Source organism: Cryptomeria japonica, chromosome 11 (assembly GCF_030272615.1).
Source record: "Cryptomeria japonica chromosome 11, Sugi_1.0, whole genome shotgun sequence".
Classification (NCBI taxonomy): Eukaryota; Viridiplantae; Streptophyta; class Pinopsida; order Cupressales; family Cupressaceae; genus Cryptomeria; species Cryptomeria japonica.
In genome coordinates, this window is record NC_081415.1 from 61,086,308 (window position 1) to 61,158,396 (window position 72,089).

At 35.7% G+C, this 72,089-nt stretch overlaps 1 protein-coding gene across 2 annotated transcripts; it reads left to right on the forward strand.

Annotated features, from left to right (window-relative positions):
• Nucleotides 1-2,271: 2,271 nt before the first annotated feature.
• Nucleotides 2,272-22,818, forward strand: LOC131859807 (NADH dehydrogenase [ubiquinone] 1 beta subcomplex subunit 7). Of its 2 annotated transcripts, none has more exons than XM_059213895.1 (2): nt 2,272-2,627; nt 22,368-22,818. In XM_059213895.1, exon 1 carries the CDS (start codon nt 2,330-2,332, stop codon nt 2,621-2,623), a length of 294 nt encoding a protein of 97 aa, XP_059069878.1. In that variant the 5' UTR covers nt 2,272-2,329; the 3' UTR covers nt 2,624-2,627; nt 22,368-22,818. The 2 variants fall into 2 exon arrangements, with proteins under 2 accessions (XP_059069878.1, XP_059069877.1); XM_059213894.1 differs by having other exon boundaries at nt 2,273-2,631.
• The last annotated feature ends 49,271 nt before the right edge of the window (nt 22,819-72,089 follow it).

Below are 72,089 nucleotides of genomic sequence, written 5' to 3' on the forward strand. Positions count from 1 at the left end.
TTCCTATGGATTGTCCCTTTAGATTTTTATTTTATTTTATAAGTAATTTGTAACCCATTTTGCTTCTTAAAGATGAATTAAGGATTTGGGGTTGGAAAATAGATTTAAAATTGAAAATATCTTAGCATGCACAATTTTGTTCAAAAGATAGGAGTTCAATAGACTATATCCTAAAAGACATAAACATTGAGATTGAATAAGTAAAAAGAGTGCTAAAAAATGACAGGGGTTGTGTTTGGTTGCAAGACATGAATTTTAAAACAATATGCAACTCACGTTATAAAAATGTTAAAGTTATGTCTATTGAACAAAGAAACCAAAGTGATTACAAGATGAAGAAATGAAATGAAATGATTTTAATTACATATATAAGACCAAAAATAGTTTCTGGGACTACTGGTTGCATCAACTACTACAACCACTCATATGGGGTGCTCTTTAGAAGACCACTTCTTCTCTTGCTAATTTGGATTAACATTTCTGTTAATTTTTTGTTATCTATTTTCTTTGATTCGTTCTACCATGGAGCCAACTTTCAATGTTTCCTCATTTTTGGCTTAGATCTCCTTCTACAAGAGTGTTGTTTTTGGATTTGATTGTGTGTAAGATTTTTGCATCAACGTTTCAGTTCACACTCCATGATCCATCATCAGGATGAAGAGAGTCAAATAATATTACACACAATCTTCATCCTGATGATGGATCACAGAGTGTGATCCGAAATGTTGATGCAAAAATCTTACACACAATCAAATCTAGAAATTGCACTCTTGTATATGATGGATTGTGGAAATCTCTTAGAATTGATTAGATCTCCTTGTACCTTGAGCATTCAAAGATGAAATAATCCTCTATTTCTACTACCCTTGAGGTGCAAAAATATAAATCCTTTATTCCTTTTCTTCTTTCTTGTCTATTTGTCCATTTTACATCTGTTTATGGGAGCTAGTTCTTACTTAAGCAATCCAAATATTTTTTCTCCATTTGACTTCACACTTAAAACCTTTTCAAAATGTTCATAAGGTGACTTGAACCCTCTAATATAATGTTGTTTTCTACTCATGCTCTTCCTCCATACCATTACTCTAAACTTTTCATTCTAATAAATTTTTATGTCTTTGTTGAGGTTTGAATATCTATTGAGGCTGATGTCCCACTTATTCATCTATTAACATAGATATGTATGAAAGTTCAAAATAAATAGAGCTTAAAAGATATGAAAATTGAAAGGCATGTAAGAGAGCACATGGATGAAGCAAACTATCAAACAGATGAAAAAATGGGGCATCAACATGTACGAGTGCCCAAACACAAGTACGCAGATTAAAAGGCATGTAAGATAGAAATTTAGAGATCTGATGTGGATGAAACAAGTTGGGCAAAAGAGAGATCATTATGTTAAACATTTTAATTCTACATACGAGCACAAGCAAAAGTACTATTCAGGAGCAAATATAAAGTGAACAACTAAAATGCGAATAACTTAGCTAAGAATTGGCTCACATCATTTGAGGTGTGAAATAGGAATATAACAATACCTAAAAAGGAGTGGGCTGATAGGATGTGTCGTTTCTGCTCATTGAGACTAGTGGAGACAAAATGACACTACATCATGGAGTGTAAAGCATACAAAAACATCTAGCAAAAAAAAACATCTTACCTAATCAAAATCATAACAAAAGAAGCAAGATCAACAAAGGATTAGAAAACATCAAGAAATAATTGAAAAAGGGTTATTCATTGTTTCATTTTTTCAATTGATTTCAATTCCAATTTCAATTCCTAGGTTCCATAAAATGCTGGTCTTGTGAATGCTAATAAGAACTTTTATCCATTCATTATGCCAAGAGACATCTACAATGACATCAAAATGTATGTAAACAAAAATCCATTTTTGAAACAATTTGACATGCAAATGACAGGGAAATGCAAGAAATATGCCATGTTTCAACTTTTGTAGATGAGCTGTCCCTCGCCACTTGTCTCCAACTATCTTCATAGCTTTTTGCATGAAGGAATTTAATGAATTTGCATTCTTAGGGTTTTAGTATTTTAGAAAAACATTCATTTTACATATGATTCTCTTCTATTATAAGATATCTTTCGACATTTTTTATATTTAAAAATATAAGTATATTAATTCGTATACAATGATTGATCTAAAATAATAATAATAATAATCTTAATGTGGAAAGAACAAGGGAAATGAAAAAATAAAATATAAAAATGAAAATGTTCGTAAACAAGATTTACGAGGAAGGCGATATCTATAAAACTCTTTTGTGTGATATAGAAAAGGGTGAGTGCGATTATTACACACAAATTAGCAATGGCGGAAGAAATTCCCCCGAAGCAGCAGATTGCTACGCAGGAAGAGATGATGAAAGCGCGTGTGCCGTTGGGATACAGAGATCAGTGTGCGCACTTGCTTATTCCTCTGAATGAATGCAGGGTTAAGGAGTTTTATTTGCCATGGAAATGCGAGCACGATAGGCACACTTATGAGAAATGCGAGTATGAGCTGTTCATGGAGCGCGTCAGGAAGATGCAGAAGATTCGGAAGGAGGCTAAATTGCTCGGCAGGGATCCCATGGAGTTGCTGGCTGAGCGCGCCGCTACATGATCGTGTAGGTTAGTAGAGGAAATAATCTTTTAGAGAATATATATATTGTTTATGTAGTCGCATTGGTTACAGTCAGAATAACAATGGTATGTTCGGGCATTGGTAATGGTTTTGAGCGTCGCTTTTTTCAATCTTAATGAAATTGTCGCTATCGGGCAGTAATAATGATTTGGAGATTTCGATTACCATTTGCAAAACAATTGTATGTTCGGGCATTGGTTGTGGTTTGAAAACTTTTTTTTTGGGTTCCAATACGGACATCAATATGGACATTGTCGTGATCGGGCTGTAAATAGGACATGGAGACTTTGATTATGGACTGCATAAAAATTCCACGTTGGGGAATTGGCTAGGATGAGAAGATTTTTATTTCATACGTTAATAGGGTTTGAAAACGTTGATTATAATCTGCAGAACCGTTGTATGCTTGGGCATTAATTAGGGTTTCGAGACTTTTTTTCAATATGGAAATTGTAATGATCAAGCTGCAAATAGGGTTTGAAGACTTTGATTATGGTGTGCAGAACAATTGTATATATGGGCATTAGTTACGGTTTCGAGACCTTTTTCTTTTTCTTTTTCCAGTATGTAGATTGTTGTGATCGTGCACTGACAGCAGGGTTTGGAGACTTTGACTATCGTCTGGAAAATTATTGTATGTTTGGGCATTAGTCTGGATTCCGAGATAAAAAATAAATCATACACTGTTATATATCTGGCATTAATTAGAGTTTGGAGACTTTGATTAGGGTCTGGAGTACACTTTTTAATTTGGGTATGGATTAAGGGGTTTAGAATTTTTTCAAATTGGCTAAGGCCTGTATGCTTTGGAAAGATTCTGCTGCAGAAACTGTTATCTTAAAATGAGTACATTTGCTGTGGATGTTCATGCATTGATTATAATTTTTGAGGGATGTCTTTGACATGAATTATTTTGTTCAGGTATAGGCAGTGTTATGGTTTGAAACTTTTAAATAATGTTAAAGAATACATTTACTATGTTTTTTTTTTGTTTTGATTATGGTTTGTAAATCAATTGTAGGATTGGACATTAATTAGGTTTTTGAGACATTTTTCTTCCAGCAACTGTTATAATTGGGCATTAATTATGATTTGGAGAACACTTGTATGCCTGGGCATTATTTAGGGTTTCAAGACTCTTTTAAAACTGAAACTGATAATCTAGCAATAATTAGGGTTTGAAGACTTAGATTTCAGTCCGCATTAATTTTTTTTTGTTTGGGCATTTGTTAGGTTCTGAGACCTTTTCTTAAAACAGAAATTCTTTTGAATCGGCATTAGTGACGGGGAACAATTGTATTTTCAGATATTAAATAGGTATTTGTAATGCAGTCCCAAATCGGGTACCCCCAAACAGGTAGGTACCCCCAAACAGGTAGTCAACTCAGGCAGCCATGCAAACAAAACAGCAACACATTCTTTATTTCTTAACGTTTGGATTACAACCTTGCCCTTAGGGATACACAGTCTAACAGTCCTATGTGGAATTATCTTCACATACCAAAAGGCAACTCATTATGAAAACCAATTGAAAACAGTAAAACAGCATATGGGCTGAACCGCCTCAAATCCATTTTCCATCAATTAAGGCTTGCAGCCCTCATAGGCTTCTCCAGTTTGTTTCTATATGAGAAAATTCATAAGAATCCGAATCAGAAAATTAACATCTGTCTCAGTTCTGCCTGTGCCAGTCCATGTTTTGACTTCTAATTCATAATTGGAACTCTTGACCATCTTTTTACCACAAAATGGAGTTATATTCATGAGCCAAAAATGAGACCTGACACCATTATCAACCGGCAGAATATTATCATGAATGCCTGATAAATCGTGATACCAAGCAATCTGTTGATGTCAACTAGATCAGGAATGGAATAGGCACAACAAATCTCCTAATTTTAATCTTAACTGCCCAGTTAAAAGGGAAGGATTTGCATCTTGTGGGCCATTGAATTCACAACTCAATGGATAGAAAACTGTTCAGCTGTTGCCGGATAGCATAACAGCAAACCAAAAAGAATGTATGTGAATTTAATTGACCAGCTGGAAAGTAACTGCTGCTGAGAACAAACAGGGTATCGCACACAATTTGTTTAAGTTAAATGAACTTTCAGTTATGCTAGTCAAAGAGGTAATAATATATAGTTTTCTTGCCATGTGGAGCCCACGAATAACCAACAACTGCCAGCCTAATCAGTCTCTATTTAATCATCACATGACTAGAAAAGGAGTTAGCTGCTTCAGGAAGATGGATGAAGGAATCTGTTTAGAACAGATCAGTTCAGCACATAAAGAGCAAGATCAATGAAAATTAAAGCAGATGAGACCAGCTACAAAACCTGCAACCACAAACAGAAAACAAGGAAAGTAGACAAAAAAATTGAGGGAGAATTTTTTTCGGATGAGCAGGATTGCCTTCAACTCATATGCTCCTGCATAAATTTGAGACATTTTTTTGCTGCAGAAATTGTAATGCTTGTATTGACTAGGTTCGGACACTTCGGAAAACAATCTGCCACAGAAATTGATGTTTTATAATGTTTAGATTTGTTATGGATGCGCATGCATTGATTAGAGATTTTGAGGGATATTTTTGACATAAATTGTTTTGTTGAGGTATGATTAGGGCTAAGGTTTGAAATACTGTTTTAAATAATAAATTTGCTCCTTATTTTCTTCCATTAATTGTGATTTGGAAAACACTTGTAGGTTAGATCATTAGTTAGGGTGTTGAGTCATTTTTCTTCCAGAAACCAGTAGCATCAGGCACTAATTACACTTTGGAGAACAATTAGATGTTTGGGCATTAAGTACTTATTCAAGATTTTTATTTGATACAGAAACTGTTATGGTTGGACAACAAATAAGGTTTGGAGACTTCCATTACATTCTTTAGATTATAGTCAGGCATCAGTTAGGTTTCCAGGACTTTAAGAAAATGGAAATTGTTATTATCTGGCATTAATTATTGTTTGGAGACCTTGATTATTCTTGAGAACAATTGTATATTCTGATATTAGTCAGGGATTTGAGATTTTTGTCGTACAGAATTGTTATGCTCGAGCATCTACTATGGTCTGGATACTTTGGCAAGCAATCTGGGATAGAAAGTCTTGCCTTAAAATGAATACATTTGCTTTGGATAATCATGCATTGATTAGGATTTTTCAGGGACATCTTTGACATAAATTCTTATGTTGAGGTATGAGTAGGTTGAGTGTTTTCTGTCATTGCTCTTTATATAGGACCTTGGTGCCACCCCACTTGATTATCTTATTGTGTTAGTTAGATTCACCTTTGTTGTTAGGGAATTTTGATCCTATCAAAATAACAAACATCATCATTTCTTCCTAATTCCCATTGCTTGCTTCAACAAGCATATCACATTTCCACTTTCTACCATTATTCACTTTCCATTGAGTCTTTCAAGATCCTGTCATCTGCTCAAGCATTCGGGCATTCCTGGTATTTGTGAATATTTTTTTGTTTCCCAGTCTACTTGCCTCAGAAATTTGTGGCTTCCATACCCTAAAAAAATTGTGGCTTCCATATATATATGTTTTTCTTCCTGCTAGTGTGCATTTTGGGTTCCATGGCTGCTGGAAGGGTGTTTCTGGGTCCTTTGCTTGGGTATCATATAATATTGAAGCTAGGAGCCAAGAAGCAGTGGCTAAGTACTGGATTTGGAAGGGGACAAAGTTGTTTTCTAGTAGAGGGCCTGCATTCAGTTTTCACAATGGATTTTTGCCAGGTGGGACCTGTTTTTCTCCACTCTTACGGTCTGCTCTCTCTCTCTCTCATTAAATTTTCTGCAGCACTCTTTAATAGTTTCCAATTTCTGTTTCTTCATGGCTTAAAAGAATGCCAAAAGGGCTCACAAAGGCGCTTCCCCTGAGCAGGTAAAATCAGAGGCTTAATGGTGAAAGCCAGTTCTAGGAATGGCATGCAAATCGTCTCGTCTCCTTCTGCTATTGTATCAAGTTCCTAAGAGTCATGGGCAACCTTGGAGTTTGTGTAAATTTAAGAACCCCATAGTGGTCAAAATTCCTTGTGTTGTTATCCTTACTCATGTTGAGGATACCAAGTATACCAGTGCCAGAAATTCAGTGTTTAACAGTGTTCAACAGGACCTGGATTACAGGGTGCATGTTCAACACTCCATTTGGGATGAACTCAAGCTGATCTCTGATGACCTGGGTGCCTGGAAATGGAAATGGATTCTTTTAAAGTGCACGATATCAGGTGATCTGTTTTTGGGTCACGGCTTACAATATATGGGACTGCCCTGTACTCCATGTAGGAGACATGCAATTGTGCTACAAATGAGGTGTGCATACCTTACCCTCTGCAAGATTTGAACTTGTGACCTGTCTTCCAAGAGTACAAGTTCTCCACCATTTTAGGCCATCATTAAGCTTTAAAAGACAATACCTCTGCTATATTTGAAGCCTTGAGATCTGAACCTGGCCTGGCCCAGCCGAGCCTGGCTTCTGCTGCTCCTAAGGCTATTGCCCAACCTGCATTTGTCTCCCCTTCGGACTGAGAGAATTCTAAGAGAATTGAATCGCCTGAAGGAGATCGTCTAACAGGACCAGATTGACACTCCATTATCTATATTCGTTGCAATTGATAAAGCCTTAATTCATCAGCCTCATTTTGTAAAATCAGCTGATGGTCATGAGGACCTTAGGGAGGATGTGGCTATGTCTATTGGGCATGTTTTTTCTTTTTATATGCATTTGATATTTGTAGTGTAATGCTCAGTTAGTGGAGATCACCACAATGTACAACTGTGTCTTGTCATCCACTAATGGAGGATCATGTCTATGATGAGGGTTCAGAGGGTTCACAGCTGGAGGCAGATGCTGGCAGTAAGCCAATGGTGGAGACCAGGATGGAGCAGGGAGGTGGATTTGTTCTTGCTAGACCTCCTGTTCTTGGTATGTGAGTGAATGTCTGCATATGTGTAGTTTTTGAGACAGTGAGGTGGTATGTGAAAAATAAATTGAATGAATGATTCAATAATCGGATAATGTATTCAACAATATACAAGCGTATATATAGAGATTACAAGACGATGTTCTAAATTAAGAACAAGTCGTTTAAAGTGAACTACTAGAAAGCTAAACGCTAATTAATTAAAAAGAAAAAGCTAAATGCTAAATAAAGCTTAAAAGCTAATTAACTAAAAAGCTAAATGACCATTAAACAAGGAACTAAATATAGGTGACTAAAATATAATTAAATATTCTGATACCCTCCCTTAATGGTCATTCTATCTACTAACTACCCTACAGAAGACACTCCAGGTCTTTTGATCACAAATGAAAAGAACACTTTGTTGCAGTGGAGATCCTCCCTGGATTTGAAAAGTGTTAATGACGAAGAATACCAAAATCCATCCAACCTGATGTTGGGTAACCAAACTGAAACCTAAAACCATGATTTTGAGGAAAAATCGGCAAACCCTTTTGCAGAAGTGTATCAACTCCAAAAATTGACTGCAAGATACCAACTGACTGCAAGATACCATACCACGGTTGCAGATGTTCGCCCTGGCAGGTGCGACCCAAACTAACTGCAACAAAGCACGATTTTGAGGAAAAAACTGTCAAACCCTGAAATAGGAACCCTCGAAAAGAGAATTTATGATTTTGAGTCGAAAATTGAAAAACCAAGACATCTAAGGTTACAAATCATCGTTTTTTGTGGAAAAAAAAGGGTAAAACCTAGATAATTAAAATCTTACGCGAATATCGCGGATTACAGATGAGATAATTTTTAAGAGAAAATTATAAACCCTGCGAACAATTTTTGAAGAAAAAATCGCGAAAACCCTCCCATGATTTTTTGTGGAAAAAATCATAAAACCGACAGACAATTTTTTAGGAAAAAATCGTGAAAACCATGGGACTTGTGAGACGAGGTCTGGCCTAAATCATTTTGATAAAGGTAACGATATTCAGATATCGTGAACATGCACTGTTTCTAGGTGTTGTGGCAGCTGTTGAACTTATGTCTGTGTTCCAACATGATGTTTGTCAAAGATGCCATCACAAAAATGGAGGTTGAATGAGGTCAACCTAATGAAAGCATGAGACAGAAGAATCTGATTCAAAAATCAGAATAGAAGCAGCTGCACAAAAAATCTGAAACCTTGGAGAAGAATTCTGGCACAAATCCCAAAGCGCGAATTTTGAGGTTTGGAAGAAACCCAGAAATTAAAATTTTCTGCAAACTTAAAACCTGAAATTTTTCCTGAAAATAATCAGAAAAAAATAATAACTTGAAGAAAATAAAAAAATACCTTTGATTTTTTTTTTTTTTGTTAAAAAAAAGAAAAATATTAACGATTTTTTTTCCAAAAAAAATGCAAAAAAAAAGGGCAGAAACACTAGGTCTGATGTACAGCATAAAAAGCACCCACAGAATTAGCAGAATTCGCTGACTGTTTTAAATTCCAAGGCAAATTTGCTGGCACAAAATTCGAGGCAAGGAAAACGAGGCAACCAGAAAAATCTGAGATCAACCCAGAAAAGCTCTCAAAAAACCCACCGAGAATCTAAAATCAGAATACAGATCCGACAGCTCAAAAATCAATGCACGGAAAACGATGCACACGGAAAAATCTGATGACGACCCAGTTGAGGTCTCCAAAAACCCACCAAGAATCTGCAAGCAAAATAAAATTTCGACTTGAACTGAAGGGTCAAAACCCTAGTCGAAAATTGCAGAAACCCTAGGAAAATTTTCAATCTGCAAAAAAACTCCAGGTTGCAGGCCCGAAAATCTCTAGAACGCTAAAAAAAACATGAACTGCTGCCCAGCACAAAGAAATTCGCCCGCAAACCAGAAACCCTCGAAACCCTAAAAAAGCTTTCAAAAAAGCAAAATCATTTTTTTTTAAAAACAATTAAAAAAAATCTGGAAAATATTCCAGAAAGAAGGCCATGATTTTTTATTAAAAAATTCGCCAACTTTAAAGAATCCCATCGACCCACTCTGATACCATGAAAAATAAATTGAATGAATGATTCAATAATCGGACAATGTATTCAACAATATACAAGCGTATATATAGAGATTACAAGACAACGTTCTAAATTAAGAACAAGTCGTTTAAAGTGAACTACTAAAAAGCTAAACGCTAAATAAAGCTTAAAAGCTAATTAATTAAAAAGAAAAAGCTAATTTCTAAATAAAGCTTAAAAGCTAATTAACTAAAAAGCTAAATGACCATTAAACAAGGAACTAAATATAGGTGACTAAAATATAATTAAATATTCTAATAGTATGCCTCAATCTACTGTTCACAGCAATTTGGTTAGACATGATGGTCCTTTACAGATGAAAGACGGTTATATTTTCCTTTTTTATTTTTATAGTTTTATTTATACTAGACATGATATCAGGTCAAGTGATATCCTGTTATGGGCTGCTTGGGTTTTCTTGTTGACGTGGATCTACTGTATTTGGTCTATGTTTTTACATATTTTGATTACTAATATATTTTACTCTTCTCTTTATTTATATATGAATAATTGAATGACTTGAATGCCAAGTATGTTATGTCTGAAAGAACTAGACAAAATAAAAGCATATAGATGGAAAAACCTACTTTGAAAGTGTGCCTTTGTTTTTAATATTTGGGAAAAGTGCTTCTATACTAAACATTGTCAAGTGGCCTAGTTCTAAATCTCAAAACATTTGACTCTTTAGGACTTTAGATGTTTCTTCTCCATCAAGCTCTGGCCTAGTGGTAAGAAGTCACGGAACACCAAGATTGCCCAGGTTCAATTCTCTTGTTAGTATCAAGTTGCTTTACTAAGGAATCATGGTGTGTGTGGAATTAGCTTCTCTCTTACAAGGATGTATAATTAAATATATCAATGAATTTGTTTTAATATATTGATAAAGGTTGATGTATAGACAATTCGTTTTAAGTAATTGGCATATCAGAAGCAACATGAGCTGGAAGACAAATTTTCTTGGGCTGATTAAAAGAGCTTCAGAACTCTTTTACTATTTAATGTTATGGTTAAGATCAATGTGATGCTTGTTAGAAGGTTTGAACAGATTGGTTTGGATGCATCCATAATTTGCAAGTATTATGAGCATTGTAGTCTTATAGGTCATCTTTGAATTAAGGATGATAATGGGGTGGAGTTACATAGGAGCTGGCTGCATTAGGTATAGGGATTATGATGTTGATGTGGCACATGCCACCGGAGGATGATCTTCCTTGGGAGTTTAAATGATAAACATAGTTTTCCGCATGAATTTTATCTTATAACCTAATAGTCATGCTTCTGTAATACATTGAGTAGGCATGCATTGGAGTTGAAATTTTCATCCATTTCTTGCCTTGCCATGTTTCAGTTGCAAGGATGGCGATTAATAACAGTGGTATCAGAACTAGGATAAAATCTTTTTTCAATCAATTATGAAAACATGGTAATCGAATTTTGTGGATCATGCATTTTGAAAATAACGTTAAGTCAACAATAGAATGACATGTCTTTAACAAGCTTTTAAATTTAAAAAAAAAAAAATGTTTTGGAATGAAGGTTGTCTCAGTACCGGTGAGGTTTTCCCTTATGAGATGGTACATATGCACAATTATGTCAAATTTGGAAGATCATGATACCATTGACATATGTCTTAGCTATAGCAAATGACAGATGGAGTTTCTATGCTTTAATCTGTTTTAGATACTGGTGTTATGCGTTATTGATTGTAACATTCATCTCACAAGAGGAGACAGCATGTTTTAATGTATACAATGCTATAATATATGCTGTTAGTAGTATAATTTGATAGTATATTTTATGAATACAATACTATAATATGTTATCTTTGTAATTTAAAAATTGTTACAGCATAGAGCACATTATTTCAAATGAAAATATTCTATTCTAATTTAGTACTCTTATAACTTGGCAAGTATATGTAAATTGTAAACTACTAATAAGTGTGTAATACAAAACAATTGTAGCAGTGTTTGCACAATATAAGTTTGTAAATCAATGGTAGAATATATCTTATCTGCAGGGTGAGTTGTTTGGGTTGAGTCTTATGTGTTTGATGCTCATGGCACCTGGCCATGGGCCATGTAGGTGTCATATAATATGCTCATTTATTAATGAAAGCGGTGAAAGATTTCATCTTAGTCATGTCATTTCTCTTGCTGCCAATGTTTTATAGTTGAATGCCTGATTTCTCTATAATTTTTTCAATATTAACCATAAACAAATTTGAAACAAATTAGTATTCTTCTTTAGGTTGAATAAGCACATTCAGAATATCAACACCTAGATGCAGATCCTTTTGTGGTGATACAAAGATATTGATTTAGAAGATCCAGTCTGCATGATGTTTGGCAGTATTTGATTTCAAATGAGTTACAAGCAAAGCTTTACCACAAAAATGCTGAATACCTTGGAAAGCTCTTGTGATTTCACTTCCTTTCCATATTTTGGAGGGTTTGAATACTGCCTCATTGAAAGAAGACCCTAAAACTTGTAAGTTTCTGTACTTCTAAAGACCTCTGCAATTTTTTTCCTATGGAGTTTTGTATTCTACTTTCAGTGGAATGACAAAAGACACTTTCTAGACTTTGGCTTGACAAGTAATTATGGTCTGTTGCTTTGTGGGAAAACAATGATCAATATAGCTGTACAGAAGCACCAAGGTCAACAACATGCAATATGTTTTCAAAGTATAAAAGTGTGAAAAATATCTACTCTTTATAAAAGGGTTTGAATACCGCCTCATTGAAAGAAGACCCTAAAACTTGTAAGTTTCTGTACTTCTAAAGACCTCTGCAATTTTTTTAATAAGGAGTTTTGTATTCTACTTTCAGTGGAATGACGAAAAGACACTTTCTAGACTTTGGCTTGACAAGTAATTATGGTCTGTTGCTTTGTGGGAAAACAATGATCAATATAGCTTTACAGAAGCACCAAGGTCAACAACATGCAACATGTTTTCAAACTATAAAAGTGTGAAAAAATATCTACTCTCTGTGGACAGAAGAGTCTTATATATCATGTCTTCCATTCCTCCATCTGGAAATGATTTGTAAATGTTAGGTTGATAACCCTTGAGCACCATTAAATGGATTCTATGCTATCTATCAATGTACAAAACTTATAAACATTATGGTACTTAAAATCATTGGAAATTACAGTAAAACATGCTTGATCATCACAATATAATGGAAATATCAAGCAAGGCTCACACACGTTGCAATCATAGGAGGCATCATTTACAATTGGAGAAAACCCTTAAATGAGTGGAAAACTCCACAAAGAGTGCTTCCAAGCACCCCATCATTATCTTAGGCATCGAGATATGAAGATTACATCATCATGATGGTTAATTGGAGCCTTTTCAACTGGATCAGGCCTCTTAACCTTGTCTCTGCCCCAACAACTATGGTAACATTAACTATCTCGCATGAATCTTACAAACATGAGCAATAAGAGAGTTTTTACATAGAGTCAACCCTCGATACTTTGAGTTTACAACAGATATAGATTCCTAGCATTCCTTAGGGTTACCAAAATTGAGGAAAGTACATAAATTAGGGTGTTTGAACTTTCAAAACCCTTCATATTTTGCTCATTGTCCAAATCAAAATGTTGTTGCCGCTTTTGATAGTGATGAGTTAGTTGATTGCATGTGTCCACTGCATCATATTCTACCTTTGCCCATATGTTGCAAGAAGTGGATTCACCAAATTTGGTTTTCCAATCGGTTTTGACACCTGTTGGAATTTGATGGAGATGCCCTGGACCACCCTTGCATCATTTCAAACCACTCCATATTTGTCATTTATCAGGTGTCCAACCACTGTAATGAGAAAATTGATTTCCATGTTGCTTGGCCACTTCTACCTGGAGTGTCAACTTTTCTAGGACCTTAAAGATGTGAACAAATGACCCGCTTTTTGAATCATGCTTTTTGGTTCACAAGAGCTTTAAGACCTAATCAAGTGTGAGAACTTTTTACCACGTCTCCTCTTGACATCCACTTGGCCTTATTAGGTAATTGACCCATTGATTCCACCATCTATGTCTAGAGCTATAACGCTTGGTCTGCCTCACTTTCTTATGAAGAGTGATTCCATTTTCCAACTCCATCTCATCAGGTGCAAAACCATCCAGTGAAGGCAGAACAACCTCTTGCTTGTCATCCAATATAGATGGCTCGAACAAATGCAACTTTTCAACATTTATCAGTGAGAAGATCTTCATTTACTTAGGCAAAATCAATGAAAAGCATTGTGTCCTACCTGTTTTGTGATCTCAAATAAACCATATCTCTGTGGCTTAAGCTTTGTTGAAGGTCATTCTCTCCTTGCCCAAGTATATCCTTAGTTAACTGCCCAAGCATATATCAAGCGAGCTAGATGACATAACCCAAAACAAACTTTGAAATTTGAACAGAGGACTGGTTGAAGAATGAATAGCCTTGTTTTATGAATGTGGAATTTAGACCAAATGATCATTTCAATGCTTGGGATACTACTGAGTATAGCCCCTTAACAGTTGTTGCAATGTTCTATTCACAACCTTGATTGTTTTGTGTCCATTCTTTTCCATAATGTGCACCAAAACTTGCTCAAAAACTGTGCATTCCTATCAGATATGATACTTACTGGCATAGAAGCATTGCGCTTGAGAAAGTCACAATTAATCCTGAGTAATCATCAGATATGATACTCACTGGCATAGTAGCATTATGCTTGAGAGAGTCGCAATTAATCCTGAGTAATCGTGATCTGCCACATTTGCTGTTTCGTTTCCCAAGTTTTTCCGAGATTTTCAAGAAGTTTTTTGTTTATGAATTTTTTAGATGTATCGTTTTTGGCTCATTTTTACATCGAGACAGAAAAATATAGAGCAAAGGAACACCAAACATTTTTGTTATATGGTTAGGGTTAAGATATTTAAATATAGAGCAAAGGAACACTTAACATTTTTTGTTTAGGGTTAAGGTTTAGGCATTTAAATTTTCTTTTACTGTGAATAGATTTCTTTGAGAAGTTAAATTTCAAACTGCAATGAGTATTTTTCTTTTAATCTATATTATAATATAGGTTTAACTAAGAAAATTGTGCTGCTCCTAAATATTAGGTCATTTTTCATGATGAAATGACCTATTTTTTGGCCAGCCATTTGTTTTTTACATAAATGCTCTTAGTAGAAAGTATAATAATTGTTAAAAAAGTCATACTTAGAATCAGCATGTTTATAATGTATAATGTCTATTTTTATGTATATGCATTATATTTGACATGAAATGACAAAATTATTATTACCATTTCTTTGTTTTTACAAATAGCATATTGTGTTTATTCTTGAGTTTTTTTCCAAGTTTTCCTGTTTTAAACCCGAGTACTTGAATTACAGTTAATTCTATGTCGATAGAATGCTGCTATGCTCTCTGGTAAGCTAAAATTAATCCATAAATATTTAAAGAATGACTCTGCTGCGTCAGACCCAGTTAGAGTCTTTTTACAAGCCATTAGTGTACACATCTTACTCAAATGATCCACAAGCATAAACATGTAATTGTTATCATACTTGGTCCATAAACATGGAGACACTATTTGAAGGCCACAGCTATTCTGGCTCCATAAATGCAGTAATGTACCACGGAAAGTCAACTAACACGAAGTTACAGATGCATTACAGACCGTTGATTGTGAAAACTACGGCTGTGATTTTTCGAAGGAGTCAATAAACACACGGTTTTGGAGCCAGAATAGCTGTGTCCCTATTTGAAGGTCTTGTAGGCATGGGCAAATGCTGGTACAGCCTCAACTTCCTATTGTTGAGCTTACTCATGCAACACAATTGACAACCCCAAAAGAACTTTGCACATCAACTTGTAAATATAGCCAATACACATACTGCTGTAGGTTATGCACCATCTTAGTCACCCCAAAATGACCAGCAATGTTTCATGTGTGTACCTCCCTTTCGAGCAAAATCCTATGCTCCTTTGGCACACGTAGCCTACCTGCTTTGTATTTAAGGCCTTCTTGGGTATAGTAGTTTTATTGAGTTGCAAACCCAATGCTTTTCCTGCTTTGTATGGTCTGATATACCTTGCTGAAATCTGCATCTTGCACAAAATCTTGTATATACCTCTTGCACAAAATCTTTTATATACCTCTTGCACAAAAGGCTCCAACAATGACGAACTACTCACCACAGCTAGAAGAGGTTGGTCTAGAGATCATATCTGCCACCTTGTTTTTGATACCATGGCTATATTTGATTAATATATAGAATTGTTGAATGAATTACTACATCCACTTATAGTGTTTTGACTGCAGCAACTTTTGTTTGTGCTTGTAAATATTGTAAGGGCTTGTTATTAGTGTGAATGACAGCCTTTTTTCGCACTAGATAATACTTCAGTTTCTTGATCACTGAAACTAGAGTAGACAACTTCTTATCATAGTACTGTTGCTCAATGTTCCTCCCTTGAACATTGTGGAATGATAGCAAATAGGCCAGTGTCCTTGCAAGAACATTGCTTCCAGGGCATGTATCTTTCTCCACCTCAAAGTTTGTTGCGAATGGGGGACTAGAATCAGTGTTGTGCTGATTTTGAACTTCAACTCTTCAAAAGATTGTTTCTGTTTGTTGCCCCCATGGAATTTCTTTCCCTTGCCCCGTGAGCTCAAGAAAAGGGGCAGCCACATGTGAGAAGTTCAGAACAACTTCCCAAAGGTATCGTGCAACGTCAACAAAGCTCCTAGTTTCCATCATGGTAAAGGGCTTGGGTCAATTTACAATAGCGGATAGCCTCTATCTCGGAAAGATCAATCCTTATCTTTCCATTGCCCAACACATCAACAAGATATATCAATGGAGTTTTGGCATACTCGCACTTCATTGCATTCAAGAAAAGCTTACCCTGCCTTAGTATCTCAAACATCTTTTCTAGATGAGACAAATGATCCTTGTAAGACTTACTAAAAATCAAAATGTCATTCAAGTAAACTATGAGACAAGAATCAATCAAAGGTCTCAATATATCATTCATAAGACAAATGATGGTGGCTGGAGCATTGCACAATCCAGGCAGAGACCTTGCCTTTTATTGAAGGTAATTTTCTACACATCCCCTTCTTTGACTCTTACATGGTGATATCTGGATTTGAGGTCCAGCTTCATGAATTACTTGCATGCTGCAATTGATCCAACAAATCATTTATGCGGGACAGTGGATACCTATTCTTGACAGTGATCTTGTGTAAACCCATATAGTCAATGCACATGTGCCATGTCCCATTCTATTTCAGTACTACAAGTCTATAATGATGGGAGAACCTCATGGAGATCCTTATCACAGCTTGCTCCAAAAGATTTTTGAGCTGTTAACCTTTTGTGCCTTAATAACACTTTTGGTGCTACAGCTGGATACTAGGCAATAAACAATCTGGTAGAAGTTGTATTTCATGTTTGATAGCTCTCTTCAGGGGTAGCCTCTTTAGATTACTCCACAAACTTCTAGTGGTACCATATCAACTAGCACTTAGTCTTTAATCAGCACCAATGGAAAGCTTGACCTTGCACTATTTTAACTCCATTACTTCCGCCCCATGTTTACTCTCCTATCTGAAAAAAAATAAAATGAATTCTTGAATAGTGAACAAAACTAATAATGCATACCAAACAGAGGACTAAAAGTATATCTTTACTCACATTAAGTTATTACAGAACTAGACCGGAAGTAGTCAGCCAAGGATTAGAGCTCTCTGTAACGATACAAAATATATTTAAAGGACTTGACACTTGCCAAGAGGAACATAATTGTCAAGTTTCAACTAATTAACTCTTAAAACCACTTGAAGCCAGAAAACCATTAATAAATAGTTGGATAAACCATATTATCAAAACATAATGATAGGGGTTCTATACTAACTACATGCCATTCTCGACTCCTCCAAGTGCATATGGCTGAGGGTGATCCATACATTGCAATCCCAATTCATTCACAATTTTTGAGAATTTAATTTTTCTTGAGAAAAAGTATTGAACAAAGAATCTGCATTTTTATCCTTGATGCACATCGACATGAAAAAGCTTTGTCAGCTCTTCCTCGTTTGCCTTGGAACTTAAACCCACAACACCCCCTGCTCTACACACAACACAAGTTTTCATTCAAATTGGAATCTCCAGTAATCTTTTTACTTTTATTCCGTGGATTTCAAAACAGAGGCAACAAGCAGAAAATTGCTGCAGAAAAATCTTAACACAACGCAGAAATTATTTTATTCATTCGGTCTTTCTCATTCATTACAAACCGCTTTAAACAGAATAAGGTTTATCCTATATAAAGATTACATTGTCTAAATATAGACAGTTAATTTGAGTGTTTTCCTTCATGCATTTGACATGCAAAATCAACATGTACATTTAAAAATCAATTACATACAAACGAACAGTTAAATGAAACTGCACATGGTGTATGACATGCGTAACTAGATGAGGATCTCTCAACGGTACACAAACTAGTGTTAATGGTTTGCATGGCAATAAACAAATGTGGATGATCACTTCACTTCAGCATCAGTTACCAATATACTCCTTGATGCTGAAACTCACAATTTGATCTCGAACCTTTGATAAATTGGATCTTTACTCCAACCCTTGCAACTCACTATGCAACTCATTTCTCTCATTCACGAGAGATCACAAAACCTTCCCTTCCTTTCTCTAAAAGAGACTCATGACACTTCAATATGCCAATCATAGCAAGCAGTCATCAACTACTTGATTGAAACTTCTTCTATTTGCATGCAAACAATTCGGCTTATACAACCTTTTGAACATATTCGTTAACTTTTGTCAACAGGATCCATCAATCCCACCATAATCAATCTGCATACAACCCTTCTTAGATTGTTCATTGACATTCATCTTTCTATTCCAATATGAATTTTCACAATGATTTTTCAACCCACAAATTGAACAAGGGTGAAGATCCCAACAATTATTTGCTTTATGTCCTTCTCTGTGACAGTGCAAACACAACATGCATCCTTACTTTGAATTGATTTGTTCAAACCTGTAACACCGGCAACATTAGATCGATCTTTCTTACCATATCCGAGACCTTCATTCTTTGACCTCATAACTGGCTGTATGGGCTCTTGAATTCCTTGCCCATGCTTTTCTAGTCCTCTTTCTTTATAACCCATTTTTTGCATCATCTTCCAACCAACACTATTTTCAAAACAACCTTTGTTTTTAACATCATGCATATCCTTACCTTCAACGTCACCATCTTCACCTTAAGAAACTTTTGGTACTTCATCCATATCAACTGATTGCTCAAGGGAATGAAACAAATCTTTTGTACCACATGAGACATCTCAATCTGATTGCTTTGATTTCAAAAGCTCATTTTCTTTTTCCAATAATTTTAACTTCTTTTCTAAATCATCATTTGTCTTCTTGATTTTCTCCAATTCTTTTTCAAGAATATCATTTTCACATGAACTTTCATAAACATCTTTTCTCAACTACTTTATAGTTTCTATCAATTCCAAATTACAATTTTTGACTTTCACCAATTAATCTTTCAAAATATCCTTTTCACATACCAAAGTTTCATTTTCTTTCTTCATTCTTTTACCAGACTCTCCTATCACAACAAATAATTTCCTTACACAAATAAATTACTGATGCTACAATTGACTGGGAACTTCACACTTTGACCTCACGGCACACTTGTCTAATCAGTGATGTTGAGAAGAGATAGAATTCTGCTCTGTTTCTGAATTGTCTTTATTACCCTGTTTTGAAATGACAACTGATGCTGAACTCGAGTCTCACTTCATGCAGATCTATTTTTAGTGGCATGCATAATATACAACTATTCAGTTTAGCTAATATATTTTAACTGTCAGTTCCAATGCTAGTGGAATAAACACATGCAATATGCATTCACTATTTTTAGCTTGGTTAGCTAGAGTTATCTTCTGCCATCGTAGAGTTCTATTGATAGTGTAATGCTTAAACTAATATAATTAGTTTCTGAAGTGCAGTGTATTATTTGTTCCAAGAGGCGACAACCTCTATAAAACTGCCTAACTGTAATGTTTAATGGGGCCTGCAAGATGTAATCGATCTTCCATTGAATTGAATAAAGTGTTTTTTGTGTTTGTGTCAAAAGATTTCTTGTTTTGTGTTTATTCTCTGCTGTTGCAGCATTATCTGCATTTTAAAACTCACATGTTCATGATATTGCTTTTCCTTGTCTTTATCCCTGCTCATTTGTCCTTATTACTGTCTCTCTTCTTTTTGCTAGTTTAAATGAAGACACCTTGTCCAACTCCACATGGTTGCCTTAGGCACATGCCTCATCATGGTCTTGAGGGCGGTGCACAAACAACCCTCTTATATACTTCATCAACAACTTTTTATCCATGATATCTTTGCCCAATTGGACAGCCCTCTTCTGGAATTTGCTTGTATGTTGTTGTATACTATACCCTTATCTTTGCTGGAAAAGATGCCATTGAATAATGCAGTCCTCTTTGTAGTAAATGGGATAGAATTGCTTCATCAGTGTCTTGAACTCTTCCCTCCGAAATTGGTGGTATCCTTTCTTCATTTAGGGATAGGGCATAGCTCTGATGCCAAGTAATAGAATTACCTGCTAGCTCAAGATTTGCAAAGGAGATTTCGTGATCAGGAGTAAGGTTATAAAGGCTAAAGTGTAGCTCCATCTGAGATAGCCATTGGCTCAACTCCTCATCATTAATCTCCCTGTCATATGGTGATTATATGTCAATCTTTGCTTCAGAAGACACTTCGGTGTGATGACTGTCCATCTGTGTTACCCGGAGACGTGTCCCTGGGTCTAAATCCCCCGTCCCCGTCCTGGGGCCTAAATAATGAGCAGCAGCCTGGTAATAAATTTCACAAACACTCAGAATTTGGTAGTGCGTAAAAAAGTGGTTGAGGTCTGAATCATAGCCAAAAGCACTCAGAAATATGAATAACAGCTTGGTAATGAATTTCACAAACACCCAAAACTTGGTACTGTATAAAGAAGCGGTTGTAGGTCATAATAGTAATGGAATACTATCAAAATATCTTCCAACCAGAAAGAAACAATGAACTACATGCAAACAAGTGCTGACATATTGACAATGAATTTTCAATTATGAATGCATACTGAGTATGGACAATGAATTCTGAATTTTGAATGCATATTGAGTATTGACAATGAATTGTGAATTGTGAATGCATATTGAGTATTGACAATGAATTCTGAACACAAATGTGGTCTGTTAAGGTTCTATAATGTACATATACATGCTTTATCCATGTTTTATATGAATATAATGTATATATGCATGCTTTATCTATTTTTCATATGAACATTTAAAATTTCCCTGTATATTTAAAATTTTCCCTCTATTTTATATAGCCGTCCCCAAGATTGGCAAAAGAATTTTGCCGTCCCGGAAACTTGTCCCACCATGCCCTGCCGGCCATTGGGGTAACATAGCTGTCCATGCTTCAGTTTGGTTTCTTCCAGTCCTTTTTCTTCCTCAAAAGGCTTTTGACATCCCAAACTTCTCAATTAGATCTTCTATAAAAAGCTCTAAATCTTGTTTATTTTACCCATGGTACTGGAGATTCTTGCACATTGTCCAAACCAGAAAGTGTTTTGACGGTGATGAGTTTGATGGTTGTTGATGGGTTTGCAGTGGTGGACTCTATGCTTACGTTTCTGTTGCAAACAGCAAACTCGCCAAAGTTGGTTTTCCAATCAGGTCTGATACTTGCAACTTGGTTGGAGTTTTACACCTGCAGTCAGGTTGCAAACCAACCTTGCTTCACTCCAAACTGCTCTACATCTGCAATTCATCAGGTTTCCAACAACTTTGATGAGCAAACTTATTTCCATGTTGCTTGACCACTTCTACTCTTAGTGACAACGTTTCCAGGACCATAAACATCTGAATGAGTGACCCGAATTTTGGATCATGAAGACTATCATCTATGCAGCTTGTGTGCATTGCTAAAGTTTACTTGGATCTAGAAAAGTCTGAAGACCCACAAAGAGCGTGGAAATTATTTATGGAGATAATCACAGCATGGTTGAACTGAAGCAAATTGGAAGCAGCAATAAACAAGTTGATGAGCTGAATACCCCTTTGTTAGATGAAAAAGAAACCTCTTTTTGTAAGATGAAACACAGGAATAATTCAATAATGGAAGCATTGTCGGAATCATTAACCTTATATGTACAATTGGCCTTATGGAGGATATTAAATTGTCAAAAAGTGGAACAAATTTTATGGTCTACATTTCTACTTTTGAGAAAGTTTCCAATGATATCGTAATCAATTGAGTGATATATGATAAATATTTGTGTCTATGGGTGTTTTAATAGTTATTTTAGATATTTATTTAAATGTAATATATGTCTGTGTCTATTTGTATATATGTATAAGCTGTATATGGATGATAAAAGTTGATCGTGCTAATTGAATCATTTTTAATTTGTCATACGGAGTATCCTGTTTTCTTTGTTAAGAACACCTATTTTGTTGTAGATTATTTTCCCAAAATAAAAGTTAGATTCTTAAACTGCATTTGCTTTGTAATTTAAAAAACTCTTAAATATCTGATATGTTAACCTATGGAAAATGAAGATTCGGATGTTCTCTGTCTTGCAGGTAATTTGATTGCTTGAGATCCATCTCACAGCATATTTTTTAAAGATGGTTCAAGAAATCTACAATTTCTGAGTCTATGTTCAAATTAAGGTAGGAACTTGACTTGATACTTAAACATTGGAATTTGGAGATGGACCGGATATTGTGACAAAATAAGTTGGGACTTGACATGATGTTGTAAGCCACTCGTGAACTTCTAATTCAGAAAATTTGATAACATGGTCCCTGTCTGTGTGCTACAAATGTACTTGCCATGCAGTAGAGTATTAAATTGGAATTTGTTGTTTTCATTGAAACAATGTGTTCTCTGGTGTAAATTGGTATTTTACTAAACATTGATGTGCCAAATTTCTATGCATGAATCAATTTGCAGAAATGAAACCTCATTTGGATCCTTATCATGTAGAAAGATTACATTCTGTTTTATGCACGGAAGCCTCTTTATGTGGGATTTTTCTCTGATACATATGCATTGCTTGTGTAATTTTGTGTCAAAGGTTATGTCAGGATATGTTTATAAATGTAGTATTTAACTCCTAATGCATCTTGATTGCCTTGTGCAATGTTGCTAAGAGTGTTGTGTGAGTACATAGTATGTCTTGGTCAGATTTCCTATTTGGAAACTAAATTTTCACACATCTTTCAATTTAAATGTTTTTCTAGATGGACGCGTATAAGTTGGAGCAATTAATTTTGACAGTAATTACACACAGCTAAAATGCATGTGGTAGGGCTATATTACAACCGCAACAAGAATTATGCTTAGAATGGCCATGTCTTTGAGTTAATTTTAATACAGCATGATGAATGCCCCATTGAATCAGCTCACTCAGAAAAGACCCACAACACAGTATTAGGTGAATACTTTTCAGTTTTCATACTCTAGTAAGAACGATCTGTTTGTGTCTTTTATATACTTCCCAAGGAGAATGGATAAATAGAAATCATTTCAACTTGCACCTTGCACCTTGCACCAATGTGTTGGTGGCAAAGTTTTTTGGCTAGATCATCTTTTGGTACTATATATTTGGGGAATCAACGCATAAAGCACAGGTGTTAATGGTATTTTCTTGATGAAATTTTGTTGGCAGTCGCTTGACTAGTGTGAGCCAAGTGATGGCAGATGTGCAGCATGCTCTGCAATCCACCTATGTTATAGTAAAAAACTGCTTCTGGAGATGTACACCAAATACTCAAATTCTGTATCTAGATTTTCACCTGGAAGTCGTTTTGCAAACTTCACTTGTTCTAACTCTCTTTAACACGTTTTTTATTAATTGGACACTGCAACAGTTTATGGGAATTCATGCTTTCTTATTCAGCTCTCAATTTAACTTCATTGTCAATTTCTAACATGGAAAATGGACAGCTACAAATGTGAATCTAAGAGTGCGTAAATGGAGTCCAATCTTGAATTACTGTAGTTGTGTTTGAAACTGATGGACCCTTCAATTTGCTTTTGTATCCTAGTTACTGAACTACTGCTTAATGGTATAGATATTGTTAATTTGTCTTAAGTCTGCATAAGAACCCTGTTTGAGTCACTACTGTTATACCTTGTGCCACACGTTTAAAAAGTTAATTTTCATCTATTCGCAGTTATTATTCTTAAGGGTTTTCTCACCATTTAACACATTATTTAAAATATAATTTTGTGTATCAAGCTTTACACTAATTTATGTAATGTTATTCTTTGGGATTAGCATCCTATTAATATTGTTTTGCTCATTGTGACCATTTGCAAAAGCCAAGGGACATAAATGGGGTCCATATTCTTCTGGGGTGGAAAACTGTGTTATACTTGCTTCATTAAAGCACATGTCCCAGGCCAGTGGCTCCCAGTGGAATTGAACAACAAATATCATTGTGGTCATGCTCCATCTTTTTCACTTAGTTTCACTGGACTAGTAAATATTGCTCCCCAATGGACTATTCATCAGGCCCTTACTTTTTAATGTCTTTTTAAGAAATTGAATGGACCGATTGGTTTGGCACCAATCTTGGGATAATTTGGTGTTTACATAATTGTCATCTGGTCAACCAAGCTTTAGGGGCAAAGCACTTAAGCTAGAATTTAAAACAATATATTGTTATATCTGGGACTAATTATTTTCTTTTCTATCAAAATCGTAAAATTAGTAGTGCGTTTTATATGTTTTACTTTGCTACCGTGGTGTTCTTTATTGGATTTTTTGTTCTGAGAACACTAAAGGCAAAATCACAGTCCTTGATATAGCTAGTGCATGTAGATCTTTTATTTTTGTTGGATTTAACTTCATGCTGCATTTATTGAGTCATCATTCAGTGACACATTTCTCACCAGTGGCCATTTCTTCTATTGCCTTTCTAGGATGCACGCTGTTGATAAAGTAGTGTAGTTTAGCTTAGAGAACCATCACAACCAAGTTGAATACTTTTAACTCGTTTGCGAAGTGAGATTTTGTGAACTTGTTGATTAGGTAAATGGTTCTGGTTGACATAAAAAAATTAGCTTCAAAGCCGAGAGCTTAAATAATTAGAATTGTGTAATAGGCAGAGCCTTAAAATTAGTATGGCATTATTGATTCTTTCTCGATTGGGTAAGTGGAGTTTCTTTATGCCTCTGACCTTTCATTAGTCTAGAACTAAATACTTGAGCAATTTATCAGGCACGTTATGTGCATTTATGTCAATATACTTATTGACCCCTTTCTGCCACCAATTTTCTAACTACATTCTAGCAATGCTAAGACTATGGAGAAAGATGTAAAGCAATTTCATAAGAGTTTGCAACATAAAGAGGTGTGGCATAGTCGGCTTGGACAACATTGAATGAGTCATGTAGAATCCCTTTAGATGCTAGTTTTGTGTCCTTGACACTTCCACGACATTGCGGATTCAATGTTCCTTTGAATTGGTATCAATTTCACTTGAAGCTTTATCTCTTGATATCAAGAAGTATGAAACTATGTAGTGTCTCTGGAAACAAAATAATAGTCGTCTTGGACAACATTGAATGAGTCATGTAGAATCCATTTAGATGCTAGTTTTGTGTCCTTAACACTTCGACGACATTGCGGATTCAATGTTCCTTTGAATTGGTATCAATTTCACTTGAAGCTTCATCTCTTGATATCAAGAAGTATGAAACTATGTAGTGTCTCTGGAAACAAAATAATAGTCGGCTTGGACAACATTGAATGAGTCATGTAGAATCCATTTAGATGCTAGTTTTGTGTCCTTAACACTTCCACGACATTGCGGATTCAATGTTCCTTTGAATTGGTATCAATTTCACTTGAAGCTTTATCTCTTGATATCAAGAAGTATGAAACTATGTAGTGTCTCTGGAAACAAAATAATATTCTTGAAAAAAAAAACAGAAATTTACCATGCAAACGTCATCACTTTCTTGTAGCTTTTTGATTCTAGTCAAGGTAGGCTAGTCAACATATCGATTCTTTGACAATAAATGTATGGTAGGGCATCACTGAGATAATTTTTTTTTGTAGGGGATGTATATGGTTGCAAAGAAATAATAATCAGTGGTCTCTAGATCAATATGTGGTAGGATGGAATGGTTTTCATTCTAAAATAGGTAGGTTGTTTTGTTGGTCCAGGTCACGCGTTTTCCTAGACACTACTGAAACAAATAATTATATAACGATTTTCCAAGGTTCTAAAAGTGTATATATGCCCTTTTAAATAATTAAGTTCTCTTATGTAACTAATTAGTATAATGGTGATATGATTTGGAAATATTAATTTTCGTTCCAAGTAAAATTTTAATTTCGAAAAGCACAATTTTGACTTTCTATAAGTCGTAAGTTATGTTAACTATTAGCTTTTAAGGATGAAGCTGCATGCATTTTACATAGGATATTTGTTTAGATGGGTTTTATGGATCCCGTTCTCAAAGGCAACTTAAATTTTTTTATATGATATTGAGAGGAACCCAGGCAAGTCATAAATCGCATGAGATATGTAAATATTGGGACCCATTCTATAGTCGTTATTCTTAATGGCGATTGGAACAATCCCAACAATGTTTGCCTTCTTTTGAAGAATCTGGAGATGCTTTCAGTAAGAGTTTGTGAGATGAAGGAATGGTGATTAATTACTAGAGAAGGGTTTTGTATGTGGCTGATATTGTTTTGTTAGTTGCCGCCTGTTATTTGGATGATAATGTTTTTTTAGTTCGGTATGCCAAGCAATTAATCGAGATGAACCAATTTCTTAGGAGAAGGCATAAAGCACAAGTTCAATTCCCCATAGAAAAACTTCTCTACCTACAAGTAACTAGCAATATTAGGGTTTTGTTGTAAATCTTCATAAGTTTAACATCAAAATTAATGATGTATCTCTTCTATGATAGGAAAGAAAGATTAACGTCAAGGAATGAAAACACATCTCTTCTCTTAAAAGATTATTGGGCTAGCCAAATAGATGATTAGGATCTAATGTGAAGAAATTTATGGTGGGAATGTTGCAACAAATCGTAATTTTTGCGATTTGAGGATCAAACCTTTATTGAAGATTAGATAAAGTTAGGACTTCAATATAATGAGACAATTGATTCTTTGATTGCACAAAAGGGCATAAGGCATCAATATTAAACTAGTAGCAATTCATCAAACTTAGGATAAACCTTGTATTGATGCTATTTTGAGACATTCTAAAAGTAAGGAATACGATATTTATGGTATACGATATTTATGGTGATGATGATGGCAAACTAAGAAAATGACATTGCAGAGGCTAATATATGAAGATAAAAGACCACGGCAAACTTAGAAAATGGCATTGTAGAGGTTCATATATGAAGATAAAATGTTTAAGATGACCTAAAAAACTAGGAAGGATCACAAGATTAAACTCGAGTCATTCGGTGGACAAAAATTAAGTGATCACGACTCTTCAAGTGTCTTCATAAAATACTATTTAGAACATTTATATCAAAGTACATGGCTATGATGGATCTAACTCTTTGAAGGCATCACAAGCATTCAAGTCAGATCTACGAAAGACGTGCAAGATACATAAATATTTTGCAAACTATAAGAACTACGGGGGAATTCCCTATGAAGTTACGTATCTAATCCATCAATGATAGGTTAAACTTGTCAATGCATGTACAATGAGGGGCAATAAAAGGGGTTGGGGTTGGAGAGTGCATCTTTTTTAGGAATATCAACTCTCAAGAATATCTTGGGTTAAACAAGTTCTAAGGAAGAGCTAGGGATGTGCCATCAAAGAACGCCCATTATATCACCTTGATCTTATAAACAAATTGACAAAGGAAAACAATTTGTATGATAATGGTAAGAGTGGATGAGAAAACTAGTTTGATTATGATCTTATTATGTTAATAGTAGACAAAGGCTAAGATAAGCCACACTGAAGCAAATTTAGAACCTAAATAGTCAGTGTTTCCAAATCTAGATTACAATTGAGTGAGATAAATCAAATGTTGAGCTCAAGAATTGGGTTAGAAAACTTGTTAGGGGCCAATACTAACCAACTTAAACCCCTATTTTTAGCGGGCTTCAATAAAATATTACCTTAAGCATATGAGACAATATAGATGTGGGGTCTTGAATTATATTGAGAAAGTGATCACAAAGCATTATGAATGTGATTGATGAATGAGAACTTATGCCTTGCTAATCTAATAGCCTCCTATAGGTAGTTCTAAATATAGTTAGTACTTAGATAATAAATAAGAACAATGAATCTAGTGAATCTAGAGAATGACAACAAAAGTACACAACAAACAATTTTATATCCATGCTTCTATGCTTATGAAAATGACCTAGATTCAACTAGACGATGATAACAAATTTGAACTTAATTATAGATAGAGAACACCCCAAAATAACTTATGTACCACTGTTTCTGAACATTGTATTATCTAACTATACATTCCTAGTGTTAAAGAACACATTTTAATTATACTTATTTTTTACTATTAATTAATCTAATTTAATTCATGTTTGTGTATACATGTTTTGAATTAACCTAGATTAATGTTTATATATATATATATATATATATATATATATATATATATATATATATATATATATATATATATATATATATATATATATATATATATATATATATATATATATATATATATATATATATATATTAGTCCATAACACCACTATGTATTTATTCTAGGGAGAAAATAACCATTTTTGTATAAAAATATTTTTTAGAATATTAAAATTTGCAATGATTTATTAAGATATAAATTGTAGAAAAATGAACTATATAGTGATTACATTTAATATTAAAATTGAGGTGAAGTTGATTAATATAAATTGGTACATTGAGTAATATGAATTACAAACAAAATATGTTAAAATTATAGATGGATTAGGAATTGCTAAAAAAATTGGTGTGGTATCAATGTTAAAATATTATGTTAGGACATTGGAAACTGGAAATTGGAAACTGGAAACTGGAAACTGGAAATTGGAAACTGGAAACTAATATTATATTAATGATAAGAGATTTATGACAATTCAATCTTAAGATTTTGATAGGATTGTGTGTAATTTTGGATCTTCAAACCTAGTTGACTACTATGTGTACTCGTATTTGGGAAAGTATGTTGCTAAAGAGCACCATTAGTACCTTTATATGTAGATATAGTTTTTGAATTCCATGATATTTAGGTCTTAATTTTGATTTACTAAAATCTAAATATAGAGATCGAGAATGTTAAATATTGAGAAAATTAAGATTAAATAAGTTGAAGTTGAAATGCCACTAAAATGAAGAGAAATCGAACTTATGAATACAAAATGCTACCAATTGATAATTAATGTGATATAAGGTGACACCCTTAAATATACAATCGAGACACTATTTAATTTTTTTAGTGTTATTGAAGGGTAACAAATAGATCTTAAGATTGTTAATGATTTTTAAAGATAGAGAACAAAATTATATCTACACACCACAATTATATCAACATAAAAAATTTGCACCAATAATTTAGATGAGGAAGATGAAAAGAATGAGAGCCCCAAAATTGAGGTGGTAGTCTGTTTGAAGAGATGAATGTCCCCCTCTTGGAATCAAATGAATATGACAGAACTCCCACTGTTGAACTTGCCTAGAAACAATGCCCCAAGTGTGACTAAATAATTGCTAAGGTGATTGCTCTAAAAACCAATTTGGATGACCTGGAAGGAAAGCTGAAAATCATATCCAAATTCAACTCTAAAGTGATGCATAGATCGACTACACATTGTATGTCTTGTAGGATATGAAGCTCAATCAACATAACATAGATCTGAGTGCCACTATTGGTACCAACTATGGTGACCTATACAAGCTCCCTATTGAATACCAATAACAACTCGTTTCTTAGTTTTGTGTTTTGTTTGCTACTTTGTTTATGTATTTGATTAAAACTGAAAACTTTTAAGTGTTGTTCGTGTGCTATTAGTGGTCTATTAATGCTCCAGTAATAAAAAAACATAATAAAATTATAAAAATAATCTAATTTTAACAAAATAAATATTAAAAAAAATAAAAATATTTTAAACTAAATAATATAAAAAAATTCAAATAAAAAATAAATAAATATAAAAAACCATAATGAATATCTAAAACAAACATTTGAAATATCCCAAAAGTTTCTATTAAGTATACAAAAATTCTTCTCTTATAAACATAGGTTAATTTATTCTCGACAATAAGTCCAATTATTAAAGTTACCACATGTTATCTCATATATTTGGAACGTTCTAATGTTTATTGAGTCTCTAGATACCATTTCTAGATGACAAGAAATGTTGATGCAATTTTTTTTTTTTTTTTTAGCTTTTGATTTGTATAGAAAGTTAACCTTTATTATCACATTGGCATGTGACCAAGAAAATGAAACATTCTTCTTAAATTGGGCCTAATATATTGTCATTGTCCAATTAAATAAATCTTTTTTTAAATGATGTTCCTTGCTAGCTAAAAGCATCCCAAAAAGTCATTTGTGATATGAGAGTATACATCAACTTTTTTAATGAATGAATCAAAAAATTTGATGTGAAATTAAAAATTATAAATATCCCATTATTCTCTTTACCTTTATTAGACATAACATTATTGAACTTTTAAATAGTTGGCATTATAAGATTTGACTGATTTTATTAGTGAAAATATGTAAACACATCGTCAAAGGTGGCAAAGAGTGCATGACTAAACATATTTTACTACTTATTATAGTAATAGAAATTGATCTCTATCTACATTTGACAAGAATAAGTATCTAAATTAAGAAAGTTTTGTATGAGTCCATGAAAGCATGGCATTATTTGGCATTCCCCCATCATATCTTAATGATGCCATGTAAAGTTTATTATCTCATGTAGCTTTTGGCAGTCTATTTGGGCACTTTTTGTTTATCATATTTTGTTATAGTAGTTCATGAATCTAGTTTATTCACTCTTTTCATTCTTTATATTTATGATAAAATAAACTATTTAAATGGGTTAAGAGTTATCATATAAGTTAGGTTTTTTATATGGAAAATAGTTATCATATAAGTTAGGTTTTTTATATGGAAAATAGTTATCATAAGTTAGGTTTCAATGTATTAATTAATGATAAGGGAATATTAAAATTTTCATTTTTAAATGAGATTTAATATTAATATTATATAAAATATGTATCTAAAGTTTTGTATATATAAGTTATAGAGAGTGAAATAATTAAGAAAGGTTTTTCAAAGTTGTGGGCTCAAAATCATAAGCCAAAATCAAGTCAAGGTAATCCACGTCTAAATCATGCTTTTCACTTTTAAGAATAATTCTTCCATTATTAAAATGTAACTATTAATTGATTGGTTTGAATCTTATAACCAAGAGGTCTAAGTGTAACTTCTAAAAGCTCCAATTTGAGGCAATAGCTATACTTATATATCTCTTATATATAATGTTTTATAGTTGGTGAAAGATGCTTCCACCCAATAAACCCCTATTTGATCACTTCATAAAAATTAATATCAGATGGCAAAGAGTGAATTTTCTATTAATTGAACTTCCTCAAGAGTTTAAATTTGGATTATTCTTCTTCTTCCTTCAAAATTTGTATCTTAGAGGCCTCTAAGAGAGACCCTACTAGTGGTGCCTCTTGTACTTCTAGCACTCCTATTGTTGCCCTGAAGGTAGAGCTAACTGCCACTCAAGGTGTGGAGATTAGCATAGACCCCTTCACTTTTGTGAACACCAAATTTGAACAAGGGCTGGCAGATACTCAGGATGGATTTACTATGGTTAAAAATAGGAAAACTAGGAGGAAAAGATCTCCTAAGAACAATAAAGATAGTGCTACCAGGAAGGAATCCCTAGGTCCTGAACAAATATCCGAGGCAAGGAAAAAGAGAGGTAGACCCTCCTCTTCTATTGCATTTGATGCTACCAATATTACAAATAAAGAGGACTGGCCCAAATGTTTTGAGGGATTTAAATCCCAAACTGATCCATCCCAACCAAGTGAATCATGTTGAAAATAATTTCTTGGAACATTAGGGGCTTGGAGGCCCCTGATCAGAAGTACATCATAAAGAGATTTCTAAATGCACATAAGAATATGGATTGCCTCCTCTTACAAGAGCTAAAAGCCGTGGGCTTTACCCTGCAAATTGGTCTCAAATGTATCTGGAGGGAGGCTACCTCATTTTACACTAACCATACCAAAGGAAAAGGAGGCACAACCATACTTCTTAGTCCTAAATGGGCCAACAAAGTGGTTAACTGGGGATAATCCCGCTGTGCTAGGGCTATATGGGTCTCTATTCAAATGGGGAACCAAAAGTTTGAAATTTGCTCTATTTATGCCCCGACTGACTATAGAGAAAGGGGAGAACTGGCTAGTAGGGCTAGATGATATTCCTTGGATTATTGGGGGAGACTTCAATATGGTTGAATCTGCCAATGACAAAAAAGGTGGCAACAAATTTGAATGGAAGGGAATGGAAAGGCTACAATGGGATAGAATAATTAATAAATTACACCTTTTTGACCCTATTGCTGGAAGAAAAGACCATCTGAACACTATATGGTACACCTGGTGTAACTATCAACAGTTGAATAGAAGGATATATTGCAGACTGGACAGACTCTACTTCAATAAATGCCACTTTGAGATTGACAAAGGCCCTAATGGAGATCATTATCTTGTCTCCCCATTTACCCTATCAAATCACCACCCAATAATAATAGGAATTGACCTCTTTCTAGCTGGCCCCCCCATCTCCTCTAGACCCCCTTCATTCATCCTCAATACTAGTCTCCTAAAGGATGAGGACCTTCGCTCTGCCCTGACCTTTATCAGACTGTTTAACAAGAAGAACTTGAACCGACTCTCTAGAATAGATGAATGGAATACAAACATTAAAACTTGGACCACCCTTTGTCAAACAATGGGGAAAAAGAAAGCCAAGGATGTCAGGAGGTTAGAAAGATTACTTCAAGAGGATCTATGTATTGCTGAAATGAATCTTTAGAACTCCCCTAGTGATGAAAATATTTCTTTCACTCTGATGACAATCAAAGATCACCTCAGGAAGTTTCAGAACCAGAAAATTAAAGGGATAAAAACCAGGTCCAAACTAAATTGGTTGGACTCGGGAGACAAGGGGTCCAAATTCTTCTTCCATATGCTCAAAGTTAAGGAGGCAAAAGAGAACATCAATGCTATATGGGATAACAACACCCATATCACAGACTCCCAGGGGATCGTAGACTGCTTCTCCCATTATTACCAGAAGCTTTTCACTTCAGATGAAGTAAATGATGACCAAAGGCATGCTAGGGAGCTCATTAAGCAATTGATCCCAACCAAACTTAATGCTGAGGACTTTGAGTTTGTAGGGCGCCCTATCTCAAGAGAGGAAATTGCAATGGCCATCTCCTCAATGGGCAATGACAGATCCCCTGGACCAGATGGATTCCCAGTGGAGTTCTATAAGAAAAACATTGGATGGATTGTAGGAGACCTCCATGACCTGTATCTGGAGGCTATTACTAAAGGAACCCTGGGCAAAGAGATCAATCAAGGGCTTATCAAACTCTTCCCTAAGGAAGGAGAGACAACTTTGATTAAGAACTGGAGGCCTATCACGCTACTAAATGTATTTTATAAAATACTGGCCAAAGTGGTAGCCAACAGGTTGATTAGAATCCTACCAAAAATAATTAGCCCACCCAAACATGCTTTGTCAAAGGCGGGTATATCCTTGAGAACTTTGTGACCTGCTGGGAATCACTTGAGTGGGCAAAGGTCTTCGGTCAGAATGGGGCAATGCTCTTAATAGAATTTGAGAAGGCATATGATAGAATAAAATGGGGATTCATAAGTCAGATGCTAGTTAGTCTGGGCTTCGCGGAGTCCTTCTGCAAGATTGTTCAAACACTACTCTGCGATGCCAATGATGTTGTTGATGTAAATGGATTAAAATATGGCAACATCATTCTCTCCTAATAAATTAGACAGGGTTGCCCACTTGCCCCAACCTTATTTGTCTTGGCTGCGGATGCTATGCACTATATCCTAAAGGATTTTGGTTTATCCCCTAGGGTCAAAGGAATTTCCCTCCCTAATAAAGAAGAAATCATCAATGTTCAGTTTGCAGATGACACAACTATTCGGTTCACCTTGGATGAGGAAAACTTATCATCTCTTCTTCACAACATTGAAATCTTCTGTAAAGCCTTAGGTAGTAAAATTGCTCTCCATAAATCTACCTTGCTAGGTTGGACAAACTCCCCTTCTATCTGGTTGTCTAAATTTGATCTGAAGTGGGGAGGACCGAATACTATCATCAGATACCTGGGCATTCCCTTCTCCGTTTCCCCGAATTTGAAAGAAATGTGGGAGTGGTTCAGAAATAAGGTGGATAAAAAGCTCACTAAATGGAACTAGAACTTTCTCTCCCTAACAGGTCATTTCCAGGTCTATCAAAAAATATTATCCTCATATAACATATACTACTCTTCAGCCTGGCTATTCAACAACTACCAGTTCAACTATATACAAAAAATAATTAGGAACTTCCTTTGGTCAGATGGGAAGGGCAACAAGAAACAACATGCTGTCAAATGGGATTGGTGTGTCAGATCTAAGATGCAGGGAGGTATGGGCCTCAAAGATCTCAAATTCCAGGGAATTGCACTGGCTGCCAAATGGATTTGTAAAGCCCTTGATGGACATGAACCTTGGAAAGTGCTTGTTAGACACAATATTCAATGCTCCACCCAAAAAATGGTAAAAAAATGGAAGAACCTATCCATGGGAGACCTGATTGCTGGAAAATTTGAGGTCTTCCCTGTGGGCTCAGAAGTCTTCAAGTCTATATGGAAGGCTTGGAACCATGTTAGACAATTCACCAGCAATAGGAGCATTAAAGATAAGAAGGGTTCTCTCAATCTGGGAAGGTCTATATGGTGGAATGCTCTGCACAATGGGAAACTGTTAGCTTGTCTTCAAGGTTGCTCTGACCTGAAATGGCATAGTCAAGGATTGGTCACATTTGAACACATTCTGGAAGATGGTATTTTGATCTCCTGGGAGACTCTCAACTCCAAATTTAACCTTCCCCTCTCCCAAGCCAGAACCTACAATGTTCTTAAATCTGCACTTGCTCCAATCCTCTCCTCTCCTAACCCCTCCTTGCCCTCCCCATTAGCCTCCCTCTGCTGGATAGATGGCTCCCCCCTCCCACTAACTAAGGCCAAAATGATCTACTCTACCCTTTCTGACTATGTAGATATTCTTACACACCTTAACAACACCTGGAACCTCTCCTAAGATTCAAAAAAAAGTGGTATGCTAGCCTCTTAATATTCTGGTCTAACCCGACTGAGCTGAAAAAGAAATTTTTTGCTTGGAGACTCCTGCTTCATAAACTGCCACTTAAAGATAACAACGGTGACCCCCTACTATGTAAACTATGTTGTGTCCTCGAATCAGTACATCACATTTTCTTTGAATGTCATTTTTCCAAAGAAGTTTGGAATTTGTTTGGTATCTCAGTTAATAACAGTTGTTTTTCTATTGAAGAGATGGTATTTGGTTATGTTAGAGGTGATAAGAAATATGCTAATCTTTTTTGGTCTGCTCTCTCCTTGGAAATTCTTTGGATCATTTGGAAATCTAGGAACGATGATGTGTTTAATGGAAAGGGTAGAAACCTCACTAAGTCTCTTAGGAGACTCATCTGCTACCTTGTTGCTACGCAGGTCACAGTGGTTCTACGATTGGAGGAAGACAAATTTGATAGGTGGTTGAAGAATGGAACAACCCTGGTATTCATTCAAGAGCTCTCACATGGATTCACTTGGGACTGTATGGGAAGCAACAAGACACACTTTGAGCAGGGGCTGATGAGATTTATGCAGGAGATGGAGGCACGACAGCAGAGAGAGGACTTTATTGAGCTGGAGCTGGAAGGGCTACCCTCCCACCCCTTCAGAGATTAGTTTGCCAAGGGAAATGTGCTGGTCTGGTGTGAGGGAGAATTAGGTTGGACTGCATGGCTCCCCCCCGTGGGCGACAACAAGGATCCTGACTCCTCCTTTATGTTTAGCTAGCTGTATAACCTATGTTTCATTTTGCTATGACTCTCATTTTGTGTAATTTTGTAATTCAACTCCATCCAATGTATATGGTCTTATATCGTGGCTTGTGATCCTACCTGACATGGTTCTGTCTACACTCTATGTTTTAACTCTTTAGCTGGTTGTGAGTTATCCAACCAAGACTCTCGAATTTTTGTAACTGCTGATTATATGATGCTTAATACAAAAAATTAACCCAATTATCTTTCACAATAGTAAATCTATAATATTAGTGAGAGTACTTAGTATTTTTTGTTGAAGTTTCAAGGCTCTGATACCATGTTGAATTTTAAAAGCTATAATGCCATGTTGAAGTAAAGATTGAGCTCTAATACCATGTTGAATATTGCAACACAAGCCTGCAAGATCAAACAACAAAAAAAAACACCTTCCACAAACGAGAGTTGCACAAATGAGTCGTATATTACTCAAAAGAAAAGTCTACACAATTACAATTGTACAATGAGGTACTTATAAAGAAAGCACATAGCTAAATTTAGGAGAACTAAAGTGCAAGCTTGAGGAGCTAAGTAAATTTCAACTCCAAATAAATCTAGATGCACAACATTTAAATAGAAGCAAGCACTCCTAAGTGAACTTAAGCAAAAAAACATAACTAGTAAAAAAACAACTAATAGCTGAATATGCTCTAAAACCCACCCTCCCCTCTCCCCCCCTCCTAAGTGAAACTTAGAGGGTAAAAAAAACTCTAAATGCATAAATGCAAAAATGGACCCCGACAACAAAAGGCTTGATTAGGTACCCATGTACAAACTAATGAAGTCTCTCTAAGTAAATAATAGGAGGAAAACCACATGGGAAAAAAATCCTCTCCAAAAGTGAGAGATGCAATACATGAAAAAAACATGAACTGCTAAAAAATGAATGAAGGTCTAAGAAGCCCCTAAGAAAATATCCCAGAAGAATAGGAACATGAAGAAAATCCTCGAAGCACAAAGACGTAAAACATAGAAAAATTACATAGGTAAAACATAGAAAAATTAACATTAGATATGAATAAAGGACTCTGAGAGCTTTCCAATGATATGTAGAAGTAAAAAAAATGGATTCCATTTCCCCAAGTTATGGCCCCAGAAGCATGAAAAACAAGGTTGACTTTGGAGGCCTATAGTAGTCACCAGGAGTAGAATCTGACAAAACCACCACCATGAGTAGATCGACACCAAAACCAAATTTTTGAAAATATATGGAAGTTAAAAATTGGAGCCTACATGACCAAGTTATGAACAAAAAGCCAACTGCATGTTAATTAAGGCTTGGAAGGCTTGAAGGGTTCCCAAAAATGGAAAATATCTAAAAATAAGTGAGAAGAGAATGGTCGCCTGGAAGTGGAGCTTCAGCCAACTGATCTGCAATGACTTGTCCCTTGATTGCCTTTCTGTCCACATATTCAATGTCAAACTCACTTAGGAGCATGACCCATTTAGCCGTTCTGCCAGTGAGAGCAGCTTTTGATAGGAGATATTTAAGTGGATCAATTTTAGCAATTAATTTTGTCTTATTGTTTAGCATATAGTGTCATAGTTTCTGTGTGCTGAACACTAATGCCAAACATGCTCTTTCAATGGGGGTGTAGTTGAGTTCATATCCTACCAACGTCTGATTGATGTAGTAGATGGCATGTTCCTTCCCTTGATCATCTGTTTGTGCCAGTAATGCCCCCAATGCTACTGTAGTAGCACATATGTACAAAATGAGGGGTTTTCCAGGGGTAGGTGGCATCAAAACTGGAGGTGATGCTAGACATTCTTTTAATTTTTCAAAGGCCTTTTGACAGAGGCAATCCCATTTGAATTTTGTGTCTTTACGTAACAGGTGTGCAAATGGATGGCACTTGTCGGCTAGCTGTGAAATGAAACGCTTGATAGACTAGAGTTTTCCTTGGAGACTGCGTAGTTGTCTGAGAGTTTTTGGCGGAGGCATTTCCATAATAGCTTTTACCTTTGCGGGATCAACCTCAATGCCTCTGCGGGAAACAATGAATCCTAGTAGTTTTCCCGATGTGACGCCAAACACACACTTTTTGGGATTTAGACGCAGCTTGTATTTTTCCAATCTTTCAAAGATCTGTTTTAGAATAAGGATGTGCTCTTGTCTTGTCTTGGATTTGCCTAGCAGATCATCCACGTAGTCCTCCATAATTTTGTGCAAGAGGTCATGAAAAATTGTTGTCATTGCCCGTTGATATGTAGCTCCAGCATTTTTAAGGCCAAAAGGCATGACCCGGTAAAAGAAAGTACCCCATGGTGTTGTGAATGCGGTTTTATGCTAATCCTCATATGCTATCCTGATTTGGTTGTATCCAGAAAACCCATCCATTAGCGATAGCATTTCATGTCCTACTGTAAGATCCACAATCATATCTATGTTTGGGAGCAGGAAATCGTCTTTAGGACAAGCTATATTTAGATCTCGGAAATCTGTGTAGATGCGGATGCCCCCAGTAGGTTTGCCGATAGGTACAATGTTGGAGACCCATTCAGCGTAGTCTATGGGTTTGATAAATTCTGCGTCTAACAACTTTTAAAGTTCTGCCTTGACCAAGAGGGCAATATGTGGGTGCATTTTGCGGAGTTTTTGTTTTACAGGTTTTGCATCTGGGCGGACAGCGAGATTGTGAACCACCAAGGCAGGATCCAACCCTGGCATATCGGAATAGGACCATACAAAATTGATTTTAACCTCTGTAAGGAAGTTGATGAAGTCTTATTTCTTGATTTCGGTGAGGGATTTGGCAATGAGCACATTTTTCGGAATGACTTCGGTGCCCATGTTGATGCTGTCTATTTCTTCTATCAACAAATTTGATTTGTCCTGTGGAAGGTAACCAATGGTAGGGAGGTCAAATCCCTCATCGTCAAGTGCCTTTTCCAGGTTTTCACTTTCAGATACGCCCTTTGTTTTTATTTCTTGTTCATCCAAAGGCGCCTCAGGGAGGTTTCACCTAGGAAATCATATCTTTTTCTTTTATTATCTTTTTTGTGGATAAGGGCATTGACTTGACTACCAAAGTATCTCTTTTCGTGTAGTTGAATACCCTCAATTTTATTACAATCTTCCATATTTTGCGCTATTCGGAGAGCAATGAGAGAATTATCGTCGACCCAGATATCTAAAGTGGGTTTGTCTCGTTGGCCCCAGTCAATGAGTTCAGGATGGACAAGATGTAGCTCATGTGAAGTGGGAGGGGTTATGGGGGTGATGGTATTGATGTAAGCATCGAAGAAGGTATCTTTCTCGTATTCATAAGGCATTTCGTGGAATTCCTCTTCGTCAATGCTTTCGATATCCGAAGAAGGACTAGAAGGGGCACCGATGATAGTAATCTTAGGCACCAGGGTGTACCCCAAGCCTCTGTTGTATCTATAGGAGATAGGATTTATGGGTGCTTTTCTTCCTTTCTCCTCTGGTCCCAGACCGTGTCCTTTGTAACCCATTTTTTCAACTATGGTAAATGCTTTTGGGTACATTTCATTGGATATTCTTGTTGGATCATCATCCTCTTCTCGGTACAGCCATGAATAGATATCTGCTTCGAGGTTCTCATTATCAAGTGGGCCCCATTGCTGGAAGGTGGTGTTTTGGCATTGCATAACTGGTTTCGGGTCCTTTTTTAGCTCTTTTGGTTTGCCAAATGACTTAGGAGAGAGAGGGAGGTTGCCTATTAATAAGACGTCCTCCAATTTGTATTCTCCACAACCATTGTCCAAGATCTTGATTTGATTATTTGGTTGGGATGATGTGGAGGCAAAATTTGATGTGTCAGATGGAGGCGTTGGCGAAGGTCTATTTAGTGGGCAATGATACGGATGCTTCCCCTCTAATAGTTTGCAATATTGAAAAGGTTGGGGATCACCTTTGACAGTGATCACTTTTCCATTATAGGGGAATTTGATGCATTGGTGATAGGTGGAGGGTACGACCTGCAAGGAATGAATCCATGGCCTCCCGAGGAGAATGTTGTAGGGGAGATCAAGATCGAGTACTTGGCAAGGGGTTTCAATTGTAATGGGGCCCACTTGAAGAGGTAAGGTGATCACGCCCTTTGAAATTCTTTCCGCATCATCATATGCCTTTATTGTGATCCTTCTTGATGTGTCTATCAGATCCTCAGAAATTCCCAATTGTTTTATTAATTTGTATGTACATAGATTAAGCCCAGATCCACCGTCTATCAGGATACGTTTGACCTTATGCTTGTGGATGAGAGCTTCGATGTGTAAAGGTTTTTTTATGGTCCTCCTCTGTGGGAGCATCTTGGGAGTTAAATACAATATGTTGCTAGGCAGCAAGGTTTCCAATGAGGATTTGTAATTGGGTGGCGTTGATGTTATCAAGAACGCATGATTGGAGAAGGGCTTGTTCCAAAATTTCTTTATGGACCGGAGAAGTCTTGAGAAGTTCCAAAATGGAGATCTGTGCCGGTGTCTTCCCAAGTTGATCAAGGAGGTCATATCGACGGGTGGAAGACATGGGTGGGGGGTTTGGTGGGGGAGGAACTCCTTGGATGGTGACTCTTCCTTGGCGTGTAGTTGCATTGCAGTCATTCTGGAAATGGGAGGTGGAAGGCATGGCACCTTGAATGACTATTCTAGCCAGATTTGGTCTGCTTTGGGAAGGAGGAGGATTAACTCCTTGGATGGTTATGACATTGACATGATTGTCTGCAGGTTCAATGCGACTTACTAAAAAATCAAAACCGGTTATGTGATTAGCATAGTCATAACCCATTGCGTTAGATGATGAGCCTTTTCCTTTATCATGCTTTGGGAAGGGTTCCTGGTACATTTTGAGTTTGTCATTGTTATTACTAGGTTTTGCATTTGCTACCTTAATCTCACCTCTATCAATGAGATCTTATATGTAGATCTTCAGTTTCATACACTTTCGTGTATCATGTCCCTTGATACGGTGGTATTCACAATACTCATTTTCATTATACCATCTTGGTTTAGGTTGATTGGGATCAAACAGGCGAGTGATTGGAAAAACCACTATACCTGCTTGGACAAGTTTTTGAAACACCACTTCAATAGGCTCAACAAGAGGAGTGAAACCTCTTGGAGTCTTGTTATTCGATCAGGGTGGTCGTCCCTAGATTGAGACATTGTTGTGAGGTTTTTGAGATTGATTTGAATTGTTTTGATTGTTGAATTGATGAATATTGGTGGTGGATTTTGGGGGAGCGGCCACGGTTTGGACCCGCTTTGCATCAGTTACACCATCATTGACCACGTTTTTATTTTTAGCCCAGAATTTTGGCTTGTCGTTATGATAAGAGGAAGAACTTTGTGATGACTTCTAGTAATGTTTCAAGGTTCCTTCCTCCAACAAGACATGTTCAAGGGTGAGGCCCTTATCGGTCAATTTTTGAAAGGATTTGATACATTGAGATATTAAAGGTCTTGAAAGTTCAGGCACCAAGTTCTTTTGAAATAGTTCAATTTGATGTTGTTTTGGTATGTCCCATTGGAATTTTTTGATAAGATGTCGCCATCTTTGTAGGAAATTGGCGAAGGTCTCTCCAAGCCTTTGTTTTGTATTACATAGGTCCATCATAGAAACATCATTACCCATGTTGTATGCATAGTGGGCCACAATTTTTTCTGCCAAGTCTGGAAAAGAGACAATAGAACCTCGTGGTAAAGATGAGAACCATGCCAGGGCGTCTCTTGTGAGACTCTTGGGAAAGAGTTTGCGAAGATAAATGTCACTATAGGAGACTTCTTGGCATAAGATGTGGAATTCTTGGACATGGTCGCGGGGGTCTCCTTTACCTTCATACTTGGTGAATTTAGGGATCTCAAATCTCGGGGGATATGGTGCAACTGATATAGATGGGTCGTAAAGACAAGGGCAAAACTCTTCGAATGAGTAAGCTTTCCTTTTATTAGTCTTTTCTTTCATGTTTTTGATGATATTCTTCATGTCTTGAATTTCCTTGATGAGGTCTTGTTGTGGACTTTGATATTGATAGATTGTATTTGCCCCAAGAATTGGATGAACTAAAGAAGGTGCACCACCACCAATATATTGATATGATGAGGAGGTGGGAACGTGAGATGTGATGACCGATATCGCTGGGGTTCGTGTGATAGTTTGTTGCGGTCTGCCAACTGTTGTGACGGGATTGAATGCGGTTTGGATAAAATTTGCAACATTGTTGGGAGAAAGGGAAGTTTGTGGAATAGAAATATGTGGTTGAATAGAAGGAGGCGATATAGAAGTTTGTTGGAGAATGGATGAGATTGGATTTGATAGTGGTATGGATGATAAGGAGGAAGAAGATGGGATGGAGACCGTGGTGGGAGGTGTCATGGGTGGCATTGATTGGGCTTGGATGATTGATGGGGCTGCAATTGATTGAGTTTGAATAGTAGGCGCAACACTTTGTGTGGGAGCGAGGTCTCCTTGTGGTTCTTGGACAAGAGAGGATCTATTAAATTCAGGTGGAACTTGAGCTCCATGTTCAAGAAGAGTTTTCAGAAGTGCAGTAGGATTGTGTTTAACAAACTTTTCCATCATCTCTTGGTTATAAGAATCCGCTAGGAAAGTTTGCACTTCCAGACAAAGTTCATCTTGGTTAACCATGTCAAGATTTTGGCTTTGATCTTGATCGCTTGGTTGCCCACTTTGTGTATGATCTTGCGTGGGATCTTCATATAGGACACCAATGTCTGACATGCCATATTGTTGACCAGCCATCTTTTTCTTTTGGGGTCGAGTTGCAACCATACACGATATTTGTGATGAAAAGACTTAGGAAAGTTGTGATGAAATGACTTAGAAAATTTGTGATGGAAGGATTTTAGAAATTTGTGATAAAAGGACTTAAGAAATTTGAAGATGAAAGGATTTAAGAAATTTGTGGATGAAAGGATTTAAGAAATTTGAGGATGAAAGGACTTAAGAAATTTGAGGATGAAAGGAAGGATTTAAGGAATTTGTGATGAAAGAAAGGATTTAAGAACTTTGTGATGAAAGGATTTAAGAAATTTGAGGATGAAAGGACTTAAGAAATTTGTGATGAAAGGACTTAAGAAATTTGAGGATGAAAGGATTTAAGAAATTTGTGATGAAAGGACTTAAGAAATTTGAGGATGAAAGGACTTAAGAAATTTGTGATGAAAGGACTTAAGAAATTTTAGGATGAAAGGACTTAGGAAATTTGAGGATGATTGATGAAGAAGGTATGGTAGTGATGGTTTAGAAGAAAACTTGATGACTAGGTTATCTTTGGCATGAACATGAAGGATCTATTTAAATGGCAAGTTGTATGAAGGGATATGAACACCCTGATTTGGACGATAGCAGGTGTTTCAAAGGACAAACTTGAATGTTGACGTAGAGGATAAACTCTTAGCTTCTCTCTTAGGCTTATGAAAAATGGGACAGACGAAGTTTTGACGCAATTTTGGACTTGGCGTGGGTAATAACTTGAACAATTTGTTTGTGTCTTGACAAATATTTTTGCAAAGTGTTTGGGGATAGTGATGTGTTTTTAGTCTACTCTTGGCAAGTATGTATCAAACAAAGCAAACACAATGATTAAATGCATATTATCTCAAAGACACTCATGCTCATATACAACATTCTTAAGGCTGGCAAGGACAATAGTCATTGAATCCCAATTGGTTTCCCATCTACGCTTACCTAGAGCGGACACTTAGATGCTTGACCCCACTAGCTCCCCTCCACGACACTCACTTCTCGGGGCAGCCAAGCATCAATTCCCATGAAAACTCCTCATGGCAAACTTTGTGTCTCTACTAAGGGCCGTAAGAATATGGGCCGCTTCAGAGGTCCGACCTCCTGCACCAATGACTAGAAGGTTTTTGGCCACTATGAACAAGGTGTTTAGTAAGTCTTCCCGTTAGGAGCTACCCTTCGAAGTTGCGCAAGCGCAATTGAGGCCTATAGCCCAACAAAGCACCAAGAACTTAGTAGTCATGTAAGCGTGGTTGAGATCTCTAGGATCCTACTAAGCACCCAATGTGAGAGTGAACTCTCATATAGCCCCAACCATTAACCCTTTTGTAGTCAATGGCCTATTTATTATAGTGAGTTGGGAACCCCAGGTCCGGGTGTACTCACTTGGGTCATTCCCCTCTTACCTTCTCAAAGAGCAAGTTGGGAGGGCAAGCCCGCTAGAGGTAAACACACAATCAAACAAGAAAAGGTTGGAGGGTCTGGATTTCTGATCGTCTAGTAAGACGAGAGCATACTTTCCTACCTTTACGTTTTTCTTAAAGACACATAAGAAAATGGTTCATTCCATTTTAATTAATATCTAGGTGCCTAATTTAAATAAATGCACAATATTTGGTTGAATCAGCTAGGCAACCTGCAAAACCACTTGATTAGTAGTTTGAAAAATAGAGTCTTAAAAAAAAAATGTCCTACAAAACAACTTGATTAGTAGTTTGAAAAATAGAGTCTTCAAAAAGTGTCCTACAAAACAACTTGATTAGTAGTTTGAAAAATAGAGTCTTCAACAAGCGTCCTGCAAAAATCAACAAAATGACAAAAATATTAATTTTTTTTTATTTTTTGGGAATGAATAGAAAAACACGAATAAAAACTTTTTTACTAATGACAAATGTGGATTTGAAGAAAGCTTTGATGGGTAAATGGGGTTTGAATAGATTTTTACCACTTCCCAAGGGATAGGCAAGTGAAAAATGGGGATTTTGGAGGAGAGATGAAGGAATGAGAAAATTTGTCAAAGAGGGACAAAGAAACAAAAGTTGAAGATGGATAATATGGGAAAAATTTGGAGGTGATTGGATGAAAATGGAAGAAGTTATGGCAAACCCTAAAAATAGAGAAATATGAGATTTTGGGCTTCAAAAAGTGTATTTTTGAGATAAGGCCTCCAAGGAAGAAAATGTGGAAAATGGCAATGTGGAGAATCTGGTGAAGTTTGAAGGGAAATGGAGTTAAGATAAAGAAGATATGGTGAAAAAACATAATTTTTTTTTTTGAACCCTAGATTTAACGGAACAGAAACCCTAAATTTAACAGAACAGAAACCCTATATTTAACAGAACAGAAACCCTAAATTTAACAAAACAGAAACCCTAGATTTAACAGAGTAGACAGAAACCCTAGATTTAACATAGCAACTTGTCGCACTAAACAGAATAAAATAAAAATGTCAAAGGTCCAGATTTCTGATTGTCTAGATAGACAAGAGCATACTCTCCTACTTTCACACTTTCCTGTGGGCGGACAGATTATATTTAAACAGAGCAGATAACAGGAAATAAATGCAAACTACAGTTAGCGCCTAAAATTTTCAGACAGGATTAATAGAGAAGACAGTAGCACTACACAGATAGAAAAGTGTCAAAGGTCCGGATTTCTGATTGTCTAGGTAGACAAGAGCATACTCTCCTATTTTCACACTTTCCTATGGTCAGAGCATACAGTCGTACTAAACAGAATAGAAAAGTGAAAGGTCTGGATTTCTGATTATCTATATAGACAAGAGCATACTCTCCTACTTTCACACAGATTATACTAAAACAGAACAAACAACAAATCAAATAACAAATCAGATAACAGAGCTGTTGTGCTGCAACAGAAATAGAAACATAAAAAAAAAAGAAATAGAACAAAATAAGGAGGAGCTGTCACACAGAAATGCAGAGCCACGATTCTAGAAGCTGCGAAAAAGATATATATATATATACTGTCGTGCTGCAACAGAAACAGAAACATAAAAAAAAAAGAAACAGAACAAAATAAGGAGGAGCTGTCACACAGAAATGCAGAGCCACGATTCTGGAAGCTGCGAAAAAGGTATATATATATATATATATATATATCAATCGCGCTATTCTGGAAGCTGCGTCTCACAACTCACAAAAACCTAAAAAAAAAACAACATTAGTTCTCAGGGACGTGAGTCCCACCGGGCGTGCCAAAATGAAGAAGGGAAAATAGATTTGAAAGGTAAACTGATCAAAACATAACAAAATAAACATGTAGAATGCTAAAATATCATTAAAAGACCATTTCACCTTGCTATTTTACCTTCTCCTTCGGATTGAGCTTGATGAAGTGAAGGCGCCCCTTGATAATGCTCCACTTGATGTGCTCTTTTGATTGCTGGATGTAGATGGCTCTCCAATATTTTGCACAAATGATTAGGATGAATGATAAGGATGAGATGATCAAGTTGCCAAGATGATTTCATGGGCTCAAAAGGGCAGCATAAGCTTACTGGATTTCAAGATGTTTTGAATGAAGGGATGAAACCCTATTTTATAGGAAGAGGAGAGGAAAACGAATGGCTAGGATGAATTCAAGATGAAGGGCTACGATTTACTTGTGAGCTCACACAAGCTCCAAGAGTGGGTGTGGAGACCAAGAAATATGCCCTAAAGGCATTTCGTATCTCCACACTCTACAAGATGCATTGGAGGAATTAAAAATTCTCCAAAAATGAATATTATGGGGATTAGAAGAATAAAAAGGAATTAAAAATTCCTTGGGAGAGGGAAATGCCTAGAGGAATGTGAGATTTCGAAAATCTTATATTCATCTAGAAAAAGAGCATTTAAAGCTAGTGGCTGGATGAAAGGACAAAGAGTTGACTTTGTGGCTAATCATGATGATTAGCCATTAACGACTCATTAGGAGGGGGATTAGAGGAAATGTTAGGTGAGATTTATATTTGTAGGAGAATTTGACTAGGAGAGAGAATGAGTGGAGGGAATAAAAAATTAGAAGAGTAATGTTAAGTGAGTTTAGGGAGTTTCTAGAAGGATTTATTAGGTTAATGATGAATTAAGAAGATGATTTGTAGGAATCATGTAGGTTAACTAATTAATTGAAATTAATTAGCTAAGAGGAAGATTTGTGAGAATTTGATTTTTTAGAAGAATAAAGAAAGGGATTGATTTATTAAATAAATCATATGCTATAGTGACAATATTAATTATATTTAATTAATATTGAGAATAATTTTAATTAACATAATTAATTAATTAATTATGTGAGGAATTAAAAATAATTAAAATAATTATTTTTAAGTGTCTACAAGAAAATTTTCAAAAATATAATGTTTCCAAAATAGAAACATTTCGAAAGTTAAAATTTTCTATTTTTAGAAACTTGTCGAAAACATAAATTTGCCAAAAATGGAAACTTCTTAAAAAAATTCCTCAATTTTCACCTAGTCACGAATTTTGATGATTTGATAGGTGATCTTAGGGTTTTTGAGTCTTCTGAGTGTGATGGTGATCTCCATTTCACTCCAAATTGCCCATATTTTTTAGCTACCCCCAAAAATTGCCTCGATTTTTGTGTCCTCATCTAATTTGACCCTAAATTTCAACTGCTTGGATTTTGACAAAATGACTATCAATCTTAAGATTTTTTGATGTTGTGGATGTGATGGTGATGCTCATTTTAATCCATAGTTGATAAAAATTCACTCATAACCATTTCCACAAAAAAACTGATCTGGGATCCTGCAACGCTTCTCAGTAAAGAAACCCTCAAAACTTGAGTGTGCTTGTTGAATGAATGGTTTGATACCATGTTGAAGTTTCAAGGTTTTGATACCATGTTGAATTTTCAAAGCTCTGCTACCATGTTGAAGTAAAGATTGAGCTCTGATACCATGTTGAATATTTCAACACAAGCTTGCAAGATCAAACAACAAACAAAAACACCTTCCACAAACGAGACTTGCACAAATGAATGCTATATTACTCAAAAAATAATAATACGTAATTACAAGATGAATTATAATTGTACAATGAGGTGCTTATAAAGAAAACATAGAGCTATATTTAGGAGAACTAAAGTGCAAGCATGAGGATCTAAATAAAGCTCAATTTTAAATAAAGCTAGATGCACAAAATCTAAATTAGAAGCAAACACTCCTAAGTGAAATTAAGCAAAAAATCATAACTAGTTGTGAGACAATAACTAATAGCTAAATATACTCCAACAATTTTAACTACCCAACATTGTACAGACCAAAATGGCACTCCAATGACGGTTTGGAAAGTATGGCTCAAGACCCATGAGGTCTGGAGTGCACTTCCTCTAATATTTTCTTTACTTGATGATAGTTCCTTGATCCCTCTTAGGTCCTTATTTAATTTTCTCAAGCCATAAATTAGGTTCTAATAACTTATGTACCTCCAAGAACTTTTATTGGTCTTTAATTGCAGGATTTATTAAGAGATCCTAAGATTTATTAGATGATCTGGGTTAAGTTTTAAGGTTAGATAGATGAACTACCATGAAAAATGGGGTGAGAAGACCCTAAAAGGGGTCAATTTTTTTAGTTTGTTGCTTTATTTTTTGGTTATTATGCCACCATTTTCCCTTGTGATTGAGATTTTATTATAGTTTTAACTAATCCTCTACACTATCACTAAATCTTGTATCATCTTTTTGAAATATCTGCCACTCAGAACTCCCTCCTGACTGCCTCTGGCCGTTGCTCCCCTAGTCATTTGGATGCCTCCGCCTGCTCTAATGGCGATGGTCCTCCTGCGGCTGATGCTCCCATGGATCATGAAGCTCTTGATGTGACGCGATTGGATGCCTCTATTGTGGATGGTGGTTTTGCTTCGGGGGCTTCGAGAGTGGCTTGCTCTGCTTTTGGGGCTTCTAGGGGTTCTTATGCGAATCGTCTGGATTTTGGAGGGGGTAAGGGATCTTCTTATGCTGAATCTAAGCCTTTTCCTGTTTGTCAGTCTATTGCTATTAATCAGGAAGAAGAGACAGTTTATGTGATTGATCAGATTGCCTCTAATCTTTCTTCTCTTGCGGTTATATGCCGGTTTAGGAGTTTTTGGCCTAGTCTTCTGGGACTCCATGACTGTGTCTCTAAGCACTAGGAACCCCTCATTTCAGATTTGGTTCAGATTTTCTCTTTGGCCAAAGGTTTTTTTATTGCCAAGTTTGAAAAAATGGTGGATAGAAAGATTATTCTATGTGAACATTTTTTTACTTGGGAGAATCACTTCCCATTGATGATTAAACCTTGGCATGAGGATTTCAACCCCTCATCTGAATCCTTCTGTAAAATACCGATTTGGGTTAGACTCCCCAACCTCCCACTTCATTTTTGGGTGGACCAACTCCTTGAGGAAGTGGGTGAGGCTTTGGAAGATTTTCTTATGGTGGATGTGGAGTCCTCTGATATCCTTCATTTTACCTATGCGCACATTTTGGTAGATATTGATGCTTCTAAGGGGCTGCCAACAAAGATCACACTTTTGACTGCCAAGGGTTTCTGGATTCAATCTTTGGATTATGAAGGGACTCCCTTCAGATGTAGAAGATGCTTCAAGATTGGGCATGTCATGGCTAAATGTGATTTAGAGAGAGTTACAGTGAAGAAGCCCTCTTCATGGTGGAAAGGTGCCTCTTCTCAACATTATACAGTATTCAAGAGCTCTTCTGAGACGGTTGGGCATGATCTTCCCATTAATGGCTCTAAAGTGCTTGTGGTAGATTCTACTAGATTTTTCCCCAAGGTCCCTATTGATAGTGCTGTCCCTTTGACCGACGTTTCAAATGGTGTTCCTGCTTCGATTCCTTCTCAACCAACTAATGGTTTTGATTTGTCTACTGGATCTGCCCCTACTGCTAGATGTGATAGGATTCTTGTGGGTACGTCTACTGGTGCTGCCCCTTTGTCTGCTTCTTCTTTTATAAATTCTATTGGAGCTGTCTCACTATCTGTCTTGTCTTCTAGTGATGTGCCTAGCATCGGCTCTGCTAGTTTTGCTGGCTTTTCAAGGTCTGTTGGTATCTCCTTGGATGTTGGGTTTCTTAAGTTGGATTCACTGGTTTGGCAAGCTGATGTTGCTAAGGTTGAAGAAGGATGGATTTTGGTTAAAAGAAAACATTCTAAAAGGTCTTCGCCTTCTTTTGATATGACCCTTAGATCCCAAAAGAAGGGATCCAAAGGGAAATCCTAATGTTGGTTGGTTGCTCCTAGTTGGGGGTACCTATTGTTCGAACTGCCTGTAGACTTTCCATGCATATGTTCTTATTTGTCAGACAACTTTTCTTTCTGGAGGGGTTCATTTGCTTAGATTCTCTTTTCTTGGCTTTGATCCATCTCATCTTTGTTCAACTTTGTTTTGTGGATAATCCTGAATACTTTTAGTTATGGGTTTCAGGTCCTCCCTATTAAACCTGCTTTGTACAGGGTTTCGGGTCCCTTAAAAACCTGTTTTTAACTTAATAAAAAACTAATCCTCTACACTTCCTACATAATTCTCTAGAAATATATGGAAATGATAGATCAAAATGTAAGAGGGAAGCATCATGCACACTAATGTGACTAAAATAATGTATAAATGTAGGGTCATAATCAATGTGTACTAAGGAATTATGTAGTCTTGAATGTCACAATAGGGCCACATGATTTATAAATAATGTATAATCATATTATTATATTAGAATTGAAGCACATGCATAATTCTTGTTGCCTCTAGATGACCAAAATAATGTAATAAAGTAGGTGTGGGGAAGGTGTGATGCCCCCTAATGTAAAAATAACTCTTAAGAGTGTGGGGTATCAACGTGGGATCAAAATGTAAGCTCTAAAAGTATCTTAGAGATATTTAAGATTATAATCAATGTCAAAGGATAAGGATTAAGAAACATAGTATAGTAAAGACCACAATCATAGGTATGATGAAAAATGTGGAAAAACATATTAAAAGTATCATAATGAGAATGCATGAAAAATAATACCACATTAGAAGCTAAAATGGTAAGGGAAGAGCCTCAATAGCATGTACATAAAAAAATAAATATGTATATGAATTTGTAAGATAAAATATTAGGACTAAGGTGTCTCAACCTTTGCAAGTCCAAACATTGGTATTTGGCTTTATTTATTTGATATTGGGTTAATTTTGAGCCTACAAGGACAATTTTGTCTACACATGCTATTTCATCATCTAGTGGGAGTTGGCATGTTGACTTGTCATCCTACTAGGAAGGTTACATGGCTAATTTTTTCTTCACATGGAGGTAGACGCCGTATTAGAGGACCGTGGACTTTTGGAGTTATCGTTGACAAGTGTCATGTAAGGACAAATTTATGACATACCTACCTATGCCAACTTTATGTCACCAACCTATGGCAACTTATGACATAATGAACAAGTTTCAGAGGCACCTTTGCATGGAGAAGGTAGACACCAAAATTGGGTTATAACAAGTTGTAAGAGGATCTACTATTATTAGACCATTATAATTGTTTCTCTTATAGTTGTAAATGTTGTGAGTCATAATTATTGTTATGATAGTTGTAAGAGCATTTGTTATATCTCAAGTGTAGTGTCCCACCCTAACTCATCCTTCTCCTCATACATTTATACTTTATTGGCATAGCTTAGTTTACTTATGGTAATATTTGATGGTTATACACTATGCGCTGACTCTAGTTATATTTCAGATACTTAAAATAATAGTTGTTATTGATGATCATGGTATGATGGATTTACACTAATGGTCTCTATATGCACTTTCTATGTTAAATGAATTATATGGATTATGAATTTGATGTTGTTATGATTACACTAACCCTATTTCATGATTACATTTGATGAGAAGTTAATGAGATGTGTTTGACCATTGTATGACTATCTTCGTGGTAGAGACAATGTCACATCACTCATTGCTAGCGAGATGTGCCATCATGACTCTCTATCACTTGCTTGCTATATATGTATATATGTTGTATTACCGTTTCGTGGTTGTTGGATCTTGCAAGTACCAGACATCGACTCCACCTGGCTCCATAGTTCTGAGCGTGTCTTTAATCCCAATGATATATGTGGTTCGGAGATAACATGAGTTCCCTTCACATACTCTAGGTCTAAGTTATTCACTATGAGTCATCAACATCTTGGTATAGTTCACCATGTCAGTTAGTAAGCTGGGTCCTCTTGGTGTTGTGAGTGTATTGGTAATTGTTGATTTATTCAAATTATATTTAGACTAATGATTTGATCCTTGATGTGTGGTTCTATAGTTAATAATGTTTAATTTAATATTTTAAATTATTGGCCGTGAGCATTTAATTATTTGATAATTAATGTTTATTTAGTTTATGATGTTTAATTATTTATTTAATATTTATTGTTTAATCTTTATTGAGGTTTGATCATTTATTTGATATTTAATTATTTAATTATTTATTTATTCATTTAATGTTTATGGTTTAATTATTTATTTGGTATTTAATGTTTATTTATCTATTATTGATTTATTGTTTAGTTGGTATTTATTTATTTATTATTGTTTAATAGTGCTTTTACATTTTTAATGTTGATTAATATTTGTTGGTGGTTTTTAATTTATTTATTGAGCCTTGGTTATTTTATATTTATTTATTTAGTCGACTTTTATTTTATTAGCTTGGCAATTCACATTTAATTATTTATTTGGTTCCTATTATTATTAGCCCATATTCTTTAATAGGGTATGACTATCATTGTTTGTGCATTGGTAATTAATACTTTAATATTTTATTACATTTCTCTTGTTACTTGGTAAGTAATATTTTATATAATTTTACCTATTTCTCTTGTTACAAGAGTAAATGAGTATATTATACTTCCTACCTATCATTAATTACTATTGACTTGGTTATTTATGAGATTGTATTTAATTAATAACCTATAGTTTATTTTATATGGGCTTGATTCTATTTATACATTGGTAAATAATATTTGCAATATTCTATTTATACATGTGAATAAGTTTTATATTATTCCATACCTACCATTTATTCTTATTGACTGTGAATGTATTGGGGAAATAAAATATAATATATGATGGGTAGGTAAGACATATTGTTTTAAGGAATATTTTGATTGGTTCTCGTGGAGGCTAGGGTTTTAGTTTATTGTATGGCTTTTTATTTTGTTTGCTGAGATGGTTTTTGGGTTGCTTCTTTTGGAAAAATTTCCTCTACAAGTTTCTTGGCTCTTGGATTTGTCTTTGCCTTTGGATTTTGCTGGAGCTTGGTTGATTGACTTTTGGATTGGATTGAGAGCTCTTCTTCAACTTCATTCCATAACACAGGTTGCAGGTTCAAGATTCTTTTTCCCTTTTTGTATTTTTTGGTTTTCTGTAGTTGTTTGCTACATGTTTGCACATTGTCTTCGGGAAGATGGGTTTTAATTAAATTTATATTATATAGTTTATTTAGTTTTCAAAAAATATATTGGGGATAAACCTTATAATATATGGATTAATATTGTATAAAAATATGATTTGGGCTTTCTGCATTCGCCGTTCATGGCTCTACATATGTTCTCCTAGTGAAAATATTTCTATTTGAGTCCATTTATTTATCTGAGATTGCATTTAAATTTCCTTTGTGAATGTTGAGGTCTGTGATGTTTATTATTAATGCTTTGGAGTTTTCCCGAGCTCTAGTTGAGTTTGCTGTGAAGGAAGTTTGAATAGTTTTGGTCTATGGTTTATGATTATTTATTTTGATTGCGCCTATCTATTCCTTTGATTTGGGTGTCTCTATTCATACACTTTTCGAAGCTTTTCGTTTAGATTTTGATTTTTAAATTCTCTGCAAGTTTATTTTCTGAGTTTTTCATCTGATTTGTGCAAATGAGCTAAATAGGTGTATGCACTATTTTGTATTATATATGCACTGTTAATTTGAGTAAATACGCTATCATTTGTTGCATATGCGCTATACTAAGTAGTGAATACACTGTCCTCTCTAGCAAAAGCATTGTTTTGTTTCGTATTTGTGCTATTCTGTTTCATATATGTGCCGCTTGACTTAACAAAAGCGTTGAACAATTTAATAAAAGCACCACAGAAAAGAGTATATACGCTATTCTGTCCAGTTTTGATGTTTGGTCAATCTTGCTCATTCTGTCTTGATTTTTCCAATTTGATTTTTGTACCAGAGGCTTGATTTTGGTCTGAATATGATTTTCAGATTGATATTTGATCTAATTTGATGTTCTTCAATGGTTTATATGCACATTTATCTTCCTTATTTTTTGATGATTTGGTACTTTGTTTTCCATGTTGATGAGCCATGGTTGATGAGATGATTATGTTGTTATTCTTGAACCAACAAATGAGTTGGTCTTGCTGTGGTTTTATTCTCATGTTGACAATAGATTTGATGGCTTGTTGTGGCCTTTGTATTTATTGGCCAAGAGGCTCATTTTGTTGTACTTGTTGTGTTGTAGCCATGTGTGTATTGTATAGAATTTGTATGGATGTTTTGGCTGCGTATGGATGTATATTTTCGGATTTCCATGTTGGATTGGAGCCTCTTGTGATTTATTGTTGGGCCATGTTAGGGGTAGTGGGCTTCCTTGTGATGACCAAGGTCACGAGAGATAGGCTTGCATGAGGTTCCTTGTAAAGATGCATGAAGTCTAGACTGCCAGGGCACATTGGGAGTTTACCATGATGTAAACAAGTGATAACATAATAATAGATTAATGGGATGGGTTAAATAATTAACTAATCAAGATAATGAATAGTTGTGATCCCCATGACTTGATCCTAGGGAGGATGTTTTAGGATAGGCATGGGAAGGCCATTGCGATGGCAAGTCAATCTCCCTTGATCTCTCATAGGTTGAGATGGCTCCACATGTACATCAGGCTTGTGCCTTATGTTATAGTATTTTTTATATTGAGGATGGAATGTGATGACACTCCACTCCTACATGTGTCCCCTTCTTGATTTGTGGATATGCCTTGATGATATGCATTTATGCCTTGTTGATTTGTGAGCCTCTGGGAGTTTCCTCTTGTGATCGCTTGAGTTGGTTCATGCTTGAGATTCCTTGTTATTGTTGGCAATATGATGGAATTGATTATGTGTTGCATTGATGTTTTGTCATTGATGTTAACACTAGATGTTATGGTTGGTTACTGTCACCGATAGATAGATTTTAGTTACCGGTAGAAGAACTTGTGTTACTGGCATAAGGGACTATCAGCTGGATACTATCAACATGTTTTATGTCTGGTTTGATGCTTCTGGAGTATGCTTTGGTCAGTTAGTATTGACTTGATGATTGGATGTTATCATACACTCTAGTATGCCTATATTGACAAGGTTTAAGGTTTTACAGATAGAGCTTTTACTGAGAATCTTTGACAGGATGCATAAGTGGTGTTGGTGCGGCTTTTAGATGGAATTCAGGATGCAGGAGGTGATCTAGTTGGAGACTTTTCTTTGGTGTGGTGAATCTATTTGGGTCCGGTACCTATCTAGGTTATGGACCGGTATCATGTTACATGTTGTCTACACGTTATTGGGATGATTTGTGGATTGGTTAATGCTGTTTTGGTCTAAAGCTAACATGGCATATCATTGTAATATGGATATATGTAATGATCTTATTGTAATATCTTTTAGGTGGCCGACCTAATTGGTTTAGGCCTTAGGGTTTGTATAAATAAGATGCAAGATCTCATTATAGAGTATCATGGTTATTGTAAGAGGTCATGGTCAAGGAATGTAATGTGCGAATAATGTAATATCATTCAGGCAAGAGGAGTTGGTCGATCATTGGAGATCAAACTGGGTTTGTAAGAGGATATAGTCCTTCGATATTGAACTTAATTGAGACTATAATCAGGCATGGTAGATGCTATCATTGGCATTTCATTCTTTTGGATTGTCCAATTATATTGAGGTGGTTTTAACCTCTCTGTAGTTAGTGAGACTCCTTTGTAATGAGTAGTATGCTCTAGGCAGTGTGCCTTCCTACATGTGCAGGCCCCTCATTGTATCACATAATTTTTGCAGAAGTATTATCTAACTATGGGTAGGCTTCCCACCGCGGTTTTTCCCTTTCTGGGTTTTCCACATACAAATCATGGTGTTATGTGGTATGGTTGCATTGTGTTGGTTCTCTGCTTTATTCTTAAGTTTTTATGCTTACCGATATCTGTTTCTGCTATTCCAGTATTTAATGTTTATGTGCTCCGGTATAAAGTGGTTTGATTAATATAATCTGTTGAAAAATTATTCACCCCCCCTCTCAGTTGTCCACCGATTATTTTGACAGTTATGTTGTCTCCTTGGTTGTTGAGTGTCAGCCTAGATGTTGAGTGTGTGTTGGGACCCTGTGTCATCTCCTAGCATGGGGGGGGGGTGGTTCCTTTGGTTCCACATGGTCTGGTGGTTGGTGCTTTTCAACCATTGGGATGTTCTCTTGGATTCTTCGTGCTTGGATGTGGATTATTCTTCATGGAAGATTATGGATGGTTATTATAGCAGATGGATGTAATTGATATCATGGTTCATGTAATGTAATTATCTTGTAATAGTTGTAGATGAAATTATGTATAAATAATTATACTCTTTGTATGATGGAAATATTCATGTATTGGTAGATGCTATCTTAGGACTTGATTAGGATTTATTAAAGAAGACATTGAGATGTAATGTAACATATCTCGTAGTTTGTGGACTAGTAGTAGATTGGAGTCAATATAATGTTTTGTTATAAATGGATATTTAATATGCATGTATTATGATGATGCCATTAAATGAATGTTCCTAATGGATGTTTGTTATTCTTATTTATGAATATGAATGGGTAATTGATAGGATGGATGGTTAGCCTTAAGAAAATAGTTTAGCTTTCTTTAGTTGATGTGGGATAAGTCTTTGACTCTAGTAAGAGAATAACTGTGGATGTAACTTATTGTATCATGTAATTGGATTTGGAAAAAAAGAAACCATTGTTATTGGAATTATGGACTTTCTTTTGATACTATGTGTATGCTAAGACATTAAGAAGGAATTATAAATGTGGATAGATCATATTGCTAATAGGTAAACCATGATAGATGAAACATATATGCTCATGTGAGAATTGGGCTGTAAAAGAAATTAGGAATATTAGATATTGGTGTTATAGAATGAATCTAATATGAAGCAATTAGATTTGTTTAGTAAGGGAATGCATATCACGCTAGATAGATAGTAAATGACTTGTATATGATGTATGCCATGTACTTATATTAAAAGGAATGGATTTATATTGTTAAATGTGTGTAAGTTAATAAATGAATTCTATGATTGAAGGATTAATGTGATGTTGTGCTTGCTCATGCTTAAGTAGAGAAATAAGGAAATTAGTTTACCATGTTGGTTAAAGAATGAACTATAGGTTATACATGATGAGTAGATAATCATAATAGATGGAATGAGATCATGTTAGTATAGGGAATGGTTATGGATTTTAGGATCATTGGAATTGGTTGATAAATGGACTAAAGTAATGGATTGGGTTGCATTGGAAGAATAACATATCATGTTGGCATAGAAGATAGTGAGATGTACATCATGGAAGTTAGGGAATAGTTTATTTTGCATTGGTAATGGAAATATTAAGTGTTGCAATGATTAAGAGTAGTTGTGTTTCTTTACTCTGTAGTAAGTAATGATGCTGAGGTACCCTAGGGAGATGGTAGTGATGTTATGTTTAATTTTTCGCTTGCGTAATTGGTTTACGAATGTATGTGATATATTTCATGTACTTAGTAATTAGATGTTAATGGATGTACTTCACCGATGATGTTATGTGTTGCATTAGATGTTATTTAAATTTTTTTTATCTCCATTAAATGGTTGACAAGTGTCATGTAAGGACAAATTTATGACATACCAACTTATGCCAACTTTATGTCACCAATCTATGGAAACATGACATGATGAACAAGTTCTAGAGGCATCTTTTCATGGAGAAGGTAGACACCAAAATAGGGTTATGACAAGTTGTAAAAGGATCTGCTATTATTAGACCATTACAATTGTTTCTCTTATAGTTGTAAATGCCGTGAGTAATAATTATTGTTATGATAGTTGTAAGAGGTGTAAGAGCATTTGTTATACCTCAAGATAGTAATTTTGGGTGCCCAAATTAGGAGGTTTGAATGGGGAGTCATTTGGAGATGTACATGTGTCATTTGCTTGCTTTTAGGTGGTTGGAATATTGTGTCCAAGTGTTTTGCATGACCCCATCTTCTATCTTCATCTAGAATCTTCCTCCTTTGTTGTATTTCTCTATATAAGGTTGTCTTGGAGAGCATTATGTAAGTTGTGTTTTGTAGGTGAAGTGTTATGCTGCTGAAATTAATCTAGATTATCCCCTTTTAAATGTGTTTCTATTTCTATAATAGTTAAGATTTGTAAGAAAATTAACAGCATCTCCCCCACTAGATTAGTGTTAGAAAGCATTTTAATATCTCATCTTCCCTTCATAAAATATAAAAAAATTAGGTAAAATATCAACCAAAGTAAAAATTGAAGGAAATACTAAAGTTGAATAACTCAAATAAATAAAGTGGATGAAAACAAGGAAAATAGATACTAAAATAAATAATAAAGTGGGGAAGATAAGAATGAAAATACAAATATAAGGTGTAATGAGTGTGAAAAGAACAACAAATGAGGCTTAATAAAAAAGGCCAACATGTGAGTCCACATAAAGTAAATGGAAGAATAGATGAATGGGATCACAATGTGCATAAGTTCCTTATTTCCCATGGGCCCTCCTTTGTTTTATCGGGCCCCTTTTGTTATGCTCATATCATTTCTCCTATATCGCCATGTGTCAAATGGGCGAGGTTTCAAGGAGATGTTTTTTTCTTGAATTTACCTGGCCCCGTTTTTCTACCACATGTCTTTCGTTAGTATTTTGGTTTCATTTTCAGAGTGGGCCTGCTTATCATCAATTATGGTTGCTACATGTTAAGCCCACGAGTGTTTTTTTAGAAAAATAAAAGGTAGAGTCTAAAGCCTTGCCCAAGTGCCACGTGTTAGGCTTGTGGACCTTTTTGAAAAAGGAAAGGAACATGGAGTAGCATACACCATTTGGTGGCCACGTTGCAGTGAAGAACACTTTGAAGACATGTGCCAAATAATGTAGAAAATAGATTAATTTTGAAGATATAAATTGGTTAAGAAGCCATTCGATGGTTGAAGCGGTTATAAAGCCATCATGACATGTCACGAAAAAAAGGCAAGATAAAAAGTGGCACGAGTCACGTGATCAGAAAGGAAGGCAGTTACCTGGAGATTTGCATTCACATTCAGGAGGGCTTTAAATTAGGATTTTGTGGTCATTTGAGGGGGTTCACAACTTAGAGCATATTTTGATGTTATTCAGACTTTAGCATTTTATTTCTATCTTTTTCTACTTCAAACTATGCCAACTTTTAGCCTCTTCGTAAAACTCTTTATGCTTTATAATATGCTTTATGTTGATTGGAAAGAAGACTGATATTTTTGCATCTGTTTAAGCTTTTATAATTCTGAATATAATTTTTGCTAAATGAATCATATTTTAAACTCTTTCATTTCACTTTTGGTTGTGTTTAGAATGTACTATGCTGGTAGTTTATCTAGAATGAATGCTATGGTAATAAAGGATAGTTTGGCCTTTGAATTATGCATTTGATGTATAATTTATTGTGCTTCTGAAGTTGAGTTTTGAATTCTGGAGCATAGCCTAGTTTAGTTTTCTCTTCCCTTTTCCCTTTCATATAAATGAAGAGCTGACTTCTAAAATCCTAGAGTTCATTCATTAAAGTGCAATAGGTCTCCTTCTTAATGAACTTCCCATAAGGTTGTTGTCTTGGAATCAATTTCAGGCATCAATAGTTCTTTTTTTGGCATGCTTGGTGGGACAAATTTTTTTCTATATAGAGCAGGTTTATGAGCCACAAACCTGTTACTAGATCTCAAATTGCCTTAAATCCAAACCTATTGGTACCACCTTTCATAGCAGTTTAAGCAAGAAGCTTAGGAAGAGATGTACAAGCTCAAGTTTAAACCCAAATTCAAGCCCCTTTGCAAATGACTGTTATCCCTCCTCAAAATGTTGTCACATGGAATAATGGGAGCCTACTTATTCCACCCGTGCATCCTAACCAATGGGACCCAATTTCGGCCTCTTCTCTGAAAGCTTTAGCAAAATTCACCAAAGAAGATTTCAAAACCTCCGCGGAGCACTTGCAGGATGTGGTAGATGTATGCACTGTACATAATGTCACACAACAGATTGTGGCATTAAGGCCATCAATGACTTCCTTTAAAGGAAAGGCCCAAGATTGGTACATATCCTTGTATTCAAAATCAATTGTTGACTGGGACCAACTTGGAGATTGATTTTTTGAGCGATTTACAGAAAAAGGTGACAGATCTTCCTTATTGCAACAATTGATAACCATAAAATGGGCTCCTTAGGAGGCTATTACTGATTTCAACACCAGGGTTTACAAAACTTGGCAAAGGATTCCTATCACTGCCTGTCCTCCTATGGATATGGCATTGGTTTTTATCTTAAAGTGTTCAACTTTGATATATTTGCCATGATTTAATCCCTTGGTAGGAACACGCTCCCAAATGCATACAAACTTGCAGTTTGGGCAGAAAATAACTTGATTGACATTGGGAATCTTCCTCTGAGACCTCCCATGCCATTCTTACCTAAATTATCAGGGCAAGTCCTAGAGCAAGCACCTCCAAGAACATCAGCTTAGCCGCAGTCCATGCATATTTATCCTAATTCCCAACAATACATAATGTTGCTGCAACATCTTCTTTGGCAACCAAGGTAAATGATATAAAAGATCTACTGTGAACCTTCTCAAATGAAATAATTAATACAAAGAGGCAACACATTGCTCCTTTTAGACCCCCATTCCAAAATTATCAAGATGAAAGTCCTCCATATCAATAGAATCAGTACTAGGGGGGTGCTAAAGCTACTCAATCACTATCAAATAACCAGATTGTTCTAGTCCTGACTCCTCTACAAGATATACCACAAAGTCAAAGCAAGGAGTTGGTCATAGGAAAAAATAACTTGGCGAATGATACCAATTCTTGGTGCTTCCCCTATAATGAAGCTCACATGACAAGAAATTGCCCATGAGGAAGCTTGTAGCAAAAGGTGGTAAAGAAATGAAGCCAAGGAATTAATCCTGACACTGGGGTCTATGCATCCCCAAGGATGGACAATGCTATGCTCACTGCACAGATGCATGACATGTCTTTAGAACAAGAGTCGGAAATCGCCCTAGACCACACAATTTTCTCATGGATGGAAGGCGAGGAAACAATGTTTGCTAATTATGTTTCCATTTCCATGTCAAAGACTCCTTTGGTGCAATCCGACTACAACCTTCACTCGAAACAACAGTTTATGAGGAGCCGATTGTACATCAATTTAAGACAGATCTAGAAAAAGTTTAAGAACAACCTACCACAGTTCCTCCTTATCAGAGACCTAAGGAAATCACATCCTACAAACCTAAGGAACCAAAGATGTCTATTTCTATGACCCTTGATGTCATGGAGCAGTTGAAAAAATCTCTCACAAGTGTATCCTTATGGGATATTATCACTATTCCAGAACATAAATCTTCGTTGAGAAAAGCACTAGGCAAAATAGAGAAAAGTTCAGCTAAACCTTTGACCGAGCCAACATCTGCAAAAGACAAAGGTTCCAATTTTGAGAATCAGGTATGTTCATCTGTAGTGCTCACAAACCAATGAGAAGCATCTATAGATGAAAATGTAGATAAGCTGGAGCCAAATCCTTTCTTTTTAACTCTGATTATTGGAGATAAATTGGTCCATAGTTTTATGATTGATTTTGGGACTAGCACCACAGTGATGCCAAATAAAATAGCAGAAGTCTTGAAACTAGAATACAAACCTTTAGATAGAGGTGTTATGCAACTATATAGAAATAAACTCCAAGCTATAGGCATAATTAGGAAACTTCCGCCGACCTTTTATGCCTGCCCTAACATTACAGTTCCCCAGGAAGTTATAAAAATTGATATTCCTCCCATCTTTGGACTCTGCTTGTCAAGGGATTTCATAGCCAAGATAGGTGGATACCTTTCTCTAGACTGGTTGTATCTCATATTGAGAACTAATCATGGAGATAAGTTAAAGATTGTATCTGAGCCATTGCATTCTAAGCACATAGCAGATGAAGTTTTGATGAACTTTGAAGTGACCCACACTTCCATTACTAAAGATGAAATGTATTGTGTAGAATTGTTGGAAGATGAAGAGGTGACTGGAGAAAGAACACTGGAACATGAAGTTTTCCTAAATGAGTTTATTGACTTAGATCCTTTCGGAAATTATCATGCCACTTGCATCAGGACATATGTAATCTTCAATGAGTATCAAATTGTCCCTATGGTCTCCGAAGATCCGTGGGATGAAAAGAAAGAAGAAGAGGACTTGGATTCTAAGCTTTGGACCTCGTATTTTGATGGAGAAAGATGTAAAGTAGGACCCAGAGCCAAAATTTGCCTAATCTATCCATCTAGAAAACAAACCCTGATATCTTTCCATTTTCAGTTTCCTTGGTCCAATAATGAAGAAGAGTACGAAGGATTAGTGCACGGGTTGAGCCTCACTGAATGTATGGGTGTCAAACAACTGAGAGTCCTCAAATATTCTGAGCTTGTGGTGAAGCAGGTCTGAGGTCAATCCACAACAAAACACATCTGAATGCATTCATACTGACATAGAGTATGAGATCTTATAGAGAGATTTGAAGATTTTAATATTATGGGAAGGTTGGAATCAATGAACAGTGAGAGGGGGGTGAATCAGTGTTCTGCAATTAATAAATTTCTTAACCTGTTTCTTTAACCACCAGATACAAATGAATAAAAGTAAAGTGAAAAAATTGAAAGAAAATATCCACAAAACCATAACACCAAAATTTTTACGTGAAAACACGGAAAGGGAAAAACCATGGTGGGATTGGAACTCACAATATTATAGTACTGTGATCAAGAGTATAATAATATTACAAGAGGGGAATGCACATGCATTCAAGAACACTGTCTAGAGCTCACTGCTCAATTACAAAAGAGGGATACAACCCAGAGGAAGGCTCACTACCTTACAAGTGATTACAAATGATAAAAATAATGTCTCAACTGAATAGTGGCATCTACATATGCCAAAAAATAGTTCTAGTTAGGCACAAGAGGTCTTTTGCTACTGTTCCATCTCTCTGCTCTGTTATGCTACTCTATCATATACCGGAGCACAAAACCTTCAATCACACACACAAAACTTTGCACAATCACTCATATAATCTTCCCACACTCATAACATCATGAAAAATGCTCAAATGAATTGGTCTTATATATCCACACCAACAAAATAAATCAATTCCCATGTCAGCTTCCAAAAACACATAACACGTAACATGAAACGTGTAACCATAAGTCGACTCAATCCGATTACCAATCCGAATGCGGACCTAAAAAAATTAATAAAAAGCTTCACATATGTCGACTCAATCACCTCAAACTCAAAACCAATCACCGAAATTATCCCAAAGATTCCACATAACACGTTACACCAAAATAGCTATGTTCTTCTTGAATTACTGGTTACCAGATCTTCAATCTTGCACAAGAATGAATACCGGAGGCTAGGATTATAAATCAACCTACCTCAAACATATAACAATATAAATCTTTCACCGCAATGACAATTATGCAACCAAAATGGAGATCTTCACAATGTATCCATACTCTGTATTCCACCTTCCAGACTTAAGCATAAGTGAATATCAAACTTTCCAAACTTCTGGTAAATCAATTCTACATATACCATATGGGATGTCGGATTTGAGTTACCATAAATGACAAACCAAAATATTTCTCATGCACAAATCTCTACTAGTATAGTGTCTCTTTCCAACAGGAAATTCCAAGGTGGCAAAATGCGGTGGTCGACCGACTGGCTATAGTAGGGTCCCAGTTCAATTTTGTTTCTGAGTTGCTAGAAAATGAATGTTCTGCTTGAGTGATTGTAAGACCAACAGTTCTATACAATGATCAAAATTGGAAAGGGTTAAAAAATGACAACCAAATAACCATGTTCATCCAACAATCATGTGAATTTGTTGAACAATTGTAGCCCAAAGTGGCTAAGACGTATGAAGATCAGATCATTCAGCTCAGAACTAATAAGCTTCCAAGAGGGCTGATTACTCTAGAGAACTTGTTTGACTATGATGATGATTGAAATGATAAAAAGACGTTCACAATAGACAAGGGAGATTATATTGAGCTGAAGGTAGCTGAAGGGAAGAAACTAAAAGTGGGAAAGAATGTTCCCCAACATGACAAGGACAAGTTGATTCATTTATGTGATAAGTATAAAGGAGTCATTGCATTGTCATATGATGATCTCAAGGGATATAACCCCTCTATTATCCAACATACAATCGAGCTAGCAGAAGGAACCAAACCTATTAGTGTAGTTCCTCTCCCTAAGCCATCTAGCTCTTTTGAATAACAATAGATCTCTTGATATAGTGTAGTCTACTTAATGATGTTTTGATGGTATTTTATTATGCACTAACCCTATCTATGATGATGATGATGATGTTAATGCTTGTTGATTAAAAGTGTCTTCTACTGCATTCGTGATAAGGGATGATGTCATATCACTCATTCGTGAGCATGATATAATGTTGCGATTTCCTTTCACTTGTCTATTTATTTCATGATATATTATTGTATATGTTGTTGTATACATGTTGGTGGTGATAGGTTTGTAGGTACTAGACATCGACTACACTTGGCTTCACAGGTCTGAGCGTGTCTTATCCCAATGGCAAGTTGATTAGAGTTGACATGAAATCCCACCTTATACTCTAGGTTTAGGCTAATCACCATTGTCAGTTTAGTGTCTTGGTGTGAGATGTTGTTTAGCGTCATGTGGTTCTTTGGGTTATTCTTGTTGTGTAGTATGTGATTATTGATTGGTTTAATTATTAATTAATTAATTGATTAAATTGATTAATATAGTTTAATAATGTTAAATTAAATTAATAGATTAATATAGTTTATAATAATAAATTAAATAAATAGTTGGTATAAATATTTAAATAGTAATGTGTGATTATTATTATTATTATCATCCTTTGATTTTATATTTAAATTAATAATTTAATATCATTATGGTTATCAAAGATTATTTGTTGTTTATTAAGGATTAATTATGGATATTTATTTATATCCTTTGATTAATTAATTATTGGGTTTTTATAATTATTTGTGCCCATGATTTTATTAAATTAGTTGATTATATTATTTTATTTTATTTTTACCTTCTTGGTTATTTAATTAATTGTTTATTTTAACTACCCTATTTTGGTGTCATAAAATTGCGACGCTAGCAATTTTTGACTGCATTAGGGTCCTCACGCACGTGAGATCGAATCCTCTAGCTTGATCGAAGACCGGAGGCTGATCAACCCTCAGAATCAGCTTCTTTATTGGCCTCCACACCACTTGGTCCGCACTCTGCCCTGGAGAAAGGGGTAGGACAGGGGCGTGGTGCCTTAGGACAAAGGTGTGGCGCCCTTGTCCCTACCCTATTTTGGGGTAGGACCTTCCTAGAGCATGCATTGCGGGTTGTGCATTGGGTGGGAAACTCCCCCGATGTCACCCTGTGACGAAAATCAAATCCACTATCATGTATTTAAGGGGCATTGGTCCTCTCATTTGCATATGTTGAAGTTGGATAAGCTTGGAGTTTTTCAAGTTGCATAAGCGATCAAGCATATAAGAGAATTCAAGAATTCCTTTCTAGCATTGAGCATTCTAAAGTCTCCCTTCAAGGCTAGGTGTTGCATTCATGTCAATGATTCAACCATTGAAGAGGGGATTGATTCCAACATTCAATTCCACACAAGAATTTCTATCAACATTGCTATCACAACCTCCCTTGAGGTGATTTACAATTCAGTCTTTCATTTACATCTACTTGCAAGTACTTTCTTTCATTACTTGGTTAGTTCCAAAACTGGGGTTTGATCTAAAGGAAAACCCCCAATCCCAACCCATTTTCCTCTCTTTTCTATGTGTAGGTTGTAGGTGCGTAGTTGTACTTTCGGATTCAGGCTCCATTTGCAGAGGCAGAAAAACCCTTTTCATTTCGTGGATTTTTCGGAGGACCGTGTACATTCCCGCCACGGCCTGGGAAACTTTTGCTCAAATTTGTAGGGCATCTTTGTCTTGACATCCCATACTCCAATCTCAAGTTATAATCAATTCTTTGTCACTTTTGCACTACATAATTCAATCAATTCCTTTCCATTTCAAATAAGGAAGAGGGGATCAACTTATCATTCCCATTCCATTCATAATTCGATCTTCATCTTTGAAGGTTGAATCTAGTGAATTCTCCTCTCCTCTTCCAATGTAACTAGGTGAAAAGTGTTTGAAAGGAAATCTGTAGTAAAATTGTCATCTCTCCTTGGAGGGAAAGGGTAGTTTTCCTCTTCATCTCTCATTCACATTTTTCACCAACATTACATTTTGGTGAACCCAATGTATTGCATGCTTTCCTTTGAACAAAATTGCATATTTTTCATTTACAAGTTCCAAATTTATGCAAACTTAGTGGTTAAATCATTAAAAACCCTAGTTTGTAAAATTAAAATTGAACTTGTAATTTGTAAAAATTGCTTGTGGTTATCTTACATCTGAAAATTGTTTTGTTTGTCAAATTCAATTTCCTCTTTGTCTTGTTCAATTTGCAAATCAAATTTACAAAATTAAGAGGTTACTTGTTAAAACCCCAATTTTCACAAATCATCTTGAACTTGTGCAAAAATTGGATTTCCATTTAATTTTTAGATTTCTGATTTGTCTTCATTCCCACAATTCAAAATTTCAATTTCCCCCACTTTTCCCAAAATTCAAATTTCAAAATTAAGTGGTTAGGTCATCAAACCTAATTTTTAAAATTAATTGGATTTTGTGCAAATTTCAAATGAATTTCATTCCAATTCATATTTCTAAACATTTTCCAAGGTGTCTCTATCCATTAGGTTTGACCTTTTTCAAAATTGCAATTCAATTCCTCTTTTTCTTCAAAACCCTAATAGGGTCCTATTTTTACATTTGCACCTTCATTTTTCTCATCTAGAGGTCATAAAACTTGTCAATTTTTTGGGGTTAGCTTTGAAATCATTGTAATATTCATCCCTGAAAATTTCAAAAAAAGTTGGTCGGACCATGTGCGTTCCCACCACAGTCCTTGACTTTTTCCCAAAATTTTGGGAGATTGTTATGACTGTATTTAATAGCCTAAATCCAGAAGATTGGTTGATTTTGTCAATTTTTGATCCCTCTAGAATCAGAAATACCTCCAAAATTCAACATTTCAAATTTCAAGAAAATTGTTAAAATTAAGAGGTTAATTATGTCTGCTCTGGTTTTGAAAATTCTGATTTTAAAATTAAGTGGTATTCCCTTGGCCCTAATTTTAAAATTTCAATTTCCTTTCATTTTTTTTGGAAATTGTGTCATCTTCTTCCTTCTACAAAGTTCAAATTGTGTAATCATTATTTTCTTAAATTTTGCATTAATCAATTTTGTAAGCTTTGTTCCAAAATTCAAAATTTAGATTTTCCCTCTAGTGCATGAATTTTACCATTATTAGTCCTACCTATCCTATCCCCGTTAGATGAAGCATTAAAATTAAGGCTTCCCAAGGTTTAATTACCTAGGAGATGGAGCCTAATTTGGGTGACTTCTTTAATGAAGATCATGCTAATCTTTCCCATCCTAATCATGTGCCTATTCACCCCATTGATGAATCCTATGATGAAGAAGAAGCTTTAACTAGGGTTTCTATAGATCAACTTTCCACATTGGATAAACAATTTTATAACTTCCAACAATGAATGTCCCAAGAATACCCTAATAGTGGAGCTCACTCTCCCATTAATTGAAGACCTTAAATGCATGATTCAAAGTGATAAGAATAGAATTGATATATTGCATGGCATTGCACATATTGTTGATTCTAATGTCATGCCTATCAAGGATTGTGCCAAAACCCTAGGTTATTCACAACCTTCAACACAAGTCAATCCTTCAATTCCTTTGACTACTCTTATGACTAGTATTCCTACTTTTGATAGCATTGAGTTGTCATTGATGTCAACCGGTATTGCAAGCTATCGGTAGAGGTATGTCACTTGGTATGAAGATGATTGAACCGACATAAGGAAGATTAAAATGAAGGCTTGTCAACTGGTATGGTGGAAGACAAGTAGGTATTGAGACTGTCAGTAACATCACCGGTAAGAGGTGATATGAAGTTATGTGTTGGCATGACAAGTTGTAACTAGTATAAAGGTTGCCTGTTTTCTTGTGATAATGTTTGTGATAAAGAGGCAAAGTGATAAAGAGATCACAAACCACCGGAGGTGAAGTTTTGCTACTGGTGTAGTGTATATAGTCAGCTAGTAGCAGGAGAAGGTCTCACCGGTAAGGGCTTGTGCTGGTATGAGTTTGTTGAATGTTCAAGTTTAAAATGACCTTGTGTCAATGAGATGAGTGTATGCTGATGTGATGCCATGTGGAGCTAAGGTGGCAAGCTTGCAGAGGTTGGCAAAGTTTCCATTGACATGGTTGTTGGAGTAGTTAGTTGACATTAATGAAACAACCACAAATCACAGGTCGATAACAGATTGATGCGGCTCAAGGAAGAATTAACGACAGAGAAAGATCAAGGAGTTGTTGGTGCTTGGATTGAAGTAAGGAAATCGGATTGCAAGAGGACCTCAAGAAGGAAACAATTGGGTCATAATTGAGTTGACAGATTTCAAGGTCAGAAATCATGGTCGAGATTGCTATTTTTGGCAAACATACTTTGGACAGATGGAAAACATGTGATTTTTTATTCCTCCAATGCAGGTGTGCGATCCAAGGTGGATCGAATCAGATTGGATGCAAATTTGGTCGGTAGAAGAAAACCCTAGCCACCCTCTGTTTGAATTGGTTTTTGGCGGGAAAGCTTCAGTTTAAATATGGTAACCCAAGATAGATAGTGTTGCTGCTGAAGAGTGAAGGAGAATGTGAAATTGTTGTCTGAGAGCCGAAGAGATAAAAAATTGAAGTGTTTATGAGTGAAGACTGTGCCGGTAAGGAGAAACAGGTTAAATTGGTGTAAGGAACAAACCGACAGAGTGAGCATAGAATGCAAAGGTGAAAAAATGAAGGAAGAAATATCTGATAGAGAGTAACCAAGAGTGATTTGAATTCAGTAGAACAAAGGGAGAGAATATTAAGCAAAGTTAGAACCAGCAAAAATGCTAAGTTGCAGTGTGTATTGAGCTGATACTAACCAGTAAGTTAGAAATCGGTAGTGCAAAACTTTGAAGGGTTGCAAAACTTCATTTGCAGCAAGGATCTCATTTGTATATATGAGTTTTCATGTTATTTTCACTAAGTAGGTGCTTAGTGTAGGGGTTGTAGCTCCTTTATGTTGTAGCCTATAAATTGCGTAGGAGTTGGTGCTCCTTGGGTTGGTGCCCTAAAATTTGTAATCAGATATTTTCATTGTAAGGCTGGATTGGAGCAGAAGATCTCCAACAACTATTCTCACTGAGGTTTTTTCGACATTAGGTTTTCCTCATACATCTAGTGTTATGTGTTGCATATTCATGTGTGTGAAGTATTAACCCTTTAGTTATTTCTCCTACACATGTTGTTTGCATTGCTTTGGTAACAGGTCTGCATCTTGTGTATCTCTCCTTGAACCGGTATAGCTTTGATTAAGTAAAAAATGTTTAAATCACCAATTCACCCCCCTCTCAATGATCCATTGTGTCCAACAATTGGTATCAGAGCATAGGTACCCTATTTTCTCAAATCATTCTCTAGCAGGGTAGATTCCTATAAGTGTTCACAATGGAAAGAAATGAATCAACCTCCTCAAAAGCCCCTATGTTTGATGGTGTCAACTATGCTTTTTGGAGTAGAAGAATGGAAACCTATTTGTCCTCTCTAGGTTGTGATATATGGATATCGGTTGTGAATGGGTATACAATCCCTAATAATTCCCCTACTGGTCCAGATGCTAAGAAGGAATATGAGAACAATGCTAAAGCTAAAAATGCTATTCTGAGTGGATTATCTGATAATGAGGTTGTTAAAGTCATGCACTTCTCCTCTCCCAAAGAAACTTGGGATAAGTTGCAGAAGATATTTGAAGGCGAAGCTAAAGTCAAGGAGGCCAAGTTACAGATATTGAGAGCACAACTTGAGGGTTTGAAGATGAGAGATGAAGAGAAGATTGCTGACTATCTACAAAGGATTGATGAAATATCAAACACCATTAGAGGGCTTGGAGAAGAAATAAAAGATGAGGTGGTAGTAAAAAAGGTACTTAGATACCTTACACCTAAGTATGATACTAAGGTTTCTACAATAGAAGAAGAAAAAGATTTGAAAGTCTTTACAATGGATGAATTGTATGGTTCCCTAACTACTTATGAGATGAGGACTGTCGGTACTGAGGCTGTGAAGAAAGAAGCTGCATTCAAAACATCAAGAAAGGGAAAAGAAGAGTCTGGTCATGATGGAATCGGTGAAGAATCTGATCATATCATGGAAAACTTTGTTAGAAGACTCAAGACAGGTTAAGGAAATTACAAAGGCAAGCTACCCTTGAAATGTTTCAACTGTGGAAAGATTGGACATTTTGTTGCAAAATGTCCCTATGGTGATAAGAATGAAGATGATCAACCAAGTGGTAGCAGATCATATGGTAATGACATGAAGAAGAATGTCTACCGGTATGGTAGAAGAGGAAAGCGAAAGCAGAACAATCTTTACACACATGTAAATGATACCACAGATGAGGAGAGTGTCTCAGATGACTATTGTAGTGAAGATTATGTTAGTGCAACCCTCTTCATGGCTCAAGAGGTTCCCATACCTGAAGAAGAAGAAGAGGAAGAGAAAGAAAGAGAAGTAGATCTTGAAGTAGAGCTCATCAACGCCTTAGAAGAATTGAAGAAACAAGAAGAGATTTGAAGAAGGTGAAAAAGGTTGCAGCTGAAGAACAAGAGATGTTGGAGAAATCTCTTGAAGAATCCAAGAAAACAATTATAGATCTAAAACTTCAATTAGAGGAAGCCAAGAGAATCTGTGAAGTTACTAGCATCGGTTTGAGTAAAAAGGAGAAGGAGCATTGGAACCTAGAAGAAGAAATTGCCAAGCTCCAGAAGGAATTAGAGAAAATCAAGGAAGAAATGAAAGTGATAAGCAAATATGAAGGCAACACCAAAGATTTAGACAAGATGTTGAGAAAGCATAAGAAATCTAAGGATACTAGTGGCTTAGGATTTGAAGATGGTCAAAGTTCAAATAGCAAAGATACATCTTGCAAAGATATATAGTTTACTTCTTCAAATGAAGGTGAAGAAAAGAAGACATTCATGGTAAGCAAGGATACTAGTAATAAGACATATGCAAATGCTGTTAAGAATTGCCACACAAACCAGTATACACAATCAATGAACCATGGACCATACTCAATGCATCGAGATGCAGATTCAAGGAGAAATGCAAGAGTTGATTATGAGGGATTCACCAGAGTTAGTAGTATGAAAGGAAGACCCCCAATAAGGCAGACATCTACAGAACCAAGACAATCCAACTGGTATGTTTCAAATTTTCATGGTTATTGTCACCAGTGTAATAATTTTGATCATAGAATGGCAGATTGTAGGAAAATGAATGTCAACCCCAATTTTGAGAGTAGAAACTTATTTGTTGCATTACAAAGTATAAATGTCACATGTTATAATTGTAATGAGTTTGGTCATAAGAGTTATGAATGTAGGATAAATGTGCAAATGTCCTACAAAAATGCTTTGGATACATCTTTCAAAGCTAATGTAAAATGTTAAAAGTGTCAAAATTTTGGTCACATAGCAAGGCATTGTAAGCTGAGAATTGGTGAGCAAAAGAAAACTGTACCAGATCAGAAGATAGAGACTAAACCAAAACACAAGATGATAGAAGAGGAGAAGAAAGAAGCGAAACAGGTTTGGATAGAGAAGGAGAAGAACAAGATAGTGCCAAGCTTGATTGTGTAGACTACTCTACACGTTGAAAGGAAGAATTTATGGGTAGTTGATAGTGGCTGCTCAAATCACATGACCAAAGACAAGAAAAAGTTTATCAAGCTTGATGATTGGAATGGTGGTTCT

Excerpts from the sequence above, each read along its gene's own strand:
- LOC131859807 (XM_059213895.1), top strand. The coding sequence starts at position 2,330 with ATGGCGGAAGAAATTCCCCCGAAGCAGCAGATTGCTACGCAGGAAGAG.